This window comes from Tachypleus tridentatus, chromosome 13 (assembly GCF_004210375.1).
Source record: "Tachypleus tridentatus isolate NWPU-2018 chromosome 13, ASM421037v1, whole genome shotgun sequence".
In the NCBI taxonomy this organism is placed as follows: domain Eukaryota; kingdom Metazoa; phylum Arthropoda; class Merostomata; order Xiphosura; family Limulidae; genus Tachypleus; species Tachypleus tridentatus.
This window is the reverse complement of record NC_134837.1, coordinates 175,125,965-175,186,912: the sequence shown is the minus strand read 5'-3', so window position 1 is coordinate 175,186,912 and position 60,948 is coordinate 175,125,965. Positions and strand designations below refer to the sequence as shown.

The 60,948-nt window shown below is 35.0% G+C and overlaps 2 protein-coding genes across 3 annotated transcripts; one reads left to right on the top strand and one right to left on the bottom strand.

Annotated features, from left to right (window-relative positions):
* Positions 1-1,461: 1,461 nt before the first annotated feature.
* Positions 1,462-25,349, bottom strand: LOC143237357 (uncharacterized). 2 transcript variants are annotated; one of them, XM_076476514.1, is made up of 5 exons: positions 25,216-25,349; positions 24,966-25,044; positions 17,173-17,460; positions 8,771-8,870; positions 1,462-5,565 (listed from the first exon to the last, which is right to left on the bottom strand). In XM_076476514.1, the coding sequence occupies exons 2-5, from the start codon at positions 25,029-25,031 to the stop codon at positions 5,309-5,311; spliced, it is 711 nt and encodes a 236-aa protein (XP_076332629.1). In that variant the 5' UTR covers positions 25,032-25,044; positions 25,216-25,349; the 3' UTR covers positions 1,462-5,308. The 2 variants fall into 2 exon arrangements, 1 of the variants encoding a protein (XP_076332629.1); XR_013020036.1 differs by lacking the exons at positions 17,173-17,460; positions 24,966-25,044; positions 25,216-25,349 and having other exon boundaries at positions 5,518-5,565; positions 8,771-10,518.
* A 13,148-nt stretch (positions 25,350-38,497) lies between these two features.
* Positions 38,498-39,016, top strand: LOC143236379 (uncharacterized). The gene has a single exon (XM_076474644.1). The coding sequence runs from the start codon at positions 38,498-38,500 to the stop codon at positions 39,014-39,016; it is 519 nt and encodes a 172-aa protein (XP_076330759.1).
* Positions 39,017-60,948: the final 21,932 nt, after the last annotated feature.

Here is a 60,948-nt window from a genome sequence, read left to right as displayed (position 1 = left end):
GTAGTTTAAAATTCTTCTGTAATAAATAAAGTAAGTTGTTGAAAATCCTTTTGTAAAAAATAAAATAAATAGTTTAAACTCCCTTCTTCAGTAAATAATGTAAGTAGTTTAAAACCATTAAGTAATAAATAAAGTAAATAATTTAAAATCCCTTCTGTAATAAATAAAGTAAGTTGTTTAAAATCATTATGCAATAAATAAAATAAGTAGTTGACAATCATTATATAATAAACGAAGTGAGTAGTTTAATATCATTATGCAATAAATAAGTAATTTACAATCATTATGTAATATATAAAATAGGTAGTTTAAAATCATTATGTAACAAATAAAGTAACTAGTTTAAAAATATATTTGTAATAAATAATGTAAGTAGTTTAAAATCTCTTTGTTATAAATAAAGTGTAAAACTGTATGCAGAATACAAAATTAGGGTGAAAAAGTGGTTCACCTCAGTAACATATAGGTGAAGTTATCTAACCTAATTTCACAGCAAAATAAAAATTAATTTCTCACAAATTGTAGGTAAAGGAACTGTAAAGGTAATTTTCAAGGAACTTTTAAACATTGTATTAAATCGTGATATGTTAATAAAAAAAAATTGTGGTTTCAAATGTTTTGTGAATTATTACGGAAAAAACTGTTTAACATTGTATTAAATCGTGATATGTTAATAAAAAAAATGTGGTTTCAAATGTTTTGTGAATTATTGCGGAAAAACTGAACTGTGGATGCAAGTTCTTAATCGAAGCAAGTACTAGCACTAACACATTTCTACGCATTGAAACTTAAACATTATAAAGATCCACAGTGACACAACGGTTGTCTGCGGACTCACCGATGGAAACCGGGTTTCGATACCCGTGGTGGGCAGAGCTTTGTTCCTAATTCAAAACAAACATTATAAAGAACCTCCTCATCACCACCCACTACTCTTTTACCAACGAATAGTGGGATTGACCGTCACATTATAATGCCCCCACAGCTGAAAGAGCAAGTATGTTTGGTGTAATGGAGATTCGAACCTGCGACCTTCGGATTACAAGTCGAGCGCGCCTTAACCACCTGTCCATGCCGGACCCGTTGATAAACTGACAAAACCCTGATGCAACTTGTAGAAGAGTGAAGCCCCTGCTGTAATTTGTCTATACACTTTTATATAAGAATGCCCTTAAAGTAACTCATTTATGTAACGTTTTTAATTTAAGAAAGGGACTGAAACCATGAACTACTTCTTGTAGGTTTTTTTACTCAGTGACATAACTTCCTTCCCCCATCTACACCTGGTGGCTAAGCAATAATTGTACAGGCTCGTGACTTCAAAAACCAGGTTTCTTTACCCGTGGTGGGCATGACACAGAAAGCCCATTATGTATCTTTGTGTTTATCAACGACAGAACCATACCAGGAAATACTGTTAAAATATTAGTACTGATTCATTGTAGGAATAACCACAATGAAGATGTTATGAAAAAACATTTTTATTATTTTCTACTCATTTATTTAATGTTAAAGGCTACATTCTTTATAGAAAAGAGATAAAAATGACGGCTTTATATTTGAACTAACATCCAGCCATCGCACACATACAGCATAGCTCGGATGTTACATTCCAGCCAGAAACATCATATGAAGTTAACATTCAAAACTTATAATATGAACATACAAAACAAAAATGTAAAATTTTAATGCAGTTTAAAGGCAGAAATAAAAATAGTTCTATGTACAGCAAAATTCCACGTCTAAATATCACTTTAAAGCCAATTTTTGCTTGTTTAATACAATAAAAATACAATATATTTAAAGCCTTTAAAATAAAGTATCGTTTCAAAGACACGCAGATATTCTTTACGTTCTATTTAAAATATTCAATAGTTGCCACAAATTGTTTTCACAAATAGTAATATTTTAATAACAACTCATAAAAAACACCTGTTGTAGCCTAATTTTTATACTAGATGATGAATTGATAATACGTTTTTAAAGCGAAGTATGTTATTATTATTAGCGAATTTGTATTACTCCGAGAAGGTATATAAGTCCCCAGAGAAAGTACCTGAGTGACCCAATAATATAATATCAAAACTCCTTACAGCAAAGTTATCAACTATCTTGTGTAGGTGACAATTTGAAATTACAGTGGTGCCTCGGTTCTCGAACGACTCCCTTCTCGAACATACTGTTTGAGAGAAAAAGGTCTTGATTGTCGAACATAAACTCAATTCCCGAACCAAGCTGTCGTGGCCCGAACCCCCTAAATAACCCGACTAATGACCCGAACGACCCTTCGACCATTTTCAGCCCACGCCAAGCTTGCCCAAAACATTTTACCCGCACCTGTCGCTCAGTCCACACCCCCGCTAAAATCTGCTGTGAACGTTCTCGTTTTTCTTTGTTTTTTTTCTAAATATTCTGATTAAATAAGCCACCATGGGGTCAAAGAAAGATAATGAAAGCAGCAAAGCAAAAATAAAAGTTGTTAGAGCCACAATAGAGGTGAAAAAAGATTTCACAGCGAAGTATGAGAGTGGTGTTCGCGTGTCTGACCTTGCTACACAGTTTGGTATGGCAAAGTCTACAGTCTGCACCATACTGAAAAATAAAGAGGTCATCAAAGGAGCTGATGTTGCAAAAGGAGTGACAGTGCTTACACCACAAAGATCATAAACAATGGAAGAGGTAGAAAGACTTGTTGATTTGGGTAAACGAAAAACAGTTAGCTGGTGGTAGCATTTCTGAGACCATCATTTGTGAGAAAGCAAAGCAGTTGCATGCTGATCTCCTGTAAAACATCCCTGGAACGAGTGCTGATACAAGTGATTCCTTTAATGGTAGTAGGGGTGGTTTGAAAAATTTAGGAAGAGAAGTGGCATACATAGTGTGGTGAGACATGAGGAGGGTGCCAGTTCTAACAAAGACGCTGCTGATAAATTTGTTAGGGAATTTAAGGACTATGTACAAGCTGAGGGTTCTTTTCCCCAACAAGTGTTCAACTGTGATGAGGCAGGCCTCTTTTGGAAGAAAATGCCAAAGAGGACCTACATCACCAAGGAGGAGAAGTCACTACTAGGACACAAGCCAATGAAGGACAGGCTAACTCTATTGTTATGTAGTAATGCAAATGGGGACTTAAAACTTAAGCCTTTGCTTATGTACCATTCTGAGAACCCAAGGGTTTTTAAGAAAAATAATGTCCTGAAAAGTATAAATGTCACGTGGAGGGCTAATAGTAAAGCATGGGTAACCAGGCAGTTTTTTATGGAGTGGGTCCATGAAGTTTTTGCCTCAAGTGTAAAGAATTACCTCACGGAAAAACAGTTGCCACTCAAAGCCCTTCTTGTGATGGACAATGCACCTGCTCACTCACCAGGCTTGGAGGACGAGTTGGTGGAGGAGTACAGTTTCATTACAGTGAAGCTCTTGCCCCCTGACACGACTCCTCTCATTCAGCCCATGGACCAGCAGGTCATATCGAACTTTAAGAAAATCTACACCAAAGCGCTGTAGTGTCTCCACTGTCATTACAATATTGAATGACTACTGTGAAGCAGTGTTATATATCTTGGAAGATGCCAGAAACATGAATACATAATCCAATTAAACCATGAAAATGTTGTTGTAGTGGTATGTTTGTGTTTTTATTTTATGTATCTGTTAAAAATAAACTGATCTAGGTATGACGACTGTGCATAAATAATGAGATGTGGAAAAGAACTGGATGCCAGATTAAACAATGAGAACAGATATAGGAATAAAAGCATAGGTCAATTAAACGAAAATCAAAGTGAAAATAATTCTTTCAATTAATAAAGTTAAGAAAAGAGGGACTATACAATGAATAGTAACAAAAGGTTAAAACAATAAGTACAGAAGACAAACAATGCCTAGGAAAGAATAAGCCTGCTGGTTCTCATGCAGATTACTATGTATGTAGGATGTATCATTCTATAATTGACTGATACAATACATGTTGACATATACAGAAGTTGGAAATTTATTAAAAGCTTGTAACCTGCACACAAATTTACATGATAGTAAGTGTAATGTATCAGCTCTTTGCGGTGCACAGAGGTGAGTAGTGTTTCTGAACATGTTTCTCATGCTGCTTAACACACATTTTTGATTAAATAGCAAGACCCTCATTCAACTGTTTAGTTCCCTTGAACATAAGTAGATTATTCTGAAGTTAGACAGAAAAGTACCTATTGCAAATAATATATACTGATCACTGTGTCTGAAAATTAATGCAACATTAAATTTTTGGTATCCAGCATTTGAATACAAACAATATCATTAATTCATATCTGAGCATTTCAATAGAAAATTGTACCTTTTATCACTATATTTGTTTGCTCATAACTCTTTCTACTTATAGTACAGAGATGCCAACTATTTCAAATGACTGAGCATAATCATTGTGGACAGAGCCCTTTCACAGTTTTAGTCCTTTAAGATTTGCCAGAAACAAGACAATCTGGTGAACAAGGCCTCTTTTTTATCCATCTTGTAAACAATCACATTGGTGTTTCTACGCTACTTAGAAACCGGCCTGTATAATATATAACTTGGGAGTTGCAACAAGTCGTAATATTTGTCTGTATGAGCATATAGTCGTAATGTATACACCAAAATCGTAATGATTACACTCAAATTGTAATGGTTGGTATCTCTGATAGTATATATGTTATCAACATCATAACATTTCCTGAAGGACTAATATACAAGCTATGTCTTTGTAAATAAAATGTATGTTCTTACATGTTCAATTCAATACCAATACTGTATAATATCAACAAAATGTATAAGACTGTAAAATTACATCTGTATTTATTCAGGTTATTTTTAAAAACAATTATAAAGCAATTTCAAGTAATCACAATTATTAGAGAAATGAAAATAACCAAATGTTTTGGTTTACTGTTTCTCTCTATATTTATAGTCATTTAATATCATATAAGATATATCTTTCAACATTTCAAATATTTTTAGCTTTAACATTACTTTGCAACTGAGATCTATTTTTGCATTTGTGTTCTGTTTATGTAATTAAATATATCTGTATTTTGCAACTGAAGTCTCATTAAATATGTACATAAGTTGTTCAACAAAATACTTTGTACATCTGCTTAACAGATATGATAAAAATGCAAAAAACTATGAGCTTTCAATAATTATTTTCCATTTGGAAGATTACAATAAAAAAGTTAATATTAACTACAACCAAATTAAACACCAGATATTCCAAGGTTAAAAGTTCATCTGAATGAATAAAAGTCAACATATTAGTATTATTTGAAGCTTCTTAAAACTACAAAAAATTATCCAAACACAATTTATTAACATACAGGTACTCCTCCATTTGTTTTTGACATTGGACCAAACCCTCTTTCGAATCAGAAAGATCTCCTTTAGTTAATAATAAAGTCATTTCAAGCTCAAAACACATGTTACACAGTTGAAAGAGCTGCTTAATCAGATCAGTTTGTTTATGTTTTTCTTCTTCCAAGGAGGAGTGCAAGTCATTACTTAGAGGTTTTCCCTTCTCTGCCTGTAACTCCAAGAGCTCTTTTATCAGAGTAAGAAAAAAATTATTGTTTAAAGAGTTATTTCATTAACTGGAAATCCATACTTTTCATACCTTTTGACCATTAGTGCTTTATAAGCTGTTCTGTATATTGTAACTTACCAAAGCATATTTTTAAAATCATACTGTTTAAATTAATTTCCATAAAACCATAAACTGCTACAATTATTTACTACAGTATCCATTTATGCAAATTAAGAAAAGCCAGGTTCAAGATAGGTAATTTGTGTGTGTATGTGAACATATAAAATAAATTAAAAATGGAAACATATGTAACTACTATGTTAATAGTTCAGAATCTCAGTCATGAGGTGAGTACATACAAAAACAAAGACAACTCCTGAATGCAAGTGGTCATTTAAAACAACTGCCAGCGAAATAAATAAAAAAACAATAATAAACTTACCTTGGTACAAATAGGATACATTCATTTGAAACTGCTGCATTTTTTAAAAATAACATTACAATTGATCCTTAGCAGACAGACAAACAAGTTATTGATGTATCTTGAAAATGACATAACAGAATAAAAACTTCAGTTTAGTTTTGAAAATAATAATAATAATGCTACAGATAAATGACAACAACATTGTTTCTTTTAAACTGAAAAGTACAGAATCTGCTAAAAGTAAAAATAGAGTATCAGCTATAATATACCTAGGTTTTGATTTGCATTAATAAGCAATTTCTATAATGCATAAACACTTCCTGTACTATTTTACAACCTGTCAGATGTACAGTAAGACCCTGTATAGTTGTAGTAGTTTGAGTTGTTAAACAAGAACCATGTATAGTTATAGTAGCTTGAGTTGTTAAACAAGTTCTTTATAAACAAACCTATTTTACAGTCTGTGAGATGTGCAGTAAGACCTTGTATAGTTGTAGTAGTTTGAGTTGTTAAATAAGTCCTTCATCAACAAGCCTATTTTACAGTCTGTGAGATGTGCAGTAAGACCTTGTATAGTTGTAGTTGTTTGAGTTGTTAAACAAGTTCTTTATCAATAAGCCTATTTTACAGTCTGTGAGATGAGATGTACAGTAAGACCTTGTATAGTTGTAGTTGTAGGATTTGGCCATCCACTAAAATAAGTTCACTGTGTCAGAAAAAGGCAATGATCTGGGGAGTTTAGCATAATATCAATCAAACCAGAAATTTAAGTTCAAAGGTGAATATACTAAATTAAGTAAAACAAGCAGACAAAAATTGGAAAAAAACACAGGTTACAAGAATAATTCTTTGATTAGCAACATAAGCTACCATACCACAATAGAGTTTTCTGTATGAACAATCATACAATGATGTTGAAGAAAGAGAAGAAACTCAAAATAAATACATTGAATATCTCAACTTTCTGACACATTCATGTGAGAGGTTGCTACTTAAAGATTTCATGAACCAGAACAATGTTGATTCTGGTTGGAACAAAAAACAACTGTGTAAGAGCCTGGGTGGAACAAGACAAGGCAAAAAAACATCCAAAGAACAAAGTGAGGGCTGCATCTATTGAAATTGAAGGAGCACAGGACCAACAATGAAATGTTCAAAGTCCTTCCCTCAACAGAAATTTGTCAAGAGAGATGAAAGCAATAAAAAAGTAAAAGATCCTGTGTGAGAGTAAGTTAGTGCAGGAAGTTATCCAGATGCAGCAATATCACCACAACAATACCCCAAGAAGATGCTCACAAAGGGAAAATGACTCTATGAATAAAACCATGGGTCTGTAGGGTCCATTGTTGGAGATACATTAGTGTTTATCCCAAACAAATGAGGGATTCTAAGAAACCCAAGGCTCCTGTAAACAAAAAAAGGCCTCTTGTAGTAAGAGGATGAGAAGTGTAAAATCAGGTAGCCAGATATATCATTGCTCAAAAAAGATAAGCTGAACTCAGTTGAGACAAGAGGAGAAAAGACTCAAAGTACCAACCACACTGAGTATCTATGTGAAAGAAATGAAGGTAGAAGAGGTAAAAGATCCAAAATTCACTAACAGAAGGAAAAATTCTGAACAAGGAATACCAATCTCAGGACTATGAATATGGTAAGCAAAGGCCCACACAATGCCAAAATATATAAAAGATGCTGCTACGAGATCAGAGGAAAGAGTAAAGATCAAGACAATGTGAGAAGAAAGGAGAAAGAACAGAAAACAAATGGAGGACATGCCAAGAAGGATGCTTAGGAAGGCATACAGGAAAGAGGAAAATAATTTGACCCCACGAGTCCCAAGAGCAAGGAACTCGAAGTGTGGGAAAACAGAGCATAAAAAAATGGAAGAGGCCAAAAAAAGAAGAGAATGAATGTCTATAAATGCACTAAGAAGTGTCTCAGATACAGGTGTAAAAGGTTCAATCCCCAGGGAATAGAGAAAAAGTACAGATGAAAGCATAAAAATCAAAACAATAGAGTCACAAATTTGAGGGGGATGAGGCATTTGGGTATGAGAATGTATCCTATTAGCTAAAGCAAGCAGCATAAAATTAACAACGGGCAAGAATAAAAGATAAACCCAAGGTTAATGGATCAGAAAGTGAGAACATAAAAAAAAACAAGAAATGCTGGCATAAAGAGATCGAAAGAAACAGACTTGAGAATGAAATCCAAATGGAAAGTAATACTCAAAGCAAATGAGTTGAAGGTTGTAGTGTAATAGATCATTCCTGACTGAGAAGAAAGAAATAAAGGTTGTTAACTGTTAAAGTTGTTGCAGTCACTGGTCAATGTCTTGTGGTTACCACATGCTTAATGAGCCTCCTATTCTTACTTATTTGACTGTGTTTCTTTGATAGTAATACCATACTGATCGTATTAGATTCAATCTAATATATGTACAATTCAAACCAAGACTGTTTAAAATAACTGCAAATATCAGGTTTTTAAATTTACTGGTACTTTCACTCACTTTAAACTATTGCAGATTATGGTACAATGTAAAGCAGCTACACATTCTATATTTTAATTAACAAGGGTGAAACAGCTGCACAAATGATATAGTTGTTAATAATAACATTTTCTCTAGATTATGGCTAGCCTCAAAATATTAAAAGTTGCAGAAAATAAACATTTAAGGGTGTTGTTTAACCTTCATCACGTATACATAACAAGAGTAAAGTTAGTATTCCAAAGACAGGTCTTTTGTTTTCAACAAGACTTCTATTTATAAGATGTTTAACACATAAATAACTTACTGTTTCTAAGAAGCTCTTGCAAGCTGTTCATTTTTTGTTTGGATGTCTTTTCTAAATTTTTCAACTCTTCTTGGTGATTTTGTTGAATTTCTTCTAATTGCTGCTGAAAACATTTCTTAAGATGGTTAATTTCATCCTGATGCACTTCTTCTAACCTGAATTTTTCTACACTCCATTTAGTCTTTAAGTGTTCTTCCAAATTATGATGACTATTTTGGTATTTTATCTGTAACTGTTCTTTAACTGATTTACTTATGGTATTTATTCTATTTTCTATTTCTGTACATTTATCTTTGACTGACTCATTCAAACATTTATATTTTTTCTAAAAGTTGTTCATGAAACTTTCCTATTTCTTGTTTCAACTGCTCATCACATTTTTGTATGACCTTTTGCTTTTCACCACTTATGATGCTCTTACATTCCTCTTGAAATTTTAATAATTCGAAACTATTTATATCATTCAATGACTGCTTTTCATATTCAGCATGCTCTGACTTTTCTTCACAAAAGAACTTAAGATTATTTATTATATTTTCAAGAACTTTTTCACTGATCATTTTCAGTTTATTTGTTTCTTCAATATGTGCTTTATTTGCTTCTTGTGTTTAAACTCTCTGTTAAAGTTTTCTTTCATTGCTTCAATTTCTTCAGCATGAAGTTTCTGAAGTTCAGATTTTTCAACTTCCCAGTGTCTCCTCATATCTTCTGCCAATCTCTGAAACTGTTCTTGGTGAGCCATCTCTACAGCAGATACATCATTCTGGAACTTACTGTTTAATTGACTTACTTCATCTTGGTGACTGATATTCAGTGTATGAGAGACAAACTTCAGCTTCTTTTCAAAGTCTTGCTGCAAACATTTGATACTTTGTTTATTTTTCTTTTGAAAAAGATTTCTTACAGAACTAAAGCCATTTTTACGAGTTTTTGTTAAAGAAATATGTTTTTGGTAATCATCATTTAACTGTTTACTCAAACTTTCTAGATTTTCAATTTGTTCTTTTTTTAAAGCCTGAAGTTCATCGTAATGTAATTTTTTTAAAGTTTGTTTCTCATCAGCATGCAACTCTTTCAATATTTCAATTTTCTGCTGATATGAATTTTCTATCTTTTTTCTATCTTCACCTTTTACTGTTTCAAATTGGTATTTTAAATATTTTTCCATTTCACAAATTTTAGTCTTGTATCTCTGTTCTATATCACTTTTTTCTTCCTCAAACTTTTGTTTGAGGTCAAATTCTAGTTCTTTCATTTTCTGCATAAATTCTTTGCTGATATTTTGGCACTCTTCATCCATTTTGTTTTCCAAATGTTTTCTGCATTTTTTAACTGCTGTTCATTAATTATTTCATTTTGAGCAGTTTGTTTCACTAATACAGCATTTATGAAGTCAGATGTTACTGTTTTACTTTCTTCTACATGCTGTCTGAAGGATGATGCAATTTCCGAGATAGTATCAATGATACATAATAATAAACAATATCACATGAAAAGACAGTAGTAAAGAATACAATTTTTAATATATATACATCTGCACATAGCTTGATTCATGGTATTGCCTGAATTAAAAAATTACCTGATAAAAATTATTTTTTGTATTTCCTTCATGCAGAATTTATTTGTTCACATTGGCATGCTAAAACTTTTAACAAAACATGACAGCTCATTCAAATAAGTTATAAAAATACAGAATGTAAATTTGAATTATTTACCAAATTTAATTGGGATACCACTTAAATTTCTTAAACACACTCTTCTAAGTGCTTTTAAATCATTTCACTGGGACATCATCCACTTAAAAATAAAAGGAGTTAATGAGATTACACAGAAAATACTGATACATTTTACAACCTGGAATTTGTTCTAATCCCTCTATCATAACAAAATAGATAAAACAATGAAACTAAAGCTTTTTCAGTATGATCCAATCCAGAAGTTTAATCAATTTAGTTTTAAACTCATTATAAGATGGGATATTTGTATTAGCATCTCTACTTCTGGAGTTTTTCAATGTACTGAATGTTTAATCAATTTAGTTTTAAATTCATTATAAGATGGGATATTTGTATTAGCATCTCTACTTCTGGAGTTTTTCAATGTACTGAATGTTTTCTACTGGTTTAAATGTGAATATTTTCTCTTCAGTTTGACTTAACTGATAGCCAAGACAGCAGTTCTGTATTTGGTTTTAAATGTTTTCTGCAATTCTTTTTTTTTTTTCACCAGAATGAATATAAATATAGTATTTCAGTTTAAAAACAACTTCTTATTCACAATCAGTATGGTTGTCCAAGGTTACAGTCGAGCTTAAAACGAGATTTTGGTCTACTTAATGACAGAAACATTTACAAACTTTACTATTTGAAAGTCATGTTCAGTCAGAATTTCCTTAGAAATGGAGAGCATTGTTTAACAATTAGAAATTGCTGACCACAGTTTTTGTTCTATAGCCTATAAGCTGTAAGACTTTTTACAACAGATCAAGCAATTCACATATGTAACTCATAACTTAGACAATTTTTTACTAAATCTACAGATACATTTGTAGGAGTACACTCTTTATCAAAGTTTCCTCAAACAGGATGTTTACTATACAGGGTGTCCAAAAAATAAATTAATATTTTTTTTTGACAAATATAGTGTTACTGGGAATTTGTACCTGCACATGCTGCAAGAGTTCTTTATTCCACAACTCCAAAAAACATCTGGTTTGTTACAAAGATATACCTTTCAACAGGATGGAACACCATCTCACTCTGCTTGAATTATTAAAGTTTTTAAATCAAACTTTTTCAGTGTTGGGTTGGTAGAAGAGAACCTATCAAATAGCCCTCTTGGACACCCAAGTTAACCCCTTTAAATTTTCATTTTTGAAGTTTTTTTGAAAACAAAAGTCTACCATAACAAATCAAAAGACCTTGAAGAACTGAAACATCAGATATTTGAAGTTATCTTATCCATCCCTACTGTTGTGTTGGAAAATGTTTTCTCAGAATTTGAATGCAGAAGTAGATTAATTATAGAAAATGATGGAAGACTTGTAGAAGTCCATTAATAATTAAAACTAAAATTTACAAGCCTACTTCTTATCTTTATACTCAATTATTGTTGTTATCTCAAATAACAATAAAGTCACTCAACCATTTTTTTGGTATATTCATTTTCAGATACCCTGTATATGTATTTCTTAAGAGTATTTTTTTGTTTATGTCAAAACTGTATAAAACTGCTTATTAATATCTAAAGAATGACTACAATTGCTCTAAATTTTATCTCTAAACAATATTCTGTATGTAATGGCAGTTTATTTTAGTCTCCATAAAAAATACGTTCTTTTTATGTTAGCTATGTGCACCTGCCTAACTACTATTTGTAGCTTTAGTTTGAAAGAAACTTCAGCCAGTTCCTTTGTCTGGATTTGTGTTCTATTATTTCAGCAAGAAAGGAACTTTGTCTATAAACCGGTTCCTGGAATACAATGTCAATTTAGTTTTAACAGTTATCACAATAATTATATAGAATCTGTGCTGCACCAAGTACTCAGGAAGGAACACCACTTCACTTTCAGAATTACGAGATAGTAGACCTCCATCCATGAATAATATAGAAAATCAACATTGACCAAAGAGAAGGGTTATGCCCCCCACCAGAAAGCTTCATGTAAATTATCAACCAAAATTACCAATGGCGGTACACATTCATGCAAATACTGAAGAAGCAGAAACAATGCTTCAGCTGGCCAATATGGTGCAACCAAGAGAACATGACAGAGAGTAGAATGAATCATTGTCAGAACCCAGGGCAATAGCCAACTTTAGGGAAAGACATACAGCTGTAATCCTTTTCAGTCCTGAATGAATGTATCTACTGCCAGTGTTTTCAATGAGTAACAAATGCATCGATTGTTGGAGACCTGAAATAAGAGCAAATCTACTCAAAATACCTCATGATGTATCACCTGTTTTGTTAGAAGTAGTTGGTTGGGTTGAGATAATTGATCTGCAACTAAATTTGCCACTCTGGGAACATGACAAGCTAAAAACCAGTAGAGAAGATCCAAAGTATGAAAACAATAGTTTCAAGAATGTGTGCCTACTAGACAAGAAATCTGAGATACCACATCATAGAATTGTCAGAATGTACCATTATAATTTTTCCCTTCAAGAAAGAGAAAGACTTTGAAACAATGCCCAGTGTACTGCAAGGAGATCAATAATGTTTATATGGAAGGTAGACACATCTTCTGTCCAAGTACCCTGGAGGTTCTGACCTTGAAGATAAGCTGCCCTAATACTGAAGAAATGCATCTATGAACAGATGGATCTTAGGACGAGGTGGTGGAATGGATGCTCTAATGTTGTTGTGATCCAACCACCATTTGTAATCAATGATGTTGCTCTTGGGTAATGACATGGGATGATCCAAAGGATCAGAATGCATGACCCACTGGCAGTGCAGTAACTACTGAAGGGATCTCATATGTGTCTATCTCAAAGGAATGATAGACTTGAGGTATACCCACATTCCCAAAAGTGAGAGAACCATCTCTGTAGTAAGAGAAGAAAACATAAGTAAAAGCCTGATGGTTCTTTCCATGGCTTGAAGGCTCACAGGAGTTGGTTGTGTATGACTTAAGTAACCATTGAAAAACACATCCAAATGCACAAAATATTGTGTGAGTGACCAAACAGATTTCTCTAGTCTAATAAAGAAGCCTGCTTCTGTGGCTTCTGAAAGGAGAATCTGAGATTGTTGTTAAGCTAATTGAAGGGATGAAGCCAAAAGGAGCCAGATGTGAATATTATGAAGTGTGCACAGCCCCAAGTAATGCAGGTGATGAGAAAATGCTCAAACAACACTGCAGAAGACAGAAGGTGCTGATGCAAGACCAAAAGGTAGAGCCCTAAACTGCAGCATCTGACCTTTGTGCATGAACCTGAGAAACCTCTGAGAAAATTCTATTGGTAACATCGAACTTGGTCATCCAGAACCATGGCACAGAATTACCAGAGGTTGAGAAAAGATTTCATTGCAAAATCTAAAAATTGGTTGAATGCTAATCTCCTACCTTCATGAGTACAATAAATAAATGGGAATAAAATCCCAGAAAAACAGGATCAAATCTCCACTAACCTTTGGATTAACAACTCTCTTATGGCTTGGGAACAAAACTCCACTTATTGTGGATCTATTGGACATAAATAGGTAACAGTTTGAGCCCACAAAATTAAGAGTACCCATGGATCCCTGGTGAAAGAACTCCAGATGTCCAGAAAGTAATTTAATCATGCTCACACTACTCTCTCACCCACAGGGTAGTCACTAAAGCCACTGTAATTGGTCCACCCAAATTAAAGATCCTTGAGAATATGAACAGATCCTAATATGGGAACAAACAGTTCTGGGAACCAAAGAAAGAGGTCAGAAAACCCTACAGGCCAATACTCCCAAATTAGCACCAGAAAAGCAGGAAGCCAATAACAATAAATAAGAATGTGAGCAGGCTGTATAAATTTGGGCTTCTAATATCTCTGGAATTCCAGCAAATAACATGGGATGAATAAAAGGAGTTTTCTGTAGTTCCCTGAAGACAGAAAATGGTGAATGAATAGTTTCTAACATGTTTGTACAAAATAAATTTCAACAACAAACTAACAAAGAAACCAAAGAAAGAACTGAAGAAGACAACCTGACTCATGTAGGTGTCAGCAAAATCCACAACTTGCCCTCAAATTGCTGAGGGAATGTTGATATGCTTCAGACAAAAGTTGGATTGAGGATAAATACCTTAGGACAGTATGATAATAAGATAAACAGGAAGAAAATGTGATCTGTTTAAAGTGATCTCAGGATTCAATCTAAACCCTTACAGGTCCAAAAGGGGTCCATCCATTGAGAATTTAAACAGGTATTCTCATGGAGGTGATAAGCCAAAGTATGCTGATCCCATAGATGTGGGGGTCAAGGCACAGCTATTCCATTGCATAACAGAGCAGCAAATCTCCCAGTATAAACAGCAATATTAGGAGAAGGGGGAAAAAAACAAGACATCACTTGCTGTCCTTTCTGCTAATAAGGAAGGAGTAGAGTCAAATACAATAGGAGAAACCCCCAAAACCTCACAAACCCAAGTAACCAACTGAAGGAAAGATGCTGGAGACAACTGATCAAAATGATCCCCTGTTAAGGCTGACTAAGTAAAAGAATAAATCAGAAGTAGCAACTCTAAATTCTTGCCATTTGTTCCCTGGTTACTTGCAAAAGCCACCTCAGAACTATTCAGAGAAACACCCTCAGTCCACATATGTCTTCATCTCACAAAGGATTATATCACATACAGCTTCAACTGAGTGTTGATAAACACCAGATAGCAAAGGGTGAAGGGAAGGGATCTGGTTGATCTCTGTAGTAGAAACATTAAATTGAAAATTCATACCCACTGGTAATATTTTATAAATTAATTTATGAACATAAGTAAAAAATAATAATCATAGAGTGTCAATAATGTTCAAAATCACAACATAAGTTGTGAATAATCATAACACTCCTGTTGATAGAAACCTGTGATGAATGCTTTGTTAAGAAAAAGTGATTAACATTATCTGAATGAGGTACTTATATACAGTATCTGGAGAATTTGCGAAGAGCATTCAAATTTGAGTGGGATATAAAAGGCTACAGCAAGTATTTTCAATGCTTAGATGGGAAAAGAGTGAAAACCCTGGAGATTGAGAAATAGCTACAGTTACGACAGAAAGTGTTCGTACCCCTGCATCGTGAGTAGTTTTTTTCCTCATAACTTAAACAGTGTCATGATTAGGATAATGAAAGTACAGTATATTATATATATTATACTAACACGCATCTACATAAATTTTTATGTAAATTGAATGACTAATAAACTGTTTATAAACAAATAACCAAACATAGGAGGGGCAGAAAATGTTTGTGCATCTACTTTAATGGTCAGTTTTGTAGCCTTTCAGGTGAATTACTTGACGCAACCTCTCCTCCTAGCCCTCCATGATTGTTTGACAGTACTTGACTGGTATTTTCCTCCATTCTTCTTTACAGAAGGCCTTCAACTTTAGCAAGTTTTTCGGATGATGCTGATGAACCCTGGAATTCAACTCATGCCAAATGTTTTCAATTGGGTTAAGATCGGGTGACTGTGATGGCCACTCCAGAATGCTTATATGGTTCCTCTACAACAAGGATTGCACATATTTCGATGTGTGCTCAGGGTCACTGTCATGCTGGAAGATCCAACGACACCCAAGCCGCAAGTTCCGAGCATCATTCTTGATACAAGTGCCTAATATATCAACGTACTCTTCTTTTCTCATGATTCCGTTGATGCGGTTAAGGCTGCTTACACCAGAAGAGCTGAAGGAACCCCATGGCATGATCAAGACACCTCCGTGTTTAACTGTAGGGATGGTGCTCTTTAGAAGATTTCATTCCCCCTTCTTACGGAAATTATAGCGAATATCATTGTGGCCGAAAAGCTCGATTTTAGTCTCGTCTGACCAAAGAATATTCTTCCAATAAGTAAAGGGTTTATCTACATGCTTTCTTGCATACCTCAATCATACATCTAAATGAACAGGCTTTAAATATGGAGTTCTATGAGCATGGCATGCTTTGAACACAGAAGAGCGTAACATGTTCGTAACTGTAGAGGTGCTTACTTCAACCCAAGTTTCCCTTACCAGTTTCTGTATGTCATTATGTGTGAAACGAGGGTTCCTACTAACTTCTCTGAGAACCTTCCTCTTGGTTTTCTCTGGAATTTTTGTGGGGCGTCCAGAACGAGGGAGGTTAGCAGTTGATCCTATAAACTTAAACTTGGCAATTATGCTTTGAACAGTAGATTTTGGCACATCAAGTTATGTAGCAATACCAGAAAGAAACACAAGACTTGTATTTTACAATAATTTGGTTTATTTTATATCACTGGACAGTTTCTTGTTTGCCATGATGACCAAGCAGATAATGACGGAGACAGCGCTAAATTGCCGAAAATACATTTTGTGCCGGCTAAATTCCAGTAATTATGAACCAAGTGTCTAGTTCTGGAATGGTACAATGTAGTTTATTCAGCAAAATAAACAAAATTTTTATGGAAATATCAATTTTTTCACACTTTCTGAACTGTATGAACACTTTCTGCTCCTCCTATTTTTGGTTATTTGTTTATAAACAATTTATTTGTTGTTTTATTTCAATAAAGATTTATGTAGATGTGTGTTAGTATAATATTTATAATATATTATACTTCTATTTGCCTACTCATGATGGTTTTTAAGTTATGAGCAAAAAAACCACTCAGGACGCAGGGGTACGAACACTTTCTGTCAAAATGTTTTATGCACTGAAGTCATATTCCTCAGATTTACCGTTAACTGGGTAGCCAACTTCTCTTGTTGTGGAAACTGTCTGCTTTGAGTAACATATTCTTCTCTCAACTTTAATACTTCTTGTCTTAGAGCTTCTTGGATGAGCAACTGATCACAGCCTGAAGTCTCCTTTTCTTGCTTTAACTGAGTCAATTGATTCATGTGGGCTTCATGGGTCATACGTAATTGTTCATTTAGCTTGTACACCTCTTTCTGTATATGTTCGTTTTTAACTGAATATTCATTCCTTTCTCCTTCCAATGACTTAATTTCATCTTGCAGTTCAAGCTGTGTTTGAAAGACCATATTTACATCACTACAATTAATCTGTGCTTAAATATTTTATCAACATCAATAATGATACTAAAAAATATAGTAATATTATAAAATATAGTAATATTACAAAGCTGCTGAATGAATCAAACACACACACACATCTTTGAAGATTGAAAAATTTAATTTCAAAACTGTTTAAAAGTTACAGGATATTAAATTTACAGTTTTTTTAGAACAGTGAAGTTACAACTTTTCTCATTTTGAGTATGCTGCAAAAACCATAAAAAATTAACAGAATTTAAAATTTAACTTTCAGAATATAACCTAACTATCCCAAACTTAAATACATAATTGTTAATGAGTATACGATTTCAACTGCTGCAAATGTATCTTGATCATATGACCAGTAACAAAATCAAGAAAGTGTAAACATAGACACTTATTGTTAACCATTTTTGTCACTTATGAAAATGGCTTACTTTTGTCGTATTCTCAGGAGAAATACACCACAACAAGTAAGAACCAAAGCCAGAATTGGAAACATTGGAAGAGTTGATATAAGTTAAAGTTGATACAAAAGGAAGAAGTTGGATACAGACAAATCTCATTACTACAAAAAAGGGAATGTTTCCTCTGTGCCTAGTTACGCACATGGCCAATATACCAGATAATATTAAAAAGTAATTAATAATTCTTCTTCTATACTCACCACTTAGAGAAGCAGATATACCTGCACTAGCTAGCACTGACCATTTGTAACAAATACTGAAAGGAATTAGAACCATAAACATTTGGATACAACCTTTAAAAAATCCTAAAATACAACTACTAGAATATACCTATATGTTACTGAGAATTGAAACTCTAATTACATTTCTTCTGTACAAGAACGTATTAATAAAACTTTTGTATGTTGTTTTCATGCTGTAAATCTATATAAATTACTTTCTCCACTTTATGATAATGGGATGACTTCTTATTCCTTATTGTTTCTTACAGTCCAATCGTCGGAGTTCTCCTGTTACATATTATGGTTTCAAAATATGTTGGAAATTTTAATTTAGAACTTAAATAAATATTAATATGTATCAAATTTATGATACTTGCCAACAAGACATACACACAATTTTCTTTGTTAACACAAATATACATTTATATAAAAAAACAATACAATTTAAAATAATGATGATTACAAATAGTGAATACAAATAATTATTTGTATACAAAATTTTACAAACTCACAAACAATATTCAGTCTTCTATGTGGTCTGGAACTGAATATTTTATTGACAGCCTTAAACTGCTTTATATGTAAATATCAAATATATATAAATAAACAACAAACAAAACAGCCATAATTGTAGTTAGGTCATCTGTGAAAAAACTTAATATATTACCTGAAATGAAAACAGAAAAAATGCAAATTTCAATGTAAAAAAGAGACTGTTGGAAATAATAGCCAGTTATGAAGTTGTATAAACTATCTTGAGTTACACTTACAATTAAGATTTAATTAATCAATCAGTATAAATAGTTGTTTATAACTTTCAACTGATCTTATTTCCATACAGTACTTAATAATAAGATCTTTATGGGAGTGTAATTTAGGCTAATGCAGTGAGTTATGTGGAATCTTTAATAATATACTATGTTCAAGTAGAGCTGCATTAGTATCAGAAAAATTGAATACAGAAACTTAACAACAGAACATTCTATAAGATATTTGTATTATAAAGTAGTACAGAATCTCTTAGTAACTGAGTTCATGAAAGAAAAAAACTGGGTTCAAAATAACTACGAACAAACAATTCTTATTAATTCACTAACACAAATATTGCTTGTGTATACTTGCCCAAAGAACAATAAACAGTCTCTTCTACAAAAATAAGTATCATCATTTTATTGAGCTTAAACTATCTACCAGACTGTTTAAACTCAATATTTCTCACATTACAGGCAACATCAGATTCATCCAGAGGCCCATTACACCATGAGCAGAATAGGTGTGAGCTCAATACAATGGTAAGGAGAAAGATAATTTAAACAACATCAAATTACCTATCTGTATTTATATGTATATATATATATGAACACACACACACACACACAGAACAAATTATAAATTCAAAACATACTATGTCAAATACTGATCAAGGTGTTTAAGACTGTTAAGGGAAATTATAAACGTAACAGTTGTCTTTAACTAAGACAACTTTATTTTTCTAACAGGGTAGTTGACCTTTTAAAAGGATTGCCTTCAGATGTAGTATATGCAGTTAATGTAAGGAAGTTAAAGGGAAGACATTACATATCTGAATAATAAGGGATGGCTTTGAGTGTTTTGTTATTATTTTAGGGTTTAGTACAGTGGATAGGACAGTCTCAATATACTTGCATGTTCCTTGTTGTTTTTTAAATTACATGTATTTATTTGTACACACAATATTTTTATCTCTCCCCTACTTCAGGCTTGTGTTCAAACTAGTAGATAATTTTAACTTTCAGCAAATAAAATTCAAAGTTGAACCATGGTTACACAGTGTGTTAAGTTTTTACCATTCTTGTGAACACTTATGACAAAGACAGCACAACCCTTAAACAAAGAACTTGATACACCATCCTAATTTTAAAAATTATCCATAAAAATAATTCAATATCATAATTGTATTAACACGCCTTTGAACACAGAAATTTACCACCAAAATACAGAACAACTATATAAACCCTATAATGAACACTTCAGAAACTTTTGACAAAGAAATGCAATAAAGAAAAACCCTTTCATAATGATTATACAAAATAAATTGTAATATAGCAGAAAATAAAAATTTCAGTCTCAATGCAAAAATGATTTAAATAATATATATTTAATGTATAGTTACAATGAAAAATAATGTTTAAGAATGATACATAAAACTGCAAACAATGAAATGCAAAATAACCCTTGAATAACAACACAGGACATAAGAGGAAGCTATTCTTTAAATGAAAAAAAGGAAGATAAATTAGTAACTTCTTCTGCTCTATGACAAATCAAGTACAAATCAGCATTAGATCAAAAATTAAGCCTTTATACATAAAATTACTTCTAAAAAATTTAATAGTATATATAAAATAACACTTAATAATACATACTAAACAAATTAATCTTTTCAAGAAATTCAGTAATAACATAATGATTATAATAAAAAAAATTTTAAGACATATGTACTGAAATTGGTATGTTTACATTATGAAACCAAATAAATCAAACCCACTAGCCAGCCACTGCAAATGATGTATAATTTAATCAATTACTCATTCTTAAATACCAAGAACAATATATCAGAGAAGAAAAAGCAAATAATAAAAAAAGAAAATACCATGATGCTTAAATATTACTCAATTAAATATATATATATGTTTATATATATAGGGAGTGAACTAAAGAAGTTGCCCCTTTTAAAATGTTGTTAATTTGTTATATCTTTTAATAAATAATAGGAAAATGTGTAAAAACTATGTTTTTAAAATGTGCTAGATAAGATTTGTTCAAATATATCAAATCCTAATTTTTACATGACTTTTGTAAATACCTGAACTTTTTATGATTTTTGTTACATTTTATCATAAGTGATGTGCACCTGCTACAGTTTCTTAGATATTCTTATTCCTAGTAGCCTACAGTTGTTAAAATTAGGATTTAAGATTGTATTTGAACAGATCTCATCAAGTGTGTTCTAAAAACGTATGTTTTAAATATTTTTCTGTTATCTAATAAAAGATATAACAAATTAAAAAGGACACTTTTTTTTTGTCCACCTCCTGCACATGGGCAAAATTTATACTAACCTAAGCAGCAGAAATGAGGTCTAACTTTCATCACTCACACTTCATATCAACATCACACCCTCTATTGTGGAAGTGGATCACCACTTGGCTGCTGTGGTGTCTCTTATTATTTATTCTTATTATTATGCATTACATTAATGTAACAATGAACATCATATTAAGTTCACAAATCTTATTTGATATGCTGGCCACTTCCCAGAATATTGTATCTTTGAGGCCCTATGACATATGTATAATTTCAGACAGTCCCATAAACAGAAGTTAACTGATGTCAGGCCCATTGAACGAGTTCGCAACTCACAAGAAGAGAAATGTGAAATTATTCTGCCTTCAACAGGTTCCTGCAAGATATGTTCCAACTAGTTACCAATAGGTGGAGAATCACCATTCTGCATGTAAACAATAATTTCCATCACATTCTGTCAATGAAACTAACATTTGTTATGTTCATTTCACAGTACCCTGCAGCATGAAATATACACGTTTGCATTTCACATGTTGATGGGTATTAGAAATGTTATGATCTAGTAATAAAGTCAGCTGTAAAAACCACACCACCCTGTAACCTTAGTATGATGAAGATGTTTAGAAAATGTTATATATGGATTAGTTTCCAACCAGATAATACAGTTGGATGAGTGAAACGTGCTACATCAGTCAATACTACATTGGCAGGAAAATGTTCAACAACTCCCAGTCTTTTATATAATTAACAATGGTTAAATTAATTTTTTTAAAAATCTTTAAACATAATTCATCATGTCAGGAAACATTTCAAAGTTGACTGAAGAGCTCATTGAACAGTTGAAGTTGCCAAATCCTGACACAGGGTAACAAAACATCCATTACTGCATCCATATGTACTTGAGCTGACTTTTTCAGACCTCAGCAACAGCTTCAGCTAACTAGGTGTTGATGAGCTCTATATGGTTTATAAATCCAACCTATCTCCTTGTATTTCTTTTGTAATTACACAACAACACTGGAATAAAGCCCTCTGCAGATGTTATGCACTCTGCTATTCCCTCAGTACTGCTTTAATGTTGTAGCCTATAGTGTAATTACACTTTACTTGCTCACCTATCTGCAAACTTGTCAATTTCATGTTGGTTAAATGAACTACACTGCAATCAAATGAGCCATTTATACCAATCAGAAATAAATCAAAGTGGCCTTCCTTTCACATGATACCCATTAGAACCCTGTACAATTTCAACTTCCTATACCATGCTATTTGTGAGAAATAATGTGCTGAGCTGTGGCCCTTTCTTTGTAATCACCTTGTACTCCAATGAATGACTTTTACATGCACACTTAGTTTGGATCACTCATAAAAACTTATGGCATTTTATGTATCTAGCTGCTGCTGTCTGCTTCATTAAACAAAAATAAAAGGAAATCTCAGTTAGAACAAACATGTCACTGAATTATATCAAGATTAAAATGTATTTTAACTGATTTCCACTAAAAGCTAGATGAAAGTATGAATTTATATTGTACAAAGCAGTGGTTCTCAACCTTTTCTGGCTTGCGGCACACTAGGACAATCTGAAAATTTTCACGGCACACCTAGAAAGCCTTAACGATGTTAAGGGTTATACGACAAGGGTTAAAGGCCTTAGAACGAAAGTCACGGCCAAAGCAAGCGATAATAATGTAATTGTGTATCATGTTTAAATGCACGTAAAACAAAGAGTGAACTTAAAAGCCTTAGAACGAAAATCACGGCCAAAGTAAGCGATATTAATGTCATCTACACATTGACAATACTATCGCTTGCTTTGGTCGTGTTCGTTCTAAACTTTAACTGATTTTAATGTATAGCAGAAAAATTTAACACTTTTATTTTTACACGTTTTCAATGTGACGCTTGTGCCTGCTTCCGAGAGCAAATCAAATTGAAGCGAAGCTCTAACGTTGACAAACAAGTTCGCATTTGATCATCGACTGTAAGAAGCCTCTCTCTCTTTCTGGCTTTAATTTCAGTCAATGCCGAAAATCAATTTCGCAAAACCACGAAGATGCAAATGAAAGCAGAAATTCAACTTTTGAACTGATTGCAGGATATGAATTTTAATGGAGATCCAAAACTCATCCAAGCACTTTTCGAGAAACAATGACAAATAAAATTTGTCGTTTCGTAAATCATTGAGCTGTTCTTCCTCCTCAGTTGTAAGATTTGTTGTCTCGTTGATTCCGAATGGATAGGTCACCCAGTTATATTCATCGACAGCAAGTGACGGGAAGTAATGTTTTAGTGCGGACTGTAGATCGCTTAATGTGTTCAAAATTTGAGGGACATTCGTTAATGGAAGGAATACAATCAAGGACTCTTTTCGAGATCTTATTCTTCCACAGCGTCAACTTTTCATCGAAGGCCTTCGGTTTGGATGTTGCAGTAATAATGTTTTCAGATGGTCCTTGGAGACTTAAGTTCAGAGAATTTAATTTGTCAAACAAGTCGGAGAGAAAGTGAACCTTCAGCCAAAAGATCTCATCATGAAAAGAAAATTCAAAACCTGCTTCCTCAATCTCCAAGAAAGAAATTACTTCAATTTTTAGTTGGACAAGACGCTTTAACCCCTGTCCTTTCAAAAGCCACCGAACTTCAGTGTAATACAGTAGATTTTTGTAGTCTGAATCCATCGCCTCACAGAGAAGAGAGAAAAGTTGAGATTGAAGTGGCTGAGACTTGATGAAATTCACCACTTGAATAACTTGATTCATAACAGACTGCTAATCTTTCGGCAAAGATTTGGAGGCGAGCACCTTTGTGAATCATGCAGTGAACAATCCTAATGTTTGGATTTTGTTGGCGCATCAGAGTGACGAATCCCTCTTTTTCCTTGTATTGAAGGACAGCCATCGGTGCAAACGCTGACACAGTTATTCCAATGCAATTTTAAGAGCAAAATGTTTTCATTCACCAACTCGAAAATGTCTTGGCCTTTCGCTGTACTTTTTTAAATCTTTGCAAAATAAGTATTCGTTTATGATTTTTCCATCTTTTATGAATCGAACAAAAGTCAGAACTTGAGCTTTTCACTAACGTCAGAAGATTCATCAACATCAACAGACCATAGCAGACACAATTCATCTTCAGGAGCTTCCAAGTGTTCGCAAACTTGATCCTTCAAATCCAATGATAAGTCTACAATTCTGCGCGAAATTGTGTCATTGGACAGTGGAACTTACTTAACCTTTTGGCGGCATCCGTTCCAAGCATAGTTTCAACAATGATTGCTAACGCTGGCACAATGACTGATTCGGCCTCCGTATGCACTTTCTTGCGTTTTGCCAACAATTGAGCAACCTTATAACTTGCAATCAATCCTTTTTCGGGCAGCTTCATGTATTTCACATCTTCCTTGATTGCTCATGTTGTTGACCCGCGAGATTCTCGAAGTAATCTTTTGGTTTATCCTTCACAGCTGAATGTTTTGTTTCCAAGTGTCTCTTCAGTTTGCTAGGAACAAGCGCCTCGTTCGATAAAGCTGCATTGCAGAGTAGGCAGAATGGTAATTGAAAATGTTCCGATTCAAACCGCCCCTATTACGTATAATAAAAATTCACTATTAATTCACACCGTTATAGTTAAAGGAAAAAATGTATTGGTGAAACATACTGGGCTACTTTTTTCAAATTAATATAAATCAAACATAATTATGTGAATCACACATACTTACATTACAATTCTCAATGCCTTTTGCTTTTCGCCGCGTCTTTTGCTGCTTCCTTACAGCACGAGCCATCTTAACCTAATGTCTGGAACAGAGTAAACTTAAAACTCAATAAATCACTAAATTAAAAACATACAAGTTTAATAAAAGTTTTGGATTTGCAAAAACGTGAAAATGTGGGTAAAGCTTTTTATATTACTAACAGTTTTCTGATTTTCTGGAAATTATGTTATTATAGATAACTAAGAGTACTTACTAAAATGCCTGGCATGGCCAAACGCGTAAGGCGTGCAACTCATAATTCGCGGGTTCGCGCCCGCGTCGCGCTAAATATGCTCGTCCTCCCAGCTGTGGGGACGTATAATGCGACGGTCAATCCTACTATTCGTTGGTAAAGAGTGGCCCAAGAGTTGGTGGTGGGTGGTGATGACTAGCTGCCTTCTCTCTAGTCTTACACTGCTAAATTAGGGACGGCTAGCACAGATATCTCTCGAGTAACTTTCTGCGAAATTCCAAAAAACAACAACACTTACTGAAACGTTCTATTTTGCTAAGCAATCGAATAACAATATCTCAGAATAGAATGATGCAATAAGTGTTGTAACCAATCAAATTTAGCTAGGAACTAGCGACACTTTACAAAAAACGAAAAGAAAAAAAAATGAATATACTTTCCAAAATTAACAAATGCTTAAGTAATCCACTTTTTTAACACATTTTCATAATTCTTGCAACCACTTTTTTTTTATTAATTTTACCAAAATTAATTCAAATAATAAGGAGTTACGTTACATGCTGTAAAACCTAAATGACAAGTTGTTGTTGTTCTTTTGAAATAAGCACAAAGCTACACAATGGGCTATCTGTGCTCAGCCCACCACGGCTATCTATCATATTCTGTCTTTATTTTAACAGTCAAATTTTTGTCAGATGATTGTGTTGATGATTTAAATTCCAACTGATACTTAACTTATTTATATATAATGAAATTTAATTAATATAGTTCACATCAGTACATATTATATCTCTTTGTACCAGTGATTCTCAACCTGTGTGCCCCGGTGTTTTGAAACACATTCAACTTTCTTGGGATTTTACAAGCAAGTTGAACACATCAGTTAATAAAAGGTAGTATAGAGACACTCTGAAACCTTCCAAAACATTCGATGGTTTTCATTGAACTCGAGCACTGAGAAGTTTACACTTAAATTTCATTCTCAACTGTTAGTTTAACTGTGGCGCAACAAGCGATTCGTACGTCATAAATGATGCATCAAACAATTAAACTGCTTTCTGGGAACACGTTCTCATTCTGCGGTAAGCTACAGCTACTACGTTGTAGGTAGGAATTTTATATAAACTGCAGAACTTCGCGCTTTTCGTGTATGAATTAGCTTATCATTTATCCATGGAAAAAATATTTAAATAAGTCTGGTGCTGCAAAGGAGAATGTGTTGAATCAAACGAAAGTACAAACACGAATACATCAAATACGGTTTTATCGCTTTGGAATTGGAACATTTTCAATTACCATTCTGCCTACTCTGCCTCTGAAGCGAACCCACGACCTTCAGATTACGAGTCGCATGCCTTAACCCGCCTGGCCGTGCCGGACCCTATAGGGGCGGAATGTATGTTGTGTTGTTTACTTGATTTAAATTTTATTTTGTAGACCGTATTACTCATCATTAATTTAGGTATTTTAATAACATTATTTCGTAGATGAACAGGTTGTTTTAAATGTTTCACTTGTAAATTTTTTTCACGAAACGCGAATTTCAGTGAAGCTAGAAAAAAAATTGATGAAAAGGTCTAATTTATTCTTTGATTTACTACTCTTACAACATTCCAGTTTCTATCATTAACGTTTCAGCACTAAACGTTTAGTCTTACTTCACAATCGGTTAATCCTATTTTAATTTTATTTGCCCACACCCTCTACACCCTCTCACATACAATAATAATAAAAGGTGTGATTTTAACTTGATAGAAGTTAAGTACAAAGATACACAATGGGCTATCTGCGCACTGCCCACCACGAGTTTCTGGCGTTGTAAGTCCGCAGACATTCTGCTGTGCCACCAGGAGGGCTTAAATGTGCGTGCTAGCTAATTCCGTAATTTCCGAAATATCCATTGATTTCAAAACATCCCTTCTGAACGTCGGCATTTGCACATTATAAAAAAAAAATATATATTTTTCTTGTCTAAAAATAATTTTCCACGCATTTTTCTTAAGATAATTTGAACATTTCGTATTTGGTCAAAGAATTATTGATGTTGATTAAATAACATTAAAATATTATAGGTGTTTTGGTCGTGTTGTGCGTGACTTGAAGGGTCAGATACTATTTCTTCTTCTAGAACTTTTCTTCCATAACACTATGCAATCTGCATTATTTATGTTTATAAAATATGCAAATATCCCAAGCTGATTTTCAGTAAATCAAATAATTTAGTTAATGATAATTAAGTAATCAAAATATGTGTTACTATCACGATAAGGATTATTTTTGTTTACTTGTTGATAAGCGCAAAGCTGCACAATTGGCAATCTGTGTTGTGCTCACCATGGGCGTCGCAACCCGTGTTTTCATGTTATAAATCAGGGGTGTGCAACAGGCGGCCCGCGGGCCACAACCCGGCCCGCCAAGCCATTTAGTGTGGCCCTAGTTGTTTTAATCTAACCATGTGGCCTGATCTGTAATCCAACGCAAATGGAATATTTTTAAAAGCATCGATCCTACGGGATTCCCAGGCTTCGACTCGACAAACTTCTAAAATTATCTTTGCTAGAGAGGAGCAGGCCGAATTCGATTGGTCGGCCTCCTTAGGGCATGAATAGGTGACGTGCACTAGCACTATTGTCTACGACTCAACGTCATGTCCTGAACCTCGCCTTCGCCCGCTGGCGACAATTTTCCCTAACCTCTGCTGTCTGTCATTCATTATTGGTGAAAATTTTATTACCTTTTACAGTTACTACAAGAGATTGAAGGTAAATTGATTATTATTTAGCATATTGTTGTGACTTTACTGAATTTATTAAAATTTTGCTTTCAGATGCATCTGATTCTATGTACAGTGTGACCTCGTTATTCGCGGGGTTACGTTCTTTACCCTCCCGCGAATAGCGAAAACCGCGAATATTGGACGCAGTTTTAAAACGTATATGTATGCGATTATATACTATATGAAATGCTTCCCAAACACTAATGATTCTTATACTCATTGATGCAGTAATAATGTAGCAATATTGCATACTGTTATGTATTTCACTAAATTGTACCGTGCGTTACCGGGCTGTGCTTTGCCGTTTGCGTTGTTGGGGAAGCTGAGGCAGTCAGCCAATAGCAGTCCAATCTTGTTTGGTGAAGACGACAATTGATAAAACGGCTTGATTGAGTAAATACAACAGAAATCTCCTCGAAAAGCCCTTTCAGTCTCTGTGACCTACAAAACGCAGTTCGCGCATAACCCGCGAATATGCGGGGCCGCGAATGGCGAACCGCGAATAGGCGAGGTCACACTGTATTTTGCTATTCTCAATTAATTTAAGTACCGGAAGGCTATGATCGGGATGCCAATTTAGAAACATGTGTTTCTGTCCATAAGAGGTTCCATGTGTAAATAAATTCTATGTTTTTTCTACTTTGCTATTTTCGTGAGAATAATTTTGTTTTGATTTCAGGGCTAGTAAAATGTCAGCAGTTAAGAAACGAAAATTGATGATGAGGGAAGGTTATTCAACAGTGAATGGTGCACAAAATATCTTGTTGTCCCACATAATCAAGGTGTTGTCTGCCTCGTCTGTCAAACTACAATTGCAGTCATGAAAGAGTACAATATTAAGCGACATTACGCAACTAAGCACTCCTCCCAGTTTGATGAAATTGTTGGTCAGGCACGAAAGGACAAAATTGAACATTTAAAACATCCATTGAAAAGCAACAAGGTGTTTTACCACTTTCAAGAAAAATTCAGAACTGGTGACAAAACTGAGTTTTAAGCTTTGTGAATGTATGGCAGAAAAGAGAAAGCCTTTCAGTGATGGAGAATTTATTAAAAATTGTTTAACAATATTCACAGAATATGCATGTCCAGAGAAAAAATATTTGGTGGAGCAAACTAGCCTTTCCCGCTTTACTGTCTCACGCAGGACAAAAGATCTTTCAGAGGACATCAAAGAAACTTTGAAAGAGAGATTGAATTCGTGTGAAGCTTTCAGTCTGGCTTTGGATGAAAGCACTGATATCAATGACACATCCCAACTTGTCATTTTCATCAGAGCTGTTACTGCAGGCTTTGATGTTTTCGAAGAGTTTTTAGATATGGCAAGCCTTTCCTCCACAACCACAGGACAGGATATTTGTGAACAAGTGCTTAAGGTTGTAGAAAAGTTTGAACTGAATCCTTATAAATTATGTGGTGTTACAACAGATGGTGCTCCTTCCATGACAGGTAGGACAAATGGATTCACCAAGAAATTTCTAACTGCAATTGGAGCACAAGACGTAGTTGTAAGCCATTGCATTATTCACCAAGAGAGCTTGTGCACCAAAGTTCTGGATTTTGCAGAAGTCATGAAAAATGTCGTCCAATGCGTAAATTATATTCGAACACGATGATTAAATCATCGACAATTTAAAACTTTTTAGATGAGCTGGACAGTGAGTATTCAGATGTTTTGTACTTCTCTGCTGTACGTTGGCTTAGTAGAGCTGCTACTTTGAAGAGATTCTGGAATCTGCGAGAGGAGATTAAGTTCTTCATGGAGAGCAAACGTCAGAATGTGGACTTCTTGAGCAATGAGAACTGGCTGAATGACTTAGCATTCCTCACAGACATTACACAGCATCTGTCTGATTTAAACTTAAAACTACAAGGGAAAAGTCAACTTGTGAATAAGTTGTTTGAGCATATTTGTGCCTTTGAGAAGAAATTGGAACTTTTCCAGGTTCAGTTGAGAAGAGCCATATTGACCCATTTTACATGTCTTGCAACCAGGAAACTGGAATTTCCTAATCTGGATTGCACCAAATATGGAACCAGTGTACAAAAGCTGCGTGATGAGTTTGCAAACAGATTTCAGACAAACTGAAAGTAGATTGAAATTGTTCGCTCAACCTTTTGATTTGGCAGTGGAAGAGAGTCCTGATGATTGCCAAATGGAACTCATTGAACTGCAGGCTGACATGGACACTAAAAGGAAATTCTCTGAAAACAGTTTGCTAGACTTTTACAAACTCTGTGTACGTGAAAAGTTTCCCAATTTGTCCCGTCATGCACAAAGAATTGCCTCCCTTTTTGGTAGCACCTACTGCTGTGAGCAATTTTTCTCCAAAATGAAGCTCATCAAAACCAAATGTAGAAGTCAGCTGACTGATGAACATTTGACCAGTCAGTTAAGAGTGGCAACCACTTCTGTCAAAGCTGATATTGACAAGCTCTGCAAGGACTCTAAATTTCAAGTGTCGCACTAAAATGATCACTCATGCAAAAATATAAAATATTATTGCTTACATTTTGAGAATTTTTTTTAATTTATTGTGCATGTACACGAATAAGCTTGTTTTTTAAGTGGCCCCGCTTGATTGATGAAGTTGGTTATATGGCCCACCGACGAAAAATGTTGCACACCCCTGTTATAAATCCACTGACTCACCATGCTCTCCGCCGGGTGCCTTTCTTCATTTTAAAGGCACACAGTTGTTTTTTTAATCCCAAACTTTGTATATTAAAATGTATCATACACGCAACATAACTGAATTGTTTATATAAATATTTATTTACTTATCAGTTATATGTCGCAACAGCACCACGTGCATATTTCCAGAGGTGAAATATTTATAAAGTCTTTAAGTCATTTTAAACTTATTATTTTGTAATCTAGATTATTTGAGTGTGTGAATAATGTTGTTCTCCTTGGCCAAATTTATGATTTTGACCAACTATTTAATGTTATAGATTTATTTTATTTTATTCAGGTTACTAGATGGTGAATAAAGAAGAACTCAAAAAAGCCCGTAAATATTAGAAACAATATTTTCTAGTACCTTAAACATTGTCATCTCCAAAATCAGGGCCCGGCCTGGCCAGGTGGATAAGGCACTCGACTCTTAATCTGAGGAGTCGTGGGCTCGAACCCCGGTTATAATGTGACGGTCAATCCCACTTTTCGTTGGTAAAAGAGTAGCCCAAGAGTTGGCGGTGATGACTAGCTATCTTCTCTACAGTCTTACACTGCTAAATTAGGGACAGCCAGCGCAGTTAGCTCTCGAGTATCTTTGCGCGCAATTCAAAACAAACCAAAATCCAAAATCTGGTATTGGGTGTCGATGATGTTTTTGCGGCTACAACTCTGAAGAAGAAAAAGAAATATTTTGAAAGCCACGTGAATGACATACATTTCAACGTTCATATTAAAACTGAAAAGAAAGAAAATGAAACAATGAGGATTAAATAAATAGAAAAATAACAAACGGAGAACAATACTTTATTGGAAACCTGGACACCTCAAGAAATTTGTTTTTGAATTTCGCACAAAACTATTCGAGGACTATCTGTGCTAGCCGCCCCTAATTTAGCAGTGTAAGACTAGAGGGAAGGCAGCTAGTCATCATCACCCACCGCCAACTCTTGGGCTACTATTTTATCAACGAATAGTAAGATTAACCGTAATATTATAACGCCCCCACGGCTGAAAGGGCAAGCATATTTGGCGCGACGGGGATGCGAACCCGCGACCCTCAGATTACGAGTCGCACGCTTGGCCATGTCGGGCCCTTCAAGAAATAAATAAAAATAGTTTGTGTTCCACTGTGATATGAACGAATTAAAAAAAAATGAAAAAATGTGAAAAGGTCATTAGAACATCCAGAAATAGCAACATCTAAAAATAGCTTAAAATCATTAAAAATCACCAACAAAGACAAACATTTTACAACTCTCCAATTTTATATTGACTCTGAATCTTAAATTTTGCCTCTACTTGAGGGTAGTAGCAATACAGAAGGCGTTTCTCCTTTACATGAATGTCTAAAAACATAACCATCTTTTCCATGCCCCCACGCTAGTACAACGGTACGTCTATGGATTTGCAACGCTAAAATCAGGGGTTCGATTCCTCTCAGTGGGCTCAGTAGATATCCTGATGTGGCTTTGCAATAATAAAACACACGCAACACACATATCTTTTCCCTACACTGCATTTCATGGTACAAAATCACTTCAGTTTGTCAAACATTTAATACAAATATTGTGAAAAGTGTACAGAATTGTCAAAAAGATAATATAACGAAAAAGAAAAACCACAAAAATAATAAGTATTATTAAAATAGTCATGAATCATTAAAGTTTTAACCTTCAAAAATGAAAATAACAGTCATTGCTACAAAATGCTAACGTGTGTTAACATGAAATTACAAGTTCAATGAAATGAGTTTTCTGATTATTTCAACAGTTATTCATTCTCTTATAAACATCAGTAAGATGGGTGGTGATGACTAGCTGCCTTCCTTCTAGTCTTAAACTGCTAAATTAGGGACGGCTAGCACAGATTAGCTCGAGTATCTTTTTAAATTCAAAAACAAGCAAACAAACCCTGGGTTTAGTTCACGTAGTTTCGATTGTAACGGCATTTCGCTAACATATATTTATTTTAATATGAACGTATGTTTAAATTAAATATATATTAATATTTAGAAATGCACGCCACTTCTTGTGTTAAATATGTATTGCGAAATTCTCATCTATTACATAAATTTGTAGAAGATTCTAGAGTAAAGAATCATCAATTGAAGATATGTGTATTTAAGTTCTAGTGACTGCCAGTATTGTTGCCAACTGAAATTTCTAGAACCTTGTCTAATGATTATAAAAGGTAGTCATCAAACTCGCTGAGAAATAGCATATATTATTAGTTTGCAACAGTTAGTATACTATAAACCTCAGAACTGATAACTGTGATAAACGCTTATTAATTGCAAAAAACTACCTATATTTGACCAAGAACGTTCACAGATGTCGAACACTACAAACCATTTAACTTTAGACGATAGTATTTTTACGAGGACATTAGATATCTTCCGCGGTGAAAAGTCAGCTTGCAAACGGCGTGAGTCCAGCGAATAATAGAGTTAGCTAGCTTACTCGTCAAGTGAACTGCATCTATATCAACTTGAAAGTTATTCTCATGCCAGATAGAGGACTTAATATTGTTTGTGTGTATGAATCTTGTTGGCAAATATTATAAATTTGATACACATTCACATTCAATTAACTTTTAAATTAAAATTAAAAGTTCCGGCTATTTGAACTTGTACTTCATCGCAAATAAATAAATAAATAAATGCCCTCCAGTAGCTCAACGGTATGTCTGCGGGCTAAAAACCGGGTTTCGATACTTGTTGTGGGCAGAGCACAGACAGCCCATTGTAGCTTTGTGCTGAATCCAAAATAACAACGCAAAATAAATCAGAGGCTCGTCAGGTATAAGTTATAATACGTACATATAATTTCGTACGTAAATATATTGAAGTGAACTAATGCCATTAACTTTTTCTCGCTGCTTTCATTCATATAAGAAAAACTATAAAGACATTTAAGTTTGCGCATATTGTTTTACCATTTATATTACACTCATGTAAATATATATTGTTTCCATAATCTTCCCAAATACAGACAAATACTATAAAACGAGTTTATATAAAATTGTGTTATGATGCAATTGAAGTTAAAATATTAATAACTAAATCAAACTTCAAGGAGATTGCAATATTTACAAAAATACTATGTACTATTCATGTTAATATAACACAAATAATATTCAATAAATAGATTTATGTCGGAATGAACATTAAGATCCTTCGAAAATGTTGATGTGTGATTTACACTTTAAATTCGTAAAATCAAAGTATTTTGAAGGCTAAAAATTATTATACCAAGATATTGAGTCTTACATTTACTAAAGAATAACAAATCAATTCTATAAAGATATAAGACGAAGCCCTAATTTTCAAATTTTTATTAAAAACACCGATGCAAAAAAAAATAGTGATAATGGACACTTCAAAAAAAAAAAGCATAATGTCAAATAAACAAATACATTAACATCTTAGAAATAAATAACTTCACTTTTGTCATCCTGCAATTCTTCATGTCGAATACGTAAGCAAATACCTAATTGGATTACCGAAACAATTCACTAAGAAACACATCGACATATATACTATAATCATACCATATCCAGGTATTCACTAAAAAAACACAACGACATATATACTATAATCATACCAAATCCAGGTATCCACTGAGGAAACCATGGACATAATACTATAATCATACAAAATCCATTGAAATATTTACTATAATCGTACCATATCCAGGTATCCACGACTAAACACATCGACATATATGCTATAATCATACCAAATCCATCGACATATTTACTATAATCGTACCATACCCAAGTATTCACTGAGAAACACATCGACATAAATACTATAATCATACCAAATCCAAATGATTCACTTAGAAACAAATCGACATAAATACTATAATCATAGCATATCCAGGTATTCACTAAGAAACACATCGACATAAATACTATAATCATAGCATATCCAGGTATTCACTGAGAAACACATCGACATTCATACTATAATCATACCAAATCCATAGACATATTTACGATAATCATACCAAATCCAGGTATTCACTAAGAAACACATCGACATAAATACTATAATCATAGCATATCCAGGTATTCACTGAGAAACACATCGACATTCATACTATAATCATACCAAATCCATAGACATAAATACTATAATCACACCAAATCCAGGTATTCACTAAGAAACACATCGACATAAATACTATAACCATACTAAATCCAGGTATTCACTAAGTCACACATCGACATAAATACTTTAGTGATACCAATATCCAGGTATTCACTAAGAAACACATCGACATATATACTAATAATCATACCATATGAAGGTATTCACTAAGAAACACATCGACATATATAACATAATCATACCAAAGACAGGTAATTCACTTAGAAACACATCGACATAAATACTATAATCACACCACATCCAGGTACTCACTAAGAAACACATCGACATAAATTCTATAATCATACCAAATCCAGGTATTCACTAAGAATCACATCGACATATATACTATAATCATACCAAATCCAATTATTAAAATCAATATTTGTTTTTGTTTCGCTTGAAGCTGCACAAGGGCTATCTGCGCTAGCCGTCCCTAATTTAGTAATGTAAGAGTAGATGGAAGACAGCTAATCATCACCATTTACCGCTAATTTCTTGCGTTATTCTTTTAACAACGAATAGTGGGATTGACCGTTACATTAAAACGCACCCACAGCTAAAAGAGCGAGCATTTTTGATGCGACGAGGATTTTAACCCGCGACCCTTGGATTACGAGTCGAGTGCTTTAACCGCATGGCATGCTGGGCGAAAGTAAAGAGAAGTACTTGTAGTTGCGAAGGGTAATCTGAAACAAGTAACGTTGAGATGCTTGTTTCATATGGAGGATTACTACACAAAAATATATTATTCCTGGTAGGATTTTTCTTTTCTAATTAAAATACTTTTTATTGGTGTTTTAAATAGAAAGTTCTAATGTTCATGATTTTTGGTTTAAAAGATTACTCTTTCGCCAGTGGCGTAGCTAGGGGGGCAAGGGTGTACATCTGTCCCCGGGCGCAGCATCGGGGTGGGGCGCCAAATTGATGTTACATAATTAGGAATGAATTTCAGAATGAAATGTTTTCCCCTCTTAACCAAGTAATCTCCAGTGTCCCATATATGGAAGTTGTAACGTCATGTGTTGCCACAGTTTGGTTGTGATTTGGTCACGTTACACCATAACGCTAAGCGTAGCGAAAACGTCAGATTCCAACGCCACTTCCTGACGAATAATGGACGTTGCTATGTAATGTTGCCACAACGTCGTAATTAGTCACATTTTTCTATTAAGTTGTCTAAACGTTATGAAATCGTCAAAATGCATTCATTCATAGAGAATAATCAACGTTGTTATGTAACATTGTGTGAACGTTGTGAAATGTAACATTATATGCTGTAAATCAGTAATCAGAACGCACATTACACGAACACTTCACCGAACAAAGTCGGTAAATTGTCTATTATTGATCCAGTTTTCGCAATGCTACCATGGCCTCAGCGCACTGTCCTTTGGGAGTAACCGAACGGCTATAACATATGATTTAAATGGGAGTTAAAGTGATTTTACCAGACCCCCGCATGACTGAGAAAGTTGAAAACGAAGCCGAGGAAATCTGACTGAAGTATCTAAGCGAAGCCAAGAAAATATGACTGAAGTATCTACGCGAAGCCAAGAAAATCTGACTCAAGTATTTAAGCAAAGCCAAGAAAATTTAACACTAGACTAGATTGTGAATAGAAAATCTAACACCGGACTAGATTGTGAATAGAAAATCTAACACTGGACAAGATTGTGAATAGAAAACCTAACACTGGACTAGATTGTGAATAGAAAATCTAACACTGGACTAGATTGTGAATAGAAAATCTAACACTGGACTCGATTGTGAATAGCAGATACAAGTCTGAACCTTTCGCATCTTTTCGGCATTAATCATAAAATTGAAACGTGTGAGCGCGCAACGGAACCAACGGTTGATTTGGAATCTGACTTACCAAGAGACCAGGTTGCGTCCGAGGTGGTGGATGAGTGGCGCTCGTTTGGATTAATTTTTATGAAAAATTCGTGGATAGGTGCATCTGAGGTGCGTAGCTACTTTTGTGACAAGAATGATTTAGATGAGAACAAAATTGCTCAAGTAAGGCCTTTTTTATATTTTATGATAAGATTTTTGGATGCACCGTTATGTGCCCAAGGTGAAAATTATTGCTATTAAATCTATAATTCGTTTATTCGTTGCAATGTTCACGTATCGGTCATATCATTTGAAAAATACTCATAACGACTTCGTAGTGGGGATTTGGTTTCAAATAGATTTAATATTTCCTGTTCCTCTCACATTCTTCTGATCTCCTTTATCTATTAACTATTGATCGTTCGTTTGATCTACCCACGCTATTCGCCCTAGCTTTTACGCCTAGTGCCCTAGCTAGCTTTTATCCCACCCAACTTCGGACTAAAGCGAAAGCGTAAACCCTTTCGTCGTTGTTGTTGTTGTTGTTTTGAATTAAGCACAAAGCTACACAATGGGCTATCAGTGCTCTGCCCACCACGGGTATCGAAACCGGATTTTAGCGTGTAAGTCCGCAGACATACCGCTGAGCCACTGGGGGGCCCCTTTCGTCAATAACTATTCTATTACTCGGGGAATTAAAAGCAGAGAAGTGCATAACAGTACAGTGATGTGCCAAGAAACATGATTTCCTATAATATAATATTATAATTTCTTATACAGCAGACAAGAAATTACGGAATCCTAATTTTAACAATGAGATATAAAATACTATATTTTCAGTTCTCAAAAAAGCTTCCTAGGATTTTATTCGTACAACAATGGTAAAGAATATCCGAGAAACCAAACGGTTCAGGCTTCTGTATCACATAACATTAAAGTAAGTAATTACTCGGCTTCCATAAAATTAGATATGTAGATATAAACATCGTGGAAAAAACTGTACTTGTGAAGGAGTCTTTCTTAGGATTCATTCAAGCCCATAAAGAAAATGCAGCAAGTATTGCACACATAATATTGCAACAAACTGGAGAAAGATAAATTACCTTTCGAAGACTGTTTATCACAGTGTTACGACAATGCATCTGTAATGTCTGGCAACAAATCAGGAGTGCAATAAAGACTTGTTGCACTCAACTCAAAGGCTACATTTGTTAATTGTGATAACCACACACTTAATTTAGTTGGGGTTCATGCTGTTAGTCATGAGGTAGCAGGCGTGACATTTTTCAGTACTCTGCAAGCTGTCTACGTTTATTTTTCGCGGTCAACTCTTCGACGGGAGAGACTGAAAACTGCTCTTGGCGTATCAGTGAAGTCAGAGTCAAAACTCGTTGGAGTGCCAGGGTAGAAGCTGTTAAACAGATACATGATCAACTAGAACAATTGGTAGAACAACTGGAAAATGTTGCGGATGATCAGGAGGAAAATTCAGATGAAGAAATGATGCAGTTTAGTTGTTACATCGGATTCTAACATTTGAGTTTTTGGTTCTTCTTTGGTTCTGGAATACTGTACTTGCTAAAATTGAACGGGTTCATAAAAGGCTTCAAGACCACAACATGAATTTCCATAATGCTGCTCAAGATATTTAGGCTTTACAAGGGTATTTCCTAGAAAACAGTGATGCCATATGTAAGAATTCTCTTGAAGAAGCAAAGGAACTGTGCAGTTCTTGTGATGTCCAAATTGAGAGACGGCAAAGAAAGAAGAAAAACTACCCGGAGAAACAGCAGAGAATGTAGGACTCATAGCAGAAAATGAAATGCTTCAACTGATGAAAAGTATAATTGACAAAATGCATACAGAAATGGGAGACAGATTCATCAGCTTGAAGAAACTGGACTCTGGTTTTGGCTTTCTTTTAGATATAAAGGAACTGATGTCCACAACTAATGAGAATAGCTTGAAACAGATATGCATTTTTATGGGTAGCTCTCACGATACAGACTTGGATGGTTTAGAGGTGTTCAGTGAAATAATGGACTGCCGAATGCTATTCAAGACAAGGGCTGATGTTAAGCTTTCCACACCAGAGGACCTGCTTTGCTTCATTGTGCAGTATGGGGATGATGTATTTCCAAATCTGAGAGTTGGTCTGCAGATCTTACTGACTGTTGCAACATCTATTGCCAGTTGTGAAAGGTCTTTTAGTAAGTTAAAACTTATCCTGTCTTACCTGAGATTATCTATGGGACAGAAAAGATTGTCAGCCTTGGCTTTGCTGAGTGTGGAGCGAGAGATTACCGACAGCATAAATTTTGAGGAACTAATCGATAAATTTGCAGCAGCAAAGGCAAGAAAAATTTCTCTTTGAAGTTACATAATAACATCCAAAGCATTATATCAAACTATTTCTTTTACTTTATGTTAACTTTCCAGGTTACTATATCCAAAGTAATGTTTTAAGTCTTCGCAGTGTTATATTTGACTATTATTTTAGAATAAAATAATTCTGCATTACTTTTTTTATATGCATTCTTGTTTCTGATTCTGTCCTTCTCTGTTATTCAATTATATCTTCAAAGTACCATTGTTGCCTTAATTATTTCACTTTTTTCATCTCCTTCATACCATAAAAATACGCCACAAAATTCAGGTTTTCATGTTCTAAACCTCATAAATTTCCGGAAAAGCATGACGGACCCCCTTATGGATTACATTTTGTCACAAGGGATGGCGAAAACTGACTTTGTCCCCAGGCGCTGAAAACCCTAGCTACGCCTCTGTAATTATGTGTAGATAGTGATACTTGATTGATGGCCTTTGTTTTGATAACGTTTTGAATTTTCTAAAGCCAGATTTCTTATTGTTGGCATTTGCTTTTATCAGATTCCGTCATAAAAGAACATCACATACAACTCTTTAAACACCGTATGCATAAATGTCATGTGTCATTTAAAATTGTTATTTTACTTTAAAAACTGCTTTTCTGATGACAATAATATCACTCAGTTCAACCAAACAATACACAGACCACTGCAGTTAGAATCGGTACAGTAGACTGTATAATTAATATAATCTTACTTTTTAAAAGAAACGTGGTGTTTACTTTACATTTATCGGTCAGGATGATGACAACCGATAAACTTTGGTCAAGTCTCGCTGCCAGCTCAAACTGCATGTTCTGTTTCTGTTACATCATACAGTCAATACGATTTTCCATGGCTAACTTACAAGCATAGCTATTTTTATGATTAGAAACACTTCTAAACATCCTTTGACTGCTTTCTAGTTTTTCACCCTAGTTTTAAAAGAGTTGTTTGACGTATAATGCTCTTGGTTCAAATCTGTCTGTCATCACGAACAAATTAGATTTCTAACCACAAAATTAATAAAACAAAATTCAATTTTCTGTATGAACTGTATCACTAATTGTATCGGTTTAAATGAAGTGGTATTGAGTGTTTCTGAATCACTTTTTCTTGAATAAAACTGAACTATTTAATTAAAACCTTCCCAGCCACAGAAGATTAATTGAATCACTATTACAGACGATTGACAGCTAGTGTTGTCTATATATTGTATTACATTGAGTAATTGTATGAGTTTCCCTGTTACAACATACAGTGTAAAAGACTGGCAAACAAATTACGTAGAATGACTCAGTTTATACATATACATATAAAGTAGTATTATTAAGTACTACTCAATTTATACGTATAATGTACCATAGGGACCCACAACAATAAGTACTAAGATTGAGTGCATTATTAATGTATTTTTGTTTTTTTCATTGTATGCAACTCATGTGTAACACTGTAACGAATAAAGACATTGACCCGTAAGGAATTTATTATATAAATGTGTATTCACAAAACCGATGGGCCCCATCTGGGCCGAGAATGGTGGTGTTTATTAATAATTACCCTAGCACAGTGGTTCTTAACCTGGGTTTAATCGAACCCCAGAGGTTTGATGAGTCAGTCTCAGGGGCTCAGCGGAGGTCGAGACACACACACTGTGTGTGTCCGTTCCGTTCACCCCACTCGTATGATTCGTGACGTCATGCTCCACTTGGCCATCATTGGCTGCGGCTGATCACGTCACGTCACTTGGCCTTAATATCTGTGCTGCAGGGAACTTCGTGCGCTTAACAGTCGACTTGTGGCTGTAGTGATCGTGCATCATTTGTGATTGTTTTCCTAATCTTTCAATCCCTTCATCCCAATTATTTCGAGCAAAACAGAAAGTGGTCGGACAAATACGTACAATATGGATTCACGTGTATAACGGAACATGTTGGGAGTCAGCGTCCTCAATGCATGATTTGCAATGCCAAGTTGAGCAATTCTCGTCTAGCACCGGCAAAACTAAGACAACACTCTCTAGAGCTGAATGGAGATAGGAAATACAAGAACATAACGCTTGCTGAATTCAAGGTAAAGATAACCAGGTTCGATGAAGAGGCCACTTTGCCTGTTCTCAGATTTGTACCCATCGACAAACCGATCCTCACAGCATCGTACGAAGTTCCGTACTTGATCGCAAAGCAGGGCAAACCACACACCATTGGTGAAACACTTGTAAAACCAGCTGCGTTGAAGATGGCGAATATCATGCTGGGAAAAGGTGCTCAAAATAAGTTATCCCAAATTTCTCTTTCAAATGACACCATCAGCAGCAGAATAGATGACATGAGCGATGACATCTTGGCTCTAGTAGTTGCAGATCTGATTTCAAGTCCAGCAAAATTCAGCCTTTAACTCGACGAGACCACCGACGTTTCCAATCTAAGCCAGCTTGTTGTATTTGTCCGCTATGTGAAGAATAACGAGATAAAAGATTTTTTTATTTTGCAAGCCTCTTACAACAACAACTAAGGCAGCCGACCTGAAGAAACTTGTGGATGACTTCTTCAGAGACAAAGATCTTTTGTGAGATATGGTTTCTGAAGTTTGTTCGGACGGAGCTCCAGTCATGCTGGGACGAAACTCCGGTTTTGGTGCGCTAGTGAAAGCCGATGCACCACACATCATTGTAATGCACTGTGTTCTGCACAGGCATGCTTTGGCAACAAAACTGGCAGAAGTAGTGGAATGTGTGAACTTTGTACGAAATAGAGCCCTGAAGCACCGCATCTTTAAAGAGCTGTGTAATGAAATGGGCTCCGAATTCGAGGTACTTCTGTACCATTCTAACGTTCGGTGGTTATCCCGGGAAAGGTGCTGAATCGTGTTTTTTGCCATGCGTGTGGAATTATTTCCTGTTTTGCGAGAGCAAAATCTGAGTTCATTCTCATTTTGGCGTACATGGCCGGTATCTTCAATGCTTTCAATCATCTCAATCAACAGATGCAGGGCGGTGGAGTCAACATCATCGAAGCAGAAGAAAACCTGAAGGCTTTTAAAAAAAAGCTACCGTTATGGAAAAGACGAACAGAGAATGATAACTTCGCAAACTTTCCCCTGCTGGACGACTGTGTAAGTAAGATCGAAGATGTGTCTGAAATCGGAGACATTTCTGAACCCGGGGAACTGAAACAAGCAATTGCCATGCAATTAGATGAGCTCGCAAAGTCTCTCGACGGATACTTCCCCACCAGAGAGTCATATCCAGCATGGGTGAGACAGCCGTTCACGTTTAGTGTTGCGTCAGCACATGTTAGTGATGAATACCTCGACGAAATTAGGTCTCTTCCCCTTTTTTTTGTTAACGACTTTCTCTCGGGCACTGCCCCAAATTTTCTCCATGGAAGAGTTTTTCTTTATGATTTTTTCAGTTTCCATGAACATACATTTGGGATGTCACTTCACAAAACTAAAAGGGGCTCTTAATACTTACTTTACACGTGTATATTTTTATTTATTAAAAATAATAGTTTCGTGAATATTTTTCAGGGATAGAACAATATCCTTTCAGCTTTAACCATATAAATTTTGTAGTATACATAAAGTTTTTCTATAATAGCATAAAAGAATCTGAATACTTTTTTTTAAATTTCTTATTTCCTTATGTTCGATATAAAATAAAACAGTGTGTGAACGATGTATGGATCTCACAATTGAGCATGTTGAACTTTGCTGTTTTAAAATTTAAAGGTTAAGACAATGGTTAACGATGTAAAATACAAATATATTTGAGCATATCTAAAAGCCCGGCATGGCCAGGTGGGTTATTGCGCGCGACTGAGGGTCGCAGGTTCGTATCCCCATCGAACGAAACATGCTCGCCGTTTCAGCCGTGAGGGCGCCATAATGTGACGGTCAATCCCACTATTCGCTGGTAAAAGAGTAGCCCAAGAGTTGGCTACTCATAGCAGACTTTGTAGCAGAACTCCAAGTCTTAGGCTTCTGTCACGGAGCTCATTTTCTGGCGAAAACCGGGGGTTCTTATATTAATTCTCTTTGGTGTCATTGCGACTTCTCAAATAGTTAGCATGAGCACCCACAAGTAGACCTGTTCCTTAACTGGACTATTTTTCGCAGCTCATCATAATTATCAGAACCAAAAACAAAAATATTTCTCAACTGACTACATATGGCCCGGCATGGCCAAGCGTGTTAAGGCGTGCGACTCGTAATCTGAGGGTCGCGGGTTCGCATCCCTCTAGTCTTACACTGCTAAATTAGGGACGGCTCGGTGCAGTGGGCTAACAACCTACTCACTTAAATACTTGTTGAAGAATCCGCAAGCGATTGCGGCCCTATGTTCCAAGATGGAATCTAATGGTGATAACTAACAACGTCTGAAAACGAAACGTTCGGAAAAAAATGAACGGTAAGATAATTATAAAGTTCTGTTATTAGTACTGAAGATAATGGATCACCATGCTATTTAACCAGGTTCGATTGTGGTATGCTTTGTTTGTTGTTGTTTTTTTAATTTTGCGCAAAGCTATGTATAACTTGTTTGTGTGTTGTTGAATGTTATTTCGTGAATACTCAGAGTATCAGGCGGCTCTGCCCCAACAAATTTCAGCATGATTTGATGATCCAAGTTTCGTATGTGAATAACTCTCTAGTGCACACATAGTAGGACACTTGCGTGAGACCAAACAAATCTAAAACCTTGCTAAAGTGATTATACTAATATTATTTTTACCTTATTCATCGAACATCTCCATTATAACTTCTCCTCACTGCAAAGTTTCCACGTTCACAGAAAGGTTACTTTCAAAATTTTCTTGTTGCAAGTTTCAACTTTCTCTCTCATTATGGCGTCGTTGGCCAACAATGAAATAGTGTTAATTTTACGTTATCTATTTTTATTATATAGGCCTGGCATGGCCAGGTGGTTAAGGCGTTCATCAACTCCTAATCTGAGGGACGCGGGTTCGAATCCCCGTCACACCAAACATCCTCGCCCATTCAGCCGTGGGTCAATTATGACGGTCAATCCCACTATATCAGTAACCCAAGAGTTGGTGGTGCACTGGAAAATTAGGGGCGGCTGGCGCAGATAGCCCTCGTGTAGCTTTGGGCGAAATTCATAACAAATCAATTTTTATTATATATTTATTTGTGCAAATACTAATTTTTTTGGCGCCCAGGTCAGCGCGAAATTTAAAGACAAACAAACGTCCTTGTTTATTTTGTAATACACTTAATTAAAGACAGACGTATACTCCACAGACAGTACATTCAAAATCGCAACCCCACACTTAAAACACAGAAAAACACAATAAGGAATAAAATACGAAACTTAACCAGACAACAAAAACAAGAAAACTGGGACACCTTCTGTTCCGATCTAAATCACAAAACTGATCCTAAACAATTCTGGACACACTTGAAAAGATTTACAAATACAGGAACAACAAACACAGTATATCCACCACTGGAACTGGATGGAGAAACAGCATACACTAACACAGAAAAAGCCGAGATATTTAAAAAACACCTAGAAAACACGTTCAAGACACATCATGAACCAGACATGAACAGATACTTTTATAATACAGTTACCAACTTTATTGATCAAAACAGAAACATTTTTACACCTAAATTTCCAGTCAACACTATTACACACCAAGAAAAAAACAAAAGACTGGAGCACTCATCAACTGATAAAACATATCACTGTAACAGAAGTCGTAACTGCTATTAACAACACAAAAAACAAAGCCCCTGGAGAAGATGATATTCAAGCTATCCTCCTAAAACAAGGCACTCAGAGATTATATGAACACCTAACAGCGTTATTTAATCTATCACTATCAGCAGGATATATCCCCGTTTCTTGGAAGGAAGCAATAATATTAATGTTCCAGAAAGAAGGAAAGCCAGCGAATAAACCAAACAACTACCGCCCGATTAGCTTAACCAGTTGTATTGGCAAAGTATTAGAGAGAATAATTAGTAATCGTCTGTCAGTTTACTTAGAAGAAAATTCAAAATTACCAGAAATTCAAAACGGATTTCGAAAAAACCGCCAAACTACAGACCACCTGATTCGACTAACAGAATCAATTACCGACAGCTTCAACAAAACGAATACACTGTAGCTTGCTTTCTCGACATTGAGAAAGCTTTTGACACAGTGTGGCATAATGGATTACGTCATAGATTACTTGAAATGGCATTACCCCAGGAAACTATTCGCTGGCTGTCCAACTTCCTGGAAAACAGAATGTGTAAAGTAAATGTAAATGGGGCCCACTCAGGGTCCTTTTCACCCGAAGCAGGAGTCCCGCAGGGAGGGGTTGTTAGCCCTATATTATTTATCATGTACGTGAGTAATATGCCTCTGTCGGACCTAAATTTAGGTTATGCATCACAGTTCGCTGACGATGTAGCAGTCTGGAAAAGTGCCCCCACTCCGTCAATAGCAGCAACGAACCTACAATCAGTCCTAAATAACATCGAAGAATACTGCCAGAAATACAGAATCAAAATCAATATTCCAAAAACCCAAGTCATATTATTCAGCAGACTGAATAAGCTGAAAAAAAGATCCACCAAAACTCTATATGAATGGATCACTTTTACTGACTGCTACTTCTGCTAAATTTCTAGGTCTAACCTATGATTCAAAATTAACGTGGTTACCACATATTAAAAATATACTGATAAGAATCTGGAAAAGAGCAAACTATGTAAGAAGTATTTCAGGTAAAATCCAAGGAACATCACCAGACAACATACTTAAAATCTACAAAACGTACATTAGACCAACAATAGAATATGCATCACCTGCCTGGATTAACATAGCACCCACACATGTACAGGAACTTCAACGTATACAAAATTCAGTACTAACTTCAGCATATAAAGTACCACGTAGCACCTCAACCACATTCATGCACAAGTATGCAAACATAGACACAATATCTGAAAGACGCTTGCATAATTCTCTAAAATATTTCAATAAGAATTGGCGTAAAAATGACTTAATGTGTGATCTCGACAGATATCACGTACATGATGTAAATAGTCCTAAATACCTCTCCCCTTTTAACATATATTTAAGAAATGTAACACAAGCTGGCCACTATGCACTAGACACTTAGTTCTTGTTTTTTTTTATTATTATAATTATTATTTTCTTTTTTTTAATCATTATTTTTTCTCTCTTTTTGAATTATTATTCAAGTATTGAATAATAATTATTATTATTTCTTTCTTTTGTGTGTGTGTGTGTGTTACTACAAGTAGTAGTAGCATTCTCTCTATCAAGAAAAAGGAGAAAAATACAAAAAAAATATATATATGAAAATACAAAAAAAAAATAAAATAAAAAATGAAGAAAAAAAACACAAGAGAAATAATAAAAGGAAAAAAAAACCAAAAAAACTTCTTGTTCGTCCATGCATGGACTGAGCCCTGAAATGGGCCTGAGTATGATGTTATACTTTTACTCTGGCCCAAAGCTTAAAAAAAACAAACATAAAAACCCTAAGACAGACGCTATAATCGTTCGGGAGGGAGGAAGAGGTCAAATGTACCTGACCCTCCTGGGTACTTAACAACATCAATACCCAAATACCGACACAGTGAAACTTGGAACTATTTTGTGAACTTTATACATACGTGACAAACGGACTTCGTGTTTTATAAATTTATATAATTTTCATACAAGTAGTAAATTTAAAATACTTTGGTTTTATTTTACTGTGATAATGATAACATATACATTATAATATTTTTTCGATGTGTATCATAAGTCTTAAATTTCAGAAATAAGCCTTCCTCCCCTCAGCAGATTAAACGCTACTGAGGACAGAACAAAATCACGCATAATATATTTTTTTTCTTTTTCTGATCACTCGAATGAGCTCTTTCCCATTTAATCTGTAGTCTAATGCCATTCAAGATTTTCAAGACATTCTCATTTATGTGAACTAGTTATTACAACCTTTGTGTTACGACATGGACTTATGGTTGTATGAGGTACGAACGTTAAGACTAAAGATTTTATCGTGTTTAGTCAGCTATATCACTGTAAACAGGTTGACGTGTTTGGCCAGCTATATCACTGTAAACAGGTTGAAGTGTATGGTCAGCTATGTCGCTGTAAACAAGTTGACGTGTTTGGCCAACCATGTCGCTGTAAATAGGTTGACGTGTTTGGTCAGCTATGTCGCTGTAAACAGGTTGACATGTTTGGCCAACCATGTCGCTGTAAATAGGTTGACGTGTTTGGCCAACCATGTAAACAGGTTGATGTCTGTTATCAGCTATGTCATTGTAAACATTAAGCTACAGTTTTAATGTTGAACACTTCTCTTCAATAAATGTTGAGTTAGTAAATATGCAACGTTTTCGTGTAACTGGTTGACTTAATAGTTAGGGGCAATCGACTCGTTACTTGCGAGACATGGGTTTGAATCCCATATCCGAATATGCTCGCTCCTTTATCTAATGTGGTGTTATAATGTGACAGTCAACCATATGTTTAATTGATAAACAGTAGTTCAAAAGATGGCGGTGTATGACGTAGATCAATTGCCTTCCTTCTAATCTATCACTTTGGGACAGATAGCGTAAGTATCTTTGAGCGAATTTTGAAAAACTCAAATCGAATATTCCTGGTAGTTGCAATGTAAAAGGTTTAAAACGACAAAAAAATCTTCTTTCTATATTCCTTGATACCACTCGTTAAAGTAAATGATTCATAAGGAGAACCATGTTACTAAAAACAACACAGATGTTTCAAAGTTATAGCCTTAAAGGTGGGTTGATAAGTATCATCATTAGATTCACCCTTGCTCTAAACGTTAAAGACAGGTTGATAAGTGTCATCATTAGATTCACCCTTGCTCTAAACGTTAAAGACAGGTTGATAAGTATCATTAGATTCACCCTTGCTCTAAACGTTAAAGACAGGTTGATAAGTATCATTATTGGATTCACCCTCGTTATGAACGTTAAAGACAGGTTGGAAAGTATCATTATTGGATTCACTCTTGTTATAAACGTCAAAGACAGGTTGATAAGCATCATCATTGGATTCACCTTTGTTATGAACGTTAAAGACAGGTTGGAAAGTATCATTATTGGATTCACCCTCGTTATGAACATTAAAGACAGGTTGGAAAGTATCATTATTGGATTCACTCTTGTTATAAACGTCAAAGACAGGTTGATAAGCATCATTATTGGATTCACCTTTGTTATGAACGTTAAAGACAGGTTGATAAGTATCATTACTGGATTCACCCTTGTTATGAACGTTAAAGACAGGTTGATAAGTATCATTATTGGATTCACCCTTGTTATGAACGTTAAAGACAGGTTGGAAAGTATCATTATTGGATTCACCTTTGTTATGAACGTTAAAGACAGGTTGATAAGTTTCATTATTGGATTCACCCTTGTTATAAACGTTAAAGACAGGTTGATAAGCATCATTATTGGATTCACCCTTGTTATAAACGTTAAAGACAGGTTGATAAGTATCATTATTGGATTCACCCTTGTTATAAACGTTAAAGACAGGTTGATAAGTATCATTATTGGATTCACCCTCGTTATGAACGTTAAAGACAGGTTGGAGAGTATCATTATTGGATTCACTCTTGTTATAAACGTCAAAGACAGGTTGATAAGCATCATTATTGGATTCACCTTTGTTATGAACGTTAAAGACAGGTTGGAAAGTATCATTATTGGATTCACCCTCGTTATGAACGTTAAAGACAGGTTGGAAAGTATCATTATTGGATTCACTCTTGTTATAAACGTCAAAGACAGGTTGATAAGCATCATTATTGGATTCACCTTTGTTATGAACGTTAAAGACAGGTTGATAAGTATCATTACTGGATTCACCCTTGTTATGAACGTTAAAGACAGATTGATAAGTATCATTATTGGATTCACCCTTGTTATGAACGTTAAAGACAGGTTGGAAAGTATCATTATTGGATTCACCTTTGTTATGAACGTTAAAGACAGGTTGATAAGTATCATTATTGGATTCACCCTCGTTATGAACGTTAAAGAGAGGTTGGAAAGTATCATTATTAGATTCACTCTTGTTATAAACGTTAGACAGGTTGATAAGTGTCATTATTGTATCACACTTTTTCTAAACGTTAAAGACAGGTTGATACACCCTTGTGCAAATTAATTGAAACAAGACGAAAAATTACGATTTTTTCAATTTTTTTTCGTTTTATTTTTGAGAATCCAAAAATTACTCACAAATTAATACATGATATGACCGCCTTTATTTTTCAGAAGATCATTAATCCGCATTGGCATCGAGTCCACGAGTTCACTACAATCTTTACTAATTTTTGGATCGCAGTACCACACCTTAATTAGCTTATCTTTCGTAGTACAGTCTTTTCTCCGAAGTCTTTCTTTACAAATCGCCCAAAGATTTTCAATAGGATTTAAGTCCGGAGAATTTCCAGGCCAGTCTAGCACCTTTATTCGCGTTGTAGTAATAAAATTCTTCACTAGTTTTGATGTGTGGCATGGAGCCAGATCTTGCTGAAAAATGCCAGATCCATCTGGAAATCTATTTTTCAATTCTGGAACGACTCTTCTCTGTAAAACTTTGATGTACTGCAGTCCTCGCATCATACCTTCTACGATATGTAAGCCTCCGACGCCATAGTAGCTGAAAAAGCCCCAAAACATCTTCTTGAAAGGATGTTTTACGAATTGATTGATGCGAGATTCTCGACGTTTCTCACCTGAAGATGTGCGAACATGTAGACTTCTTTGACCCTGTACGAAGAAATGAGTCTCGTCACTGAATAACACCTTCCTCCATTGTTCTTGTATTTCAGACCCCATTAATACCGTTTTTTCTTCATTGAGTTGGTAACAAGTTGTTTTTTGACTGGTCTCCTTGCCCTTCTAACGCAATTTCGAATGACATAATATTCCTCAAAATGTCGTCATATATCCCAAAAACAGATCGACCGTACTGCAAAACACAGCTAATGACGCCGTCTGTGTAAATATAATCAGTGGGTCCAGCGAGCCTACACCGGCCGCCATGCTGAAAATATTTTAAAGTGACCATTTGTTTCAATTAATTTGCACAAGGGTGTAAGTATCATTATTGTATTCACACTTATTCTAAACGTTAAAGACAGTTTGATAAGTGTTATTATTGTATTCACACTTGTTCGGAACGTTAAAGACAGGTTAATAAGTGTCATTATTGAATTCACCCTTGCTCTAAACGTTAAAAGACAGGATAAGTACAACTAAGGTTTAAAACAAATGTGAACCGAGTAATAATAGATTGTTCGACCACTAAACTCCCTTGTCTCATTTTGTCATAAGATTCTGGTCGAATCAAAATTCCGCATCTCATATTATTACAAGATTCTGGCCGAATCAGAATTCCGCATCTCATATTATTACAAGATTCTGGCCGAATCAGAATTCCGCATCTCATATTATTACAAGATTCTGGCCGAATCAGAATTCCGCGTCTCATATTATCACAAGATCTGGTCGAATCAAACCCTCGCGTCTCGTATTGCCACAAAAACTGGTTGAATCAAACTCTCGCATCTTATATTGTCAGAAGATTCAAGTCGAATGAAAATTCCACGTCTCCAGTGTTTAATATTGTCATGAGGTTCTAGTCTGATGCCTTACGATCACTAAGCGATGCCATCTGACAAGATTAATAACAAATATTTGCGATATATTTTTCTTTTTTTTTTCTCTTTAGGTCGTTTTATTTTCAAAAAAATTGTTTTTGGATTAGATTTTCAAGTCTTTCATTAAATACAAAAAGTGGCACGAAGCCAGCGCCTTTCCTGGCTAGTTTCCTAATTTAAACTATAAACTGCTATTCACTGTCATTCTGAATTAAATGTCCAAATTAAACTAGACATCATTGTAACCAGTTGATGTCAGTACAAAAATCACTTTGCTGGAATTTGGAAATATCTTAAGTCTACGGCTGCGATTGAGTAAAAACTATATGGAACATTGAATGTAGTTTTATCACTGTTATTAGGCTTAGTGAAATAAGCCCAATGTGGTTTTTATCACTGTTATTAGGCTTAGTAAAATAAGTCTAGTGAGATATTTAATCACTGTTATCAGGCCGAACTGTTTTTTTCGCTTTGCCAGCTTCAGTTTTATTCCATAACATTAAATGCTTAGTATAAAACAACATTTTGGACTGACTTATCTACCATATCGTCAAATGCCTTTTATAAACGTAGTTTTTTTATATTCTTCTGTTATCTAATAAAAGATATAACAAATTAACAATGTTTTCGTCCACCCTCTGTATCTATGATGGCTTATAGCATTAAAAATATTTTTGATGCCGGTGATTTTGTAGAGCTTTTCACTTCAAAACAAAGACACCTACGAGGGTTGCAATAGATCGAAACTTCTCGGCTGATTAACAGGATCCTTCACAATGACTCAGCTGCAATCTCTGAATTAACCATTTTGCATCTGTGGACATTCATCATGAGTAAATACGGTTCATGTTTGTGAGCTCACAAGTATCTATTAGTTAAGTGTTGAAAACTCAAACCACTAGCTGAATCAGTTTGATGTTTTGGTGAATAAATATCCATTAAGAGTGAGAGAATGATTTAATATCTCTTGGTGACAACCAATAGAAAAAGATGATATTATCAGGATAATTCCTAACGAAGAAAGGCTACCTAGATAACCTTCCACTAAGTTTAATAAATGAGAGGACTTGTCCCTGAATTACTAGGGAGGGAGTATATATGAACCCGTACGATTTGTTTTAAGTTGGTAAATACAAAAATAATTAATTTCAAGTAATGTTTTAATCAACGATCCTTAATGAAGTAAGGGATATGAAAGATTACAATTTGGAGACGGTTGGTGACACTAGATGTTCGTCTGTTTGTTTTCTTTCGTGATGGTTCCATTGATACTTTGAAGACAGACAACAGCTTAACTAGTGATTTTTGGAGAAAAAGTGACAACTTGAAAATCTCCAAGAAAGACGCGCGGTTATATCTTTTCAGATAATTCTTGATAAAGACGAAATAATTAGTGACTTTGAAAAAAGGTTTCTTTATTTTTGAATTTCGCGTAAAGCTACACGAGGGCTATCTGCGCTAGCCGTTCCTAACTTAACAATGTAAGACTAGAGGGAAGGCAGCTAGTTATCACCACCCACCACCAACTCTTGGGATACTCTTTTACCAAGAGTGGGATTGATCGTAACATAATAACGCCCCCACGGCAGAAAGGATAAGCAAGTTTGGTGTTATGGGTATTCGAACCCGCGACCCTTAGATCACGAGTAGAGCATCTCAACTATCCTGCCATGCTGGGCCTATAAACAGAAGTAAATCTTATGATTTCATACAAATATTAAGTTAATAGATTTTTCATAGGAGTTTCTTGTACATGGTAGTGATTAAAAGTTGCTTGTGATACGAATTCAGCCAAACTTACAGGTGTAGGAGATATAGTACTAATGCAATACTTAGCCGTTGAAGGACGAAATAATTAAATAAATGTGAGGGGGACGGAGGGAGGAATGTGTGATACTAGTAAAGACATTCGAATTTGAAAAACACGTTGTCTCAAGAGGAAGGTGTGATACTAGTAAAGACATTCGAATTTGAAAACATGTTGTCTCAAGAAGAAGGTGTGATACTAGTGAAGACATTCGAATTTGAAAAACACGTTGTCTCAACAGGAAGGTGTGATACTAGTAAAGACATTCGAATTTGAAAAAAAACACGTTGTCTCAACAGGAAGGTGCGATACCAGTAAAGACATTCGAATTTGAAAAAAACGTTGTCTCAAGAGGAAGGTGTGATACCAGTAATGATATTCGAATTTTAAAAACATGTTGGCTCAAAAAAATATCAAATAAAAAGATTTTGGTCTATTGGATGGAAATAGAAGTAAAGCATTGAATGGGTTTAAAATTAATAAGAAACGATTGTGAAATGAGTGAAACGTGTTAATCGCACTTTATAATGCTTTGCAACGCCACCACGGCCTGGCATGGCCTAGCGCGTAAGGCGTGCGACTCGTAATCCGAGGGTCGCGGGTTCGCGCCCGCATCGCGCTAAACATGCTCGCCCTCCCAGCCGTGGGGGCGTTATAATGCGACAGTCAATCCACTATTCGTTGGTAAAGAGTAGCCCAAGAGTTGGCGGTGGGTGGTGATGACTAGCTGCCTTCCCTCTAGTCTTACACTGCTAAATTAGGGACGGCTAGCACAGATAGCCCTCAGTAGCTTTGTGCGAAATTCAAAAACAAACAAACAAGCACCGCCACCAGGGAAACATTTAACACCTAACTATTAGATCTGTATTACCAGTACCTTAAAGTCCCCGATTCATTTCCAAGAAATTTTATGGATTAGTTTATTGGCTTTGGTTTGTTTGTTGTATTTTTTGGAATTTCGCACAAAGCTACTCGAGGGCTATCTGTGCTAGCCGTCCCTAATTTAGCAGTGTAAGACTAGAGGGAAGGCAGCTAGTCATCACCACCCACCGCCAACTCTTGGGCTACTCTTTTACCAACGAATAGTGGGATTGACCGTAACATTATAACGCCCCCACGGCTAAAAGGGTGAGCATGTTTGGCGCGACCGGGATGCGAACCCGCGACCCTCAGATTACGAGCCGCACGCCTTAATACACTTGGCCATGCCGGGCCTTATTGGCTTTGGACACTAACATCTACGTTCAGTAGGTCCTGTGGAAACTGCCAGGATGTACGGTTTACGTTTAAGTTTGTTCATTGACTCTTCAGCAATGAAAAGTTTAATGATCATACATTATATTCATTAGACTTGGAATCCTTGATAATGGAGAAACCAGTTTCACCGTTCTCATAAAGAGTTTCCACAAATGGGGTGAAGCACCAATATGCCTTACGTGACAAAGTAGGTCATATGAATTTGGTTTGTGATTATTCGGCGGTAATCAGACATTAACGAATACCCAGTAAAAGTCCCAGGAAAATTCAAACTCATATATATATATATATATAAGTTGGTAACATATCCATATTGTTTTTGGTAGATAAAGATAACTGTTATCGTTAAAGATCCTACGAAATATGATGGTTATTAAGTACGTCACATCAACTGATGTTTCGCAGTATCGTTTAACATTAAAAACCTACGTTCAGTAGGTCCTGTGGAAACTGCCAGGATGTACGGTTTACGTTTAAGTTTGTTCATTGACTCTTCAGCAATGAAAAGTTTAATGATCATACATTATATTCATTAGACTTGGAATCCTTGATAATGGAGAAACCAGTTTCACCGTTCTCATAAAGAGTTTCCACAAATGGGGTGAAGCACCAATATGCCTTACGTGACAAAGTAGGTCATATGAATTTGGTTTGTGATTATTCGGCGGTAATCAGACATTAACGAATACCCAGTAAAAGTCCCAGGAAAATTCAAACTCATATATATATATATATAAGTTGGTAACATATCCATATTGTTTTTGGTAGATAAAGATAACTGTTATCGTTAAAGATCCTACGAAATATGATGGTTATTAAGTACGTCACATCAGCTGATGTTTCGCAGTATCGTTTAACATTAAAAATACTGATGTGGTTCGTATCCCATAAGCTTTTTATCATGTTTTTCTAGGACTATTTGTGTACCAAATTAATTGTGGATTTCAGAAGTAGAATTGAACGAATGGGCCTCTACGTAAAGGCTGAGGAACAAAAATACAAAATAAATAAGTGCACATTATTACTTGTGATACTTTCCGGATTCTGTCCCCCATCCCTCAGAAAAGATCAGAAACAGTACCGCTAGTGAAGTTTTAACACATTTGGATAAGGAGGATTGGGGCGGGGTAGAGCATAGGAAGACAGAGCCGTGGCAAGTCTTCGTGGAAAAACAAAATACTACATACATTTTAAATTATCACAGACTGTTTGGTATACAGAATGGGTTGTAATAGGCTGAAGATAGGATCATGATTTATCTTCGATACCTTCTGATGACAGCTGACTTTGAAACAAAACATTCTGTCTGAAGTGCAGCCATTGTAAATTATCTTTAATATTTTATTTTCTATGTTTAACGAGTATTTGCATTGGTCGTTCGCAATTGGTATTTCAAAATGTAAAGCACTGAACTTTTTTACGAAACAAAACAGCTCTGGAGAAACCACGAACTAGCTGAAAATGGAACAGTAATAATTTCCATATAAACCTCTTGACGTCAGAACGTTCTCGAAACCTTATCTACACGCAGATGTTTGAGATTAAGGGTTATAAAACTTTGTTGTTTACGCACAACGAAGTTAATTATTTATCTAGCATTAAACCAGACATCTTTAGCTTACTCTCATTTCTTGGATTTTTTTATATAAAGTTTCTTTTTACACACAAGTTTCGTGGTTGTATTTGATCAACGTTTATATATACACTGTAAACTTCTATCCGGACAACGAACGTTTACAGAAAGACATACGATACTGAGAGGAAGTACAGGTTAAATTAATAAAGTTAAAAAAGTGTTTTTTTTGTCAAAGCTGTGGAATTATTTATTTACTCTCTACCTCGTAAATAATTTTTTAGTTAAATATGAACAAAATGTTCTTTGCCTCCAATGGGAATTATTTTTAAGAGATTACAATTTAATTAAAAATTTATAGTTTTTACGTTAAAAGTGTTTTTTGTCAAAGCTGTGGAATTATTTATTTACTCTCTACCTCGTAAATAATTTTTTAGTTAAATATGAACAAAATGTTCTTTGCCTCCAATGGGAATTATTTTTAAGAGATTACAATTTAATTAAAAATTTATAGTTTTTACGTTTGAGTGCAAAATCGTGAATTATTTCCCACCCTTTAGCTACCAAAGAATTAATCTCCAACCTGAGTCATAATTAACGCTGAAGGTGATATAGGTCATTTTTTATTCTAAATGTTACACAGACTGTATAAACCCTTTTTTATTATTGTCTTCTTGAGACACTCAAAAGTCTTGTCCTGCTTGTGTTTTGCGACACTCAAACTTCTTGTCTTGCTCGCCTTTTGCGACACTAGTGACTCACGTGAAAATCCTATAAACGAGTACAACAAATAATAACTACCAAGCTAACACTTGACCATAATAACAGAGTATACAGTTAAAACCTGATGTTAAAGAAAGAGTACAAGATGGGCAAGCTGTGTTAATTACTTAAGCACATAGCGTTACTCGTTCTTAGGTTGATCAGAACCAAAAATATGGATTAACTTAATTCCCAAATCACTACTGAAGGAAAAAAAAAAGTCTTCTTAAAGTTGTCGTGAATTTATTTGCCTTTATGTTTGAAACAGGACCAGGTGTGGCTTAGTGATTCGCATGAACGGAATGAAAACTTGAAGATTTAAGATTCACATCCCGTTGCTGCAGAGGCATAAGCAGTAATTTAAGGCTGCTGTTGCGTTATAAGAGGAACAGTCAAATCCCACTCTTTGATCGTATAACAATAGTACAAGTGTATACCCTCTGGTCTATCAGTTAAAAAAGTAGGAACGGTTATATGTAGTTATGCACAAAATTGTGAAACAAACAAATGAAAGACAAAAACATCCAACTTGTACGATTCTGGAGATGGAGGAGGAGGTAGTTTGCTTCTAGATTTTAACTCATCCTGCCTCTTCTCCTATCAGTGTATATCCAGAACTTTCCAGCTTGAAAGAATCGTTTTATGATTACTTCTAAACATTTGTTAACTCGAATCTTTTGTTTTTCTAACTGACGTAACAATAAGCTTTTTCACGTAAAATTCCGCTACATTAATATTAACTTTAATGAATATTAACACAATTTTCATATGTCACTAATTCAAAACTTATAACGATATTTTTGGCCGTAATTCAAATATTACTTCACGACGTTCGTGCAGCTTGAAAAATGTGCGTTTCTACTAAGTTCGTATATTAATCACTTTTACTATCGCTTCACTAATATTAACTTTAATTAATATAAATACATTTTTCTTGTGTCCCTAATTCCCAATTTATAACAATATTGTTAGCCATAATCCGAGTAATATCTCGCCAGGCTCAGTCAGCTTAGGAAATTCATGTTAGTCTTAAATTCATATACTAAGCTAAAAACATAAACTAATATTTATAAATAAAGTACAAAGGTAAAAGAAATAAAAATTAATAAAATATGTTAAACAGTTTATCAAACTGTTAATAACAGTAAAAATAGAGCAATAATAGATATACCTTACTTAGTGAACACATAAACAGTAATTGTAGGGTTCAACTATTATTGTAGACGTAATTTTTTTGAAGAATGAAACCTCAGCCTGAGTGTCTGAATGTTTTCCAACCTACCTTAAAGGTGAATTTTACAGAAAAAATAAAGCTTTGCAGTCAAAAGAACTACTCATACGAATTAATTTTGCAGGTTCACATTTTTTATAAAAAATATGTGCTAATAACTGAAAAATAAAACTTGGTGCAGAAAGAGCCCTTTCCGAGCGGCAATCCGAAAGTTTTAGTTTTTAAGTTTGCCGCTAGGAAAAGTACTGTGATGTAATAATATAATTGCCAAACAAATCGCCAACGCCAGCGCGTTAAATGTAAATAAACATGGCCACTGCATACGGAGATACAGAGGTGGAGTCTATTTTGACTTTGTGTTCTGGACAGTGTTGAGTAGCGCCATATCAATTGGAACCTACTCTGAACGAACCTAGAACAGTTACTTTTGACACTAGACAAGTTCTAGTGATGAGGACAGTTCCACGAGCGAAAGTAGTGGAACTGATAGTGATACTAATAGCGCCCAGGCCGGTTGCGAGTCGGTCATACCTCCAGTGGAAGAGTGGTAAGCGTAAGTCATGACAACAAATATGGTCTGTATTATTTCACGTGGAATTTTATGCATCTCGAAACCTGTCCGGTGTTTATAAATTATTGGTATCACAGACTGGGTTTTATTTGTTTATACTTTGCCGACTATGGTAACTAATACTCGGCCTTTCTACAATCATTCTAGCGGGTATATATACACAAGTGCGAATAACGTGCAGAGATATACTATAAAAATTCTCAGTAAGATTTTTAATGTACGAAAATTCCAATCCGAATGAATATAAATCTAGGTTAGAACTGTTCATATTCAAGGTTTCAGTTTCGTTTGTCGTGATTAGAAAGGCTCTTCTTAGGGTAAGTCTCAATAAGACAAGTAGTTGTAGGCTAAAGATTTCATTGCGTTTTTAACAGCACATATAAATCATTATGACACGGGATTTCGAAACAAATATATTATCACCATATCTGAAAGAACTATATATTGTCTCATTATAGCATTTTTATTCAATATTAAGCTGGTTTTTTTAATATTCTCTCGAACCTGAGAGGAAATTGGGTTGTTGGATTATCTTAATGGAATATTTCTTTTTTGAGGGGCTGTTCTGTTCATTTTGCAGCTTGGAAAATGTAGCTGAAATATTTATTTAAGTATTCGGATTGAAAAGTTTCACTGCTACACGTTAGTTTGAAAATATCATATTACGGCATAAAGTAAAATAAAATTAACTATGTAAAGGTTGTTCGTAAGGCAAGCTTTAGACGATTAATTAAAAATTGTCTTTTTCAGGAGAGAAAGTTTATAGTTCATTGTAGTAAGAGGGAGAGGGCTTTAAAGCTAGAAGGATCAGAAATCAAAAGTTGTGCTTTTCGTCTTTTTGTTGTTGTTTCGAATCTTCAGCGTTCATTGTAGAATGTGCCTAGAGGGTTACAACACTAAATACTGCATTTCGATTCCTGTTGTAGGCACAGCACATATAGACCACTATGCACCTTTGCGTTTAACAGCAAACAACTGAAACTTCCATACAAATGATCGACGTTGTTTGGTTGGTTTGGTGTTTTATGGCGCAAATCAACTAGACTATGTGTGCTAAACATCCGGTAAAAAGTTAAAATTAAAATAAAATTATTAAGATTCATAAAAAGAAATTAATGTAAAACAAAACAAAGTTTAATTTTTGAATTAAAAACATAAACAGCATTAAATCCAATGTATATTAAATCAAATAAAGTCTATAGCGGTAAAGGACTACATTAATACAAGTTGTAAAGGACTTTCTGTAGCATAATTGTAATTATCATAACTCGCCAGGAAGACTAATAGGTAAGTTCAAAAACCACTGTCAGTCACCTGAAGTAGGCCTTTCCAGTCTTGGTTTTGAGTTATTTGACGTTATGGTCATTTTCTACTTTCAAATCCAACTAGATGGACTTTGATTCTTAAAAGGAAATCACATTAAAAAAATCTAATTTATAAATTAAAAACTTAAATAGCATTAAAAAGATTAATGGCCTTTAAAAACTAAATACATTTGTAAGGTGGACAGTGTCACCATCGCCAGTAACACTGTCTAACGTTATAGATAAACCTTAGGACAAAACATGTTTAAAATGGCGCCGTTGTTGAGAGTCGTATTGTGACCTAAGCATCACACAGACAACACATTGGTGCATCACTCCCAGATAAAAAAAAAATAATTAGTAAAACATTGTGACCAATGCGTAGTCTAGTTAGAACAACTTCCTCTTCCCGATCCTTACGGAAGCAAGACGGCCAAATTGCAATAGAGGGATTTATTTGGAAAAGCTTGTTTTCATATTGCTCACTCCAAGTCGACTGCCAACTGGCACGGAGCCGAGCCTTGAATACAGGACCATAGTCCATGTATGGAACAGGCAAAGCAGTGATAGTGCCAGAGCAGATAAATTTAGCTGCGGTGTCGGCGAGCCCGTTCCCGCGAATACAAACGTAGCCTGGTATCCAGAAAAAACTGGAAAAAAAGTAGATGTTAATGAAAAATGGGCCAGTCGGTTTTGAATATCAGCGAAAACAGGGTGAGAACTAACGTGAAACGATTCCAGGGACAGATAATTAAGCAAGTCGGAAAAATAGTGCTATTTGAGTGCTGCTTAGCTTCTATGTGATCCAGGGCAATAGATCAGCATACAGTTCAGCAGTTAACACAGAAACTGTAGAAAGAATTTTGTGTACAACCACTGAACCACAACAAACGATGGCAGAGCCCACAGAGTCACCAGATTTCGAATCATCCGTATAAATAAGAATGGAAGGATGGTTCAAAAGATGTTCAGCAAATAACAGACAGTACTTCAATCGGGAGTATCTGCTTTTCTCAGATGTCTTAAAGAAAGGTCAGATTTGCGGATTGTAATAGGCCATGGTCGGATGGGCTGACCAGTGGATACAGCAATGCTATTCAAGGACAGACCCAATTCATCCAACTGTGCCTGGATACGAAAGCCAAAAGGAACAATAGCAAATCGTCTGTTCTGAAAAAGCATGGCCCATCAAAGAAGGAAAACACAACCCCAGGTGGGATGCTGTGGTAAGGATAAAAGTTTCGAAGCATACAGTAAAGATAGCTGCAAATGGCAGAGGTGTTAAGGAGGTTCATGAGACTCTGTGTATAAGCTCTGGACTGGGGAAGTGCAGAAAGCCCTGGTGCAGAGCCGAAGTCTCTGATGATGAATGGGGCCCAGCACCTTCAAGGCTGAGGTCCTGGCAGAACCACAGACCAGTGACCCATAGTCCAGTTTTGATCAAATAAGAGCACGATATACCTTTAGTATTGAACATCGATCTTTTTTCCAAGTGGTGAAAAAGAGGACACAGAGGATGTTCAGTGCTCTTGTACATTTGACTTGTAACTGCCTGATGTGTGGTATTAAGATCAGCTTATGGTCAAAGATAAGCCCCAAGAACTTTGTCTCAGGGACTCCAGGTAGCACAACTTCACAGAGTTAAGGATCAGGGCAGATACCCAGTTGGCAGCATACGGTTTTATAGAGAGGGAAGTTAAAATTGTTTGCTGTAGTCCACTTCACGAAAC

Bases quoted from the DNA above. Each gene is read 5' to 3' on its own strand.
- LOC143237357 (XM_076476514.1), bottom strand. From the start codon at position 25,031: ATGGCTCGTGCTGTAAGGAAGCAGCAAAAGACGCGGCGAAAAGCAAAA. The intron at 8,871-17,172 runs GTAAATCTGAGG...TGTTTTCAGCAG, and splicing joins AGTTGGCTACCCAGTTAACG to CAATTAGAAGAAATTCAACA. The intron at 5,566-8,770 runs GTAAGTTATTTA...CTCTGATAAAAG, and splicing joins GCAAGAGCTTCTTAGAAACA to AGCTCTTGGAGTTACAGGCA.
- LOC143236379 (XM_076474644.1), top strand. From the start codon at position 38,498: ATGCATACAGAAATGGGAGACAGATTCATCAGCTTGAAGAAACTGGAC.